A 72089-nucleotide genomic window follows, 5' to 3' on the forward strand; every position below is an offset into this window, starting at 1 on the left:
AATACTCAATCCTCAACCCTCAATCCGCAACGTTCAATCCTCAATACCCTATCCTCAGTCTTCCATCCTCAATCCTCAATCCTCAATCCTCAATCCTCAATCCTCAGTCCTCAAACCTCAATCCTGAATCCTCAATCCTGAATCCTCAATCTTCAGACCTGGGTCCTCAACAATCAGTTGTCAATCCTCAATCCTCAATAGAATGTCCTCAATTCACAGTTTTCAATACTCAATACTCAACCTGCAATCTTCAGATCTCTATCCACAAACATCAATTCTCATCACTCAACCCTCAATGCTCAGTCCCCAATCCTCAATCTTCAATCCTCAACCCTCAATCCTCAATCCTCAATCCTCAATCTTAATCTTCAATCCTCAATACTCAATCTCCAATCCTCAATCCTCAATCCTCAATCCTCAATCCTCAATCCTCAATTCTCAACCCTCAATCCTCAGTCCTCAGTCCTCAAACCACAATCCCCAACCCTCAGCCATCATCCTCAATCCTCAATCCTCAGCCCTTCGTCCTCAAACCTCAATCCTCAGCTCTCAGACCTCATCCTCGATCCTCAATCCTCAACCCTCAATCCTCAATCCTCAATCCTCAATTGTCAATCTTCCATCCTCAATACTCAATCTTCAATCCTCAATCCTCAATCCTCAATCCTGAATCCTCATTCTTCAATCCTCAATACCGTATCCTCAATCTTCAATCCTCAATCCTCAATCCTCAATCCTCAATCCTCAATAGTCAATCCTCAATCTTCAACCCTCAGTGCCAAAGACTCAATCTTGAATACTCAATCCTCAATCCTCAAACTTCAATCCTCAATACTCAATCTTCAATCCTCAATCCTCAGTCCTCAATCCTCAATCCTCATTCTTCAATCCTCAATACCCAATACTCAATCTTCAATCCCCAATCCTCAATCCTCAATTCTCAATCCTCAATCCTCAATCCTCAGACCTCAAACATCAATACTCAACCCTCAGTCCTCGTCCTCAATCCACAACACACAATCCTCAATCCTCAATCTTCAATCATCAATATTCAATCTTCAGTCCTCAATCCTCAATCCTCAATCCTCAATCCTCAATCCTCAATGTTCAATCCGCAATACGCAATCCTCAATCTTCAATACTCAATCCTCAATCCTTAATCCTCAATCCTCAATCATCAATCCTCAATCTTCAATACTCAATCGTCAATCCTCAATCCTCAATCCTCAATACCCAACCATCAATCCTCAATTCCCAATACTCAATAGAATATCCTGAATTCTCAGGATTCAATACTCAAACCTCAATCCTCAACCCTCAGCCCTCATCCTCCATCCTCAATCCTCAATCCTCAATCCTCAATCTTCAACCCTCAATACTCAATCTTCAATCCTCAATCCTCAATCCTCAATCCTCAATCCTCCATCCTCAATATTCAACACAGAACCCTCAACCATCAATCCTCAATACTCAACCATCAATCCTCAATTCTCAATACTCAATAGAGTATCCTGAATTCTCATGGTTCAATACTCAAACCTCAATTTTCAATAATCAAATCTCAATCCTCAAACGTCAATTCTCAACACTCAATCCTCAACACTCAGTCCTCTCTCTTCAATCCTCCATCCTCAAACCTCAATCCTCAATCGCCAATCCTCAACTTTCAATCCTCAACTCTCAATCCTCAGTCCTCAAACCTCAATCACGAATCCTCAATCCTGAATCCTCAATCTTCAGTCCTCAGTCCTCAACAATCAATTGTCAATCCTCAATCCTCAATAGAATATCCTCAATTCACTGTTTCCAATACTCAATCCCCATTCTTCAATCTTCAAATCTCAATCCACAAACATCAATTCTCATCACTCAGCCCTCAACGCTCAGTCCTCAATCGTCAATCCTCAATCCCCAATCCTCAATCTTCAATCCTCAATCCTCAATCCTCAATCCTCAATCCTCAATCTTCAATCCTCAATACTCAATATTCAATCCTCAATCCTCAATCCTCAATCCTCAATCCTCAATCCTCAATCCTCAGCCTTCAAACCTCAATCCTCAACCCTCAGCCCTCATCCTCAATCCTCAATCCTCAATCCTAAATCCTCAATCTTCAATCCTCAATCCTCAATCCTCAATCCTCAATCCTCAATCCTCAATACTCAATCCTCAATCCTCAATCTTCAATCCTCAACACTCAATCGTCAAGCCTCAATCCTCAATCCTCATTCTTCAATCCTCAATCCTCAATACTCAATCCTCAATCTTCGATCCTCAGTACTCAATATTCAATCCTCAATCCTCAATCCTCAATTCTCAATCCTCAATCCTCAGTCCTCAGTCCTCATACCTCAATCCTCAATCCTCAGCCCTCAGACCTCATCCTCGATCCTCAATCCTCAATCCTCAATCCTCAATATTCAATCCTCAATACTCAATATTCAATCCTCAATCCTCAGTCCTCAAGCCTCAATTCTGAATCCTGAATACTAAACCTTCAATCCTCAATCCTCAGTCCTGAATACTCTACCATCAATCTTCAAACCTCAATCCCCAATGCTGAATCCTCAATCCTCATTCTTCAATCCTCAATACCCAATCCTCAATCTTCAATCCTCTATCCTCAATGCTCAATTCTCAATCCTCAATCCTCAAACCTCAATCTTCAATCCTCAATACTCGATATTCAATCCTCAATCCTCAATCCTCAGTCATCAATCCTCAATCCTCAATCCTCAATCTTCAATCCTCAATAATCAATCTCCAATACTAGATCCTCAATCCCCAATCCTCAATCCTTAATCCTCAATCTTGAATTCTCAATCCCCAGTCCTCAATCTTCAATCCTCAATGCTCAATCCTCAATCCTCAATCCTCAGTCCTCAATCCTCAATCCTCAATCCTCAAACCTCAAACCTCAACCGTCAGTCCTCGTCCTCAAACCTCAACGCTCAATCCTCCATCCTCAATCTTCAATCATCAATACTCAATCTTCAATCCTCAATCCTCAATTCTCAATCCTAAATCCTCAATCTTCCATCCTCAATACTTAATCCTCAATCCTCAATCCCCTGTCCTCAAACCTCAATTCTGAATCCTCAATCCTGAATCATCAATCTTCAGCCCTCAGTCCTCAACAATCAGTTGTCAATCCTCAATCCTCAATAGAATATCCTCAATTCACAGTTTTCTAAACTCAATACTCAAACTGCAATCTTCAAATCTCTATTCACAAACATCAATTCTCATCACTCAACTCTCAACACTCCGTCCACAATCCTCAAACTTCAATCCTCAATCCTCAATCCTCAACCCTCAATCCTCAATCCTCAATTTTCAAACCTCAATAATCAATCTTGAATCCTCAATCCTCAATCCTCAATCCTCAATCGTCAGACTTCAATCCTCAATACTCAATCTTCAATCCTGAATCCTCAATCCTCAATCCTCAATCCTCAATCCTCATTCTTCAATCCTGAATACCCAATCCTCAATCTTCAATCCTCAATCCTCAATCCTCAATTCTCAATCCTCAATCCTCAATCCTCAGACTTCAAACATCAATACTCAACCCTCAGTCCTCGTCCTCAATCCACAACACTCAATCCTCAATCCTCAATCTTCAATCATTAATATTCAATCTTCAATCCACAATCCTCAATCCTCAATCCTCAATCCTCAGTCCTCAGTCCTCAAACCTCAATCCTCAACCCTCAGCCCTCATCCTCAATCCTCAACCCTCAGCCCTCATCCTCAATCCTCAATCCTCAATCCTAAATCCTGAATTTTCCATCCTCAATACTCAATCTTCAATCCTCAATCCCCTGTCCTCAAACGTCAATTCTGAATCCTCAATCCTGAATCCTCAATCTTCAGCCCTCAGTACTACACAATCAGTTGTCAATCCTCAATCCTCAATAGAATGTCCTCAATTCACAGTTTTCAATACTCAATACTCAACCTGCAACCTTCAGATCTCTATCCACAAACATCAATTCTCATCACTCAACCCTCAATGCTCAGTCCCCAATCCTCAATCTTCAATCCTCAATACTCAATCTTCAAACCTCAATCCTCAATCCTCAACCCTCAATCCTCAATCCTCAATCCTCAATCGTCCGTCTTCCATCCTCAATACTCAATCTTCAATCCTCAATGCTCAATCCTCAATCCTCAATCCTCAATCCTCAATCTTAATCTTCAATCCTCAATACTCAATCTTCAATCCTCAATCCTCAATCCTCAATCCTCAACACTCAACCCTCAATCACGAATCCTCAATCCTCAGTCCTCAATCTACAATCCTCAATACTCAATCTGCAATCCTCAATCCTCAGTCCTCAATCCTCAATCCTCATTCTTCAATCCTCAATACCGAATCTTCAATCTTCAATCCTCAATCCTCAATACTCAATCTTCAGTCCTCAATCCTCAATTTTCAATCCTCAATGCTCAATCCTCAATCCTCAATCCTCAATCCTCAATCCTCAATCCTCACTCCTCAATCCTCAGTCCTCAAACCTCAATCCTGAATCTTTCAATCATGAATCCTCAATCTTCAGCCCTGAGTCCTACGCAATCAGTTGTCAATCCTCAATCCTCAATAGAATGTCCTCAATTCACAGCTTTCAATACTCAATACTCAATCTGCAAACCTCAGATCTCTATCCACAAACATCAATTCTCATCACTCAACCCTCAATACGCTGTCCCCAATCCTCAATCTTCAATCCCCAATCCTCAATCCTCAATCTTCAATCCTCAATCCTCAATCCTCAATTCTGTGTCCTCAATCCTCAATCCTCAGACCTCTAACATCAAAACTCAACCCTCAGTCCTCGTCCTCAATCCACAACCCTCAATCCTCAATCCTCAATCTTCAATTCTCAATCCTCAATCCTCAACACTCAATCCTCACCCTCAATCCTCAATCCTCAGTCCTCAAACCTCAATCCCGAAACCTCAATCGTGAATCCTCAATCTTCAGCCCTCAGTCCTCAACAATCAGTTGTCAATCCTCAATCATCAATAGAATATCATCAACTCACAGTTTTTAACACTGAATACTCAATCTGCAATGTTCAAATCTCTATCCACAAACTTCAATTCTCATCACTCAACCCTCAACACTCAGTCCACAATCCTCAATCTTCAATCCTCAGTCCTCAGTCCTCAAACCTCAACCCTCAACCCTCAGCCCTCATCCTCAATCCTCAATACTCAATCCTGAATCCCCCATCCTCAATCCTCAATCCTCACTCTTCAATCCTCAATACCCAATCCTCAATCTTCAATCCTCAATCCTCAATCCTCAATTCTCAATCCTCATTCCTCAGTCCTCAGTCCTCAAACCTCAATCCTCAACCCTCAGCCCTCATCCTCAATCATCAATCCTCAATCCTCAATCGTCAACAGAATATCATCAATTCACAGTTTTCAATACTCAATACTCAATCTGCAATCTTCAAATCTCTATTCACAAACATTAATTCTCATCACTCAACCCTCGACACTTCGTCCCCAATCCTCAATCTTCATTCCTCAATCCTCAATACTCAACCCTCAATCCTCAATCCTCAGTCCTCAAACCTCAATTCTGTATCCTGAACACTCAATCTTCAATCCTCAATCCTCGGTCCTCAAACCTCAATTCTGTATCCTGAACACTCAATCTTCAATCCTCAATCCTCAGTCCTGAATACTCTACCATCAATCTTCAATCCTCAATCCCCAATGCTCAATCCTCTATCCTCATTCCTCAATCCTCAATACCCAATCCTCAATCGTCAATCCTCAATCCTCAATGTTCAATTCTCAATCCTCTGTCGTCAAACCTCAACCTTCAATCCTCAATACTCAATCTTCAATCCTCAATCCTCAATCCTCTGTCATCAATCCTCAAACTTCAATTCTCAATCGTGAATCCTCACTCCTCAATCCTCAACCCTCAATCCTCGTTCCTCAAACCTCAATCCTCAACCCTCAGTCCTCATCCTCAATTCTAAATTCTCAATTCTCAATCCTCAATCCTCAATCCTCAATCCTCAATCCTCAATCTTAATCTTCAATCCTCAATACTCAATCTTCAATCCTCAATCCTCAATGCTCAATCCTCAATACTCAATCTTCAATCCTCAATCCTCAATCCTCAATCTACAATCCTCAATACTCAATCTGCAATCCTCAATCCTCAGTCCTCAATCCTCAATCCTCATTTTTCAATCCTCAATACCGAATCCTCAATCTTCAATCCTCAATCCTCAATCCTCAATTCTCAATCCTCAATCCTCAATCCTCAGACTTCAGACATCAATACTCAACCCACGGTCCTCGTCCTCAATCCACAACCCTCAATCCTCAATCCTCAATCTTCAATCATTAATATTCAATCATCTATCCACAATCCTCAATCCTCAATCCTCAATCCTCAACCGTCAATCCTCTACGTTCAATCCTCAATAACCAATCCTCAGTCTTCAATCCTCAATCTTCAATCCTCAATCCTCAATCCTCAATCCTCAATCCTCAATCCTCAATCGTCAACCTTCACTCCTCAATACTCAATCTTCAATCCTCAATCCTCAATCCTCAATCCACATTCTTCAATCCTCAATTCCCTATCCTCAATCCTCAATCCTCAATCCTCAATCCTCAATCCTCAATCCTCAATCCTCAATCCTCAATCCTCAATCCTCAATCTTCAATCCTCAGTCCCAAATCCTCAATCTTCAATACTCAATCCTCAATCCTCAATCCTCAATCCTCAATCTTAATCTTCAATCCTCAATACTCAATCTGCAATCCTCAATCCTCAATCCTCAATACCCAATCCTCAAACTTCCATCCTCAATCCTCAATCCTCAATTCTCAATCCTCAATCCTCAATCCTCAGACCTCAAACATCAATACTCAACCCTCAGTCCTCGTCCTCAATCCACAACCCTCAATCCTCAATCCTCAATCTTCAATTCTCAATCCTCAATCCACAATCCTCAATCATCAATCCTCAAACCTCAAACCTCAATCCTGAATCCTCAATCCTGAATCCTCAATCTTCAGCCCTCAGTCCTCAACAATCAGCTGTCAATCCTCAATCCTCAATAGAATATCATCAATTCAAAGCTTTCAATACTCAGTACTCAATCTGCAATCTTCAAATCTCTATCCACAATCATCAATTCTCATCACTCAACCCTCAATACTCAGTCCCCAATCCTCAATCTTCAATCCTCAATCCTCAATCCTCAATCCTCAATCTTAATCTTCAATCCTCAATACTCAATCTTCAAACCTCAATCCTCAATGCTCAATCCTCAATACTCAATCTTCAATCCTCAATCCTCAATCCTCAATCTACAATCCTCAATACTGAATCTGCAATCCTCAATCCTCAGTCCTCAATCCTCAATCCTCATTTTTCAATCCTCAATACCGAATCCTCAATCTTCAATCCTCAATCCTCAATCCTCAATTCTCAATTCTCAATCCTCAGACTTCAGACATCAATACTCAACCCACAGTCCTCGTCCTCAATCCACAACCCTCAATCCTCAATCCTCAATCTTCAATCATTAATATTCAATCTTCTATCCACAATCCTCGATCCTCAATCCTCAATCCTCAACCCTCAATCCTCTACGTTCAATCCTCAATACCCAATCCTCAGTCTTCAATCCTCAATCCTCAATCCTCAATCCTCAATCCTCAATCCTCAGTCATCAAACCTCAATCCTGAATCCTCAATCATGAATCCTCAATCTTCAGCCCTGAGTCCTCAACAATCAGTTGTCAATCCTCAATCCTCAATAGAATATCCTCAAATCACAGGTTTCAATACTCAATACTCAATCTGCAATCTTCAGATCTCTATACACAAACATCAATTCTCATCACTCAACCCTCAATACTCAGTCCCCAATCCTCAATCTTCAATCCTCAATCCTCAATCCTCAATCCTCAATCTTAATCATCAATCCTCAATACTCAATCTTCAATCCTCAATCCTCAATCCTCAATCCTCAATCCTCAATCCTCAATCTTCAATCCTCAATACTCAATCTTCAATCCTCAATCCTGAATCCTCAACTCTCAATGCTCAATCCTCAATACTCAATCTTCAATCCTCAATCCTCAATCCTCAATCTACAATCCTCAATACTCAATCTGCAATCCTCAATCCTCAGTCCTCAATCCTCAATCGTCAATTTTCAATCCTCAATACCGAATCCTCAATCGTCAATCCTCAGTCCTCAATCCTCAATCCTCAATCCTCAAACCTCAAACCTCAACCGTCAGTCCTCGTCCTCAAACCTCAACACTCAATCCTCCATCCTCAATCTTCAATCATCAACACTCAATCTTCAATCCTCAATCCTCAATCCTCAGACTTCAGACATCAATACTCAACCCACAGTCCTCGTCCTCAATCCACAACACTCAATCCTCAATCCTCAATCTTCAACCATTAATATTCAATCTTCAATCCTCAATCCTCATTCCTCAATCCTCAATCCTCAATCTTCAATCCTCAATACTCAATCTTCAATCATCAATCCTCTATCCTCAACCCTCAATCCTCAATCCTCATTCTTCAATCCTCAATACCCAATCCTCAATCTTCAATCCTCGATCCTCAATCCTCAATCATCAATCCTCAATAGTCAATCCTCAATCTTCAACTCTCAGTGCCAAATCCTCAATCTTGAATACTCAATCCTCAATCCTCAAACTCCAATCCTCAATACTCAATCTTCAATCCTCAATCCTCAATCCTCAATCCTCAATCCTCATTCTTCAATCATCAATACCCAATCCTCAATCTTCAATCCTCAATCCTCAATCCTCAATCCTCAATACTCATTCTTCAATCCTCAATACCCTATCCTCAATCTTCAATCCTCAATCCTCAATCCTCAATCCTCAATCCTCAATCTTCAATCCTCAATACTCAATCCTCAATCCTCAATCCTCAACACTCAATCCTCAATTTTCAATCCTCAATCCTCAGTCCTCAATCTACAATCCTCAATACTCAATCTGCAATCCTCAATCCTCAGTCCTCAATCCTCAATCCTCATTCTTCAATCCTCAATCCCCTATCCTCAATCTTAATCTTCAATCCTCAATACTCAATCTTCAATCCTCAATCCTCAATCCTCAATCCTCAATACTCAATCTTTAATCCTCAATCCTCAATCCTCAATCTACAATCCCCAATACTCAATCTGCAATCCTCAATCCTCAGTCCTCAATCCTCAATCCTCATTCTTCAATCCTCAATCCCGAATCCTCAATCTTCAATCCTCAATCCTCAATCCTCAATTCTCAATCCTCAATCCTCAATCCTCAGACTTCAAACATCAATACTCAACCCTCAGTCCTCGTCCTCAATCCACAACACTCAATCCTCAATCCTCAATCTTCAATCATTAATATTCAATCTTCAATCCACAATCCTCAATCCACATTCTTCAATCCTCAATTCCCTATCCTCAATCCTCAATCCTCAATCCTCAATCCTCAATCCTCAATCCTCAATCCTCAATCCTCAATCCTCAATCCTCAATCTTCAATCCTCAGTCCCAAATCCTCAATCTTCAATACTCAATCCTCAATCCTCAATCCTCAATCCTCAATCTTAATCTTCAATCCTCAATACTCAATCTGCAATCCTCAATCCTCAATCCTCAATACCCAATCCTCAAACTTCCATCCTCAATCCTCAATCCTCAATTCTCAATCCTCAATCCTCAATCCTCAGACCTCAAACATCAATACTCAACCCTCAGTCCTCGTCCTCAATCCACAACCCTCAATCCTCAATCCTCAATCTTCAATTCTCAATCCTCAATCCACAATCCTCAATCATCAATCCTCAAACCTCAAACCTCAATCCTGAATCCTCAATCCTGAATCCTCAATCTTCAGCCCTCAGTCCTCAACAATCAGCTGTCAATCCTCAATCCTCAATAGAATATCATCAATTCAAAGCTTTCAATACTCAGTACTCAATCTGCAATCTTCAAATCTCTATCCACAATCATCAATTCTCATCACTCAACCCTCAATACTCAGTCCCCAATCCTTAATCTTCAATCCTCAATCCTCAATCCTCAATCCTCAATCTTAATCTTCAATCCTCAATACTCAATCTTCAAACCTCAATCCTCAATGCTCAATCCTCAATACTCAATCTTCAATCCTCAATCCTCAATCCTCAATCTACAATCCTCAATACTGAATCTGCAATCCTCAATCCTCAGTCCTCAATCCTCAATCCTCATTTTTCAATCCTCAATACCGAATCCTCAATCTTCAATCCTCAATCCTCAATCCTCAATTCTCAATTCTCAATCCTCAGACTTCAGACATCAATACTCAACCCACAGTCCTCGTCCTCAATCCACAACCCTCAATCCTCAATCCTCAATCTTCAATCATTAATATTCAATCTTCTATCCACAATACTCGATCCTCAATCCTCAATCCTCAACCCTCAATCCTCTACGTTCAATCCTCAATACCCAATCCTCAGTCTTCAATCCTCAATCCTCAATCCTCAATCCTCAATCCTCAATCCTCAGTCATCAAACCTCAATCCTGAATCCTCAATCATGAATCCTCAATCTTCAGCCCTGAGTCCTCAACAATCAGTTGTCAATCCTCAATCCTCAATAGAATATCCTCAAATCACAGGTTTCAATACTCAATACTCAATCTGCAATCTTCAGATCTCTATACACAAACATCAATTCTCATCACTCAACCCTCAATACTCAGTCCCCAATCCTCAATCTTCAATCCTCAATCCTCAATCCTCAATCCTCAATCTTAATCATCAATCCTCAATACTCAATCTTCAATCCTCAATCCTCAATCCTCAATCCTCAATCCTCAATCCTCAATCTTCAATCCTCAATACTCAATCTTCAATCCTCAATCCTGAATCCTCAACTCTCAATGCTCAATCCTCAATACTCAATCTTCAATCCTCAATCCTCAATCCTCAATCTACAATCCTCAATACTCAATCTGCAATCCTCAATCCTCAGTCCTCAATCCTCAATCGTCAATTTTCAATCCTCAATACCGAATCCTCAATCGTCAATCCTCAGTCCTCAATCCTCAATCCTCAATCCTCAAACCTCAAACCTCAACCGTCAGTCCTCGTCCTCAAACCTCAACACTCAATCCTCCATCCTCAATCTTCAATCATCAACACTCAATCTTCAATCCTCAATCCTCAATCCTCAGACTTCAGACATCAATACTCAACCCACAGTCCTCGTCCTCAATCCACAACACTCAATCCTCAATCCTCAATCTTCAACCATTAATATTCAATCTTCAATCCTCAATCCTCATTCCTCAATCCTCAATCCTCAATCTTCAATCCTCAATACTCAATCTTCAATCCTCAATCCTCTATCCTCAACCCTCAATCCTCAATCCTCATTCTTCAATCCTCAATACCCAATCCTCAATCTTCAATCCTCGATCCTCAATCCTCAATCATCAATCCTCAATAGTCAATCCTCAATCTTCAACTCTCAGTGCCAAATCCTCAATCTTGAATACTCAATCCTCAATCCTCAAACTCCAATCCTCAATACTCAATCTTCAATCCTCAATCCTCAATCCTCAATCCTCAATCCTCATTCTTCAATCATCAATACCCAATCCTCAATCTTCAATCCTCAATCCTCAATCCTCAATCCTCAATACTCATTCTTCAATCCTCAATACCCTATCCTCAATCTTCAATCCTCAATCCTCAATCCTCAATCCTCAATCCTCAATCTTCAATCCTCAATACTCAATCCTCAATCCTCAATCCTCAACACTCAATCCTCAATTTTCAATCCTCAATCCTCAGTCCTCAATCTACAATCCTCAATACTCAATCTGCAATCCTCAATCCTCAGTCCTCAATCCTCAATCCTCATTCTTCAATCCTCAATCCCCTATCCTCAATCTTAATCTTCAATCCTCAATACTCAATCTTCAATCCTCAATCCTCAATCCTCAATCCTCAATACTCAATCTTTAATCCTCAATCCTCAATCCTCAATCTACAATCCCCAATACTCAATCTGCAATCCTCAATCCTCAGTCCTCAATCCTCAATCCTCATTCTTCAATCCTCAATCCCGAATCCTCAATCTTCAATCCTCAATCCTCAATCCTCAATTCTCAATCCTCAATCCTCAATCCTCAGACTTCAAACATCAATACTCAACCCTCAGTCCTCGTCCTCAATCCACAACACTCAATCCTCAATCCTCAATCTTCAATCATTAATATTCAATCTTCAATCCACAATCCTCAATCCTCAATCCTCAATCCTCAGTCCTCAGTCCTCAAACCTCAATCCTCAACCCTCAGCCCTCATCCTCAATCCTCAACCCTCAGCCCTCATCCTCAATCCTCAATCCTCAATCCTAAATCCTGAATTTTCCATCCTCAATACTCAATCTTCAATCCTCAATCCCCTGTCCTCAAACGTCAATTCTGAATCCTCAATCCTGAATCCTCAATCTTCAGCCCTCAGTACTACACAATCAGTTGTCAATCCTCAATCCTCAATAGAATGTCCTCAATTCACAGTTTTCAATACTCAATACTCAACCTGCAACCTTCAGATCTCTATCCACAAACATCAATTCTCATCACTCAACCCTCAATGCTCAGTCCCCAATCCTCAATCTTCAATCCTCAATACTCAATCTTCAAACCTCAATCCTCAATCCTCAACCCTCAATCCTCAATCCTCAATCCTCAATCGTCAGTCTTCCATCCTCAATACTCAATCTTCAATCCTCAATGCTCAATCCTCAATCCTCAATCCTCAATCCTCAATCTTAATCTTCAATCCTCAATACTCAATCTTCAATCCTCAATCCTCAATCCTCAATCCTCAACACTCAACCCTCAATCACGAATCCTCAATCCTCAGTCCTCAATCTACAATCCTCAATACTCAATCTGCAATCCTCAATCCTCAGTCCTCAATCCTCAATCCTCATTCTTCAATCCTCAATACCGAATCTTCAATCTTCAATCCTCAATCCTCAATACTCAATCTTCAGTCCTCAATCCTCAATTTTCAATCCTCAATGCTCAATCCTCAATCCTCAATCCTCAATCCTCAATCCTCAATCCTCAATCCTCAATCTTCAATACTCAATACCCAATCCTCAGTCTTCAATCCACAATCCTCATTCCTCAATCCTCACTCCTCAATCCTCAGTCCTCAAACCTCAATCCTGAATCTTTCAATCATGAATCCTCAATATTCAGCCCTGAGTCCTACGCAATCAGTTGTCAATCCTCAATCCTCAATAGAATGTCCTCAATTCACAGCTTTCAATACTCAATACTCAATCTGCAAACCTCAGATCTCTATCCACAAACATCAATTCTCATCACTCAACCCTCAATACGCTGTCCCCAATTCTCAATCTTCAATCCCCAATCCTCAATCCTCAATCTTCAATCCTCAATCCTCAATCCTCAATTCTGTGTCCTCAATCCTCAATCCTCAGACCTCTAACATCAAAACTCAACCCTCAGTCCTCGTCCTCAATCCACAACCCTCAATCCTCAATCCTCAATCTTCAATTCTCAATCCTCAATCCTCAATACTCAATCCTCACCCTCAATCCTCAATCCTCAGTCCTCAAACCTCAATCCCGAAACCTCAATCGTGAATCCTCAATCTTCAGCCCTCAGTCCTCAACAATCAGTTGTCAATCCTCAATCATCAATAGAATATCATCAACTCACAGTTTTTAACACTGAATACTCAATCTGCAATGTTCAAATCTCTATCCACAAACTTCAATTCTCATCACTCAACCCTCAACACTCAGTCCACAATCCTCAATCTTCAATCCTCAGTCCTCAGTCCTCAAACCTCAACCCTCAACCCTCAGCCCTCATCCTCAATACTCAATACTCAATCCTGAATCCCCCATCCTCAATCCTCAATCCTCACTCTTCAATCCTCAATACCCAATCCTCAATCTTCAATCCTCAATCCTCAATCCTCAATTCTCAATCCTCATTCCTCAGTCCTCAGTCCTCAAACCTCAATCCTCAACCCTCAGCCCTCATCCTCAATCATCAATCCTCAATCCTCAATCGTCAATAGAATATCATCAATTCACAGTTTTCAATACTCAATACTCAATCTGCAATCTTCAAATCTCTATTCACAAACATTAATTCTCATCACTCAACCCTCGACACTCCGTCCCCAATCCTCAATCTTCATTCCTCAATCCTCAATACTCAACCCTCAATCCTCAATCCTCAGTCCTCAAACCTCAATTCTGTATCCTGAACACTCAATCTTCAATCCTCAATCCTCGGTCCTCAAACCTCAATTCTGTATCCTGAACACTCAATCTTCAATCCTCAATCCTCAGTCCTGAATACTCTACCATCAATCTTCAATCCTCAATCCCCAATGCTCAATCCTCTATCCTCATTCCTCAATCCTCAATACCCAATCCTCAATCGTCAATCCTCAATCCTCAATGTTCAATTCTCAATCCTCAGTCGTCAAACCTCAACCTTCAATCCTCAATACTCAATCTTCAATCCTCAATCCTCAATCCTCTGTCATCAATCCTCAAACTTCAATTCTCAATCGTGAATCCTCACTCCTCAATCCTCAACCCTCAATCCTCGTTCCTCAAACCTCAATCCTCAACCCTCAGTCCTCATCCTCAATTCTAAATTCTCAATTCTCAATCCTCAATCCTCAATCCTCAATCCTCAATCCTCAATCTTAATCTTCAATCCTCAATACTCAATCTTCAATCCTCAATCCTCAATGCTCAATCCTCAATACTCAATCTTCAATCCTCAATCCTCAATCCTCAATCTACAATCCTCAATACTCAATCTGCAATCCTCAATCCTCAGTCCTCAATCCTCATTTTTCAATCCTCAATACCGAATCCTCAATCTTCAGTCCTCAATCCTCAATCCTCAATTCTCAATCCTCAATCCTCAATCCTCAGACTTCAGACATCAATACTCAACCCACGGTCCTCGTCCTCAATCCACAACCCTCAATCCTCAATCCTCAATCTTCAATCATTAATATTCAATCATCTATCCACAATCCTCAATCCTCAATCCTCAATCCTCAACCGTCAATCCTCTACGTTCAATCCTCAATAACCAATCCTCAGTCTTCAATCCTCAATCTTCAATCCTCAATCCTCAATCCTCAATCCTCAATCCTCAATCCTCAATCGTCAACCTTCACTCCTCAATACTCAATCTTCAATCCTCAATCCTCAATCCTCAATCCACATTCTTCAATCCTCAATTCCCTATCCTCAATCCTCAATCCTCAATCCTCAATCCTCAATCCTCAATCCTCAATCCTCAATCCTCAATCCTCAATCCTCAATCTTCAATCCTCAGTCCCAAATCCTCAATCTTCAATACTCAATCCTCAATCCTCAATCCTCAATCCTCAATCTTAATCTTCAATCCTCAATACTCAATCTGCAATCCTCAATCCTCAATCCTCAATACCCAATCCTCAAACTTCCATCCTCAATCCTCAATCCTCAATTCTCAATCCTCAATCCTCAATCCTCAGACCTCAAACATCAATACTCAACCCTCAGTCCTCGTCCTCAATCCACAACCCTCAATCCTCAATCCTCAATCTTCAATTCTCAATCCTCAATCCACAATCCTCAATCATCAATCCTCAAACCTCAAACCTCAATCCTGAATCCTCAATCCTGAATCCTCAATCTTCAGCCCTCAGTCCTCAACAATCAGCTGTCAATCCTCAATCCTCAATAGAATATCATCAATTCAAAGCTTTCAATACTCAGTACTCAATCTGCAATCTTCAAATCTCTATCCACAATCATCAATTCTCATCACTCAACCCTCAATACTCAGTCCCCAATCCTCAATCTTCAATCCTCAATCCTCAATCCTCAATCCTCAATCTTAATCTTCAATCCTCAATACTCAATCTTCAAACCTCAATCCTCAATGCTCAATCCTCAATACTCAATCTTCAATCCTCAATCCTCAATCCTCAATCTACAATCCTCAATACTGAATCTGCAATCCTCAATCCTCAGTCCTCAATCCTCAATCCTCATTTTTCAATCCTCAATACCGAATCCTCAATCTTCAATCCTCAATCCTCAATCCTCAATTCTCAATTCTCAATCCTCAGACTTCAGACATCAATACTCAACCCACAGTCCTCGTCCTCAATCCACAACCCTCAATCCTCAATCCTCAATCTTCAATCATTAATATTCAATCTTCTATCCACAATCCTCAATCCTCAATCCTCAATCCTCAACCCTCAATCCTCTACGTTCAATCCTCAATACCCAATCCTCAGTCTTCAATCCTCAATCCTCAATCCTCAATCCTCAATCCTCAATCCTCAGTCATCAAACCTCAATCCTGAATCCTCAATCATGAATCCTCAATCTTCAGCCCTGAGTCCTCAACAATCAGTTGTCAATCCTCAATCCTCAATAGAATATCCTCAAATCACAGGTTTCAATACTCAATACTCAATCTGCAATCTTCAGATCTCTATACACAAACATCAATTCTCATCACTCAACCCTCAATACTCAGTCCCCAATCCTCAATCTTCAATCCTCAATCCTCAATCCTCAATCCTCAATCTTAATCATCAATCCTCAATACTCAATCTTCAATCCTCAATCCTCAATCCTCAATCCTCAATCCTCAATCCTCAATCTTCAATCCTCAATACTCAATCTTCAATCCTCAATCCTGAATCCTCAACTCTCAATGCTCAATCCTCAATACTCAATCTTCAATCCTCAATCCTCAATCCTCAATCTACAATCCTCAATACTCAATCTGCAATCCTCAATCCTCAGTCCTCAATCCTCAATCGTCAATTTTCAATCCTCAATACCGAATCCTCAATCGTCAATCCTCAGTCCTCAATCCTCAATCCTCAATCCTCAAACCTCAAACCTCAACCGTCAGTCCTCGTCCTCAAACCTCAACACTCAATCCTCCATCCTCAATCTTCAATCATCAACACTCAATCTTCAATCCTCAATCCTCAATCCTCAGACTTCAGACATCAATACTCAACCCACAGTCCTCGTCCTCAATCCACAACACTCAATCCTCAATCCTCAATCTTCAACCATTAATATTCAATCTTCAATCCACAATCCTCAATCCTCAACCCTCAACCCACAATCCTCTACGTTCAATCCTCAATACCCAATCCTCAGTCTTCAATCCTCAATCCTCAATCCTCAATCCTCAATCCTCAATCCTCAGCCCTCAAACCTCAATCCTGAACCCTCAATTCTGAATCCTCAATTTTCAGCCCTGAGTCCTCAACAATCAGTTGTCAATCCTCAATCCTCAGTAGAGTATCCTCAATTCACAGTTTTCAATACTCAATACTCAATCTGCAATGTTCAGATCTCTATCCACAAACATCAATTCTCATCACTCAACCCTCAATGCTCTGTCCCCAATCCTCAATCTTCAATCCTCAATCCTCAGTCCTCAATCCTCTATCTTAATCTTCAATCCTCAATACTCAAACTTCAATCCTCAATCCTCAATGCCCTATCCTCAATCCTCAACCTTCAATCCTCAATACTCAATCTTCAATCCTCAATCCTCAGTCCTCAATAATCTACCATCAATCTTCAATCCTCAATCCTCAATGCTCAATACTCAATCCTCATTCTTCAATCCTCAATACCCAATCCTCAATCTTCAATCCTGAATCCTCAATGCTCAATTCTCTATCCTCAATCCTCAACCCTCAATATTCAATCCTCACTACTCAATCTTCAATCCTCAATCCTCAATCCTCAGTCATCAATTCTCAATCTTCAATTCTCAATCGTGAATCCTCACTCCTCAATCCTCAATCCTCAATCCTCGTTCCTCAAACCTCAACCCTCAACCCTCAGTCCTCATTCTCAATTCTCAATGCTCAATTCTCAATCCTCAATCCTCAATCCTCAATCCTCAATCTTCAATCCTCAATAATCAATCTCCAATCCTAGATCCTCAATCCCCAATCATCAATCCTTAATCCTTAATCTTGAATCCTCGATACCCAGTCCTCAATCTTCAATGCTCAATGCTCAATCCTCAATCCTCAATCCTCAGTCCTCAATCCTCAATCCTCAATCCTCAAACCTCAAACCTCAACCATCAGTCCTCGTCCTCAAACCTCAACCCTCAATCCTCCATCCTCAATCTTCAATCATCAATACTCAATCTTCAATCCTCAATCCTCAATCCTCAATCCTCAATCCTCGATCCTCAATCCTCAATCTTCAACCCTCAATCCTCGATCCTCAATCCTCAAACCTCAATCTTCAATCCTCAATACTCAATCTTCAATCCTCAATCCTCAATCCTCAATCCTCAATCCTCAATCCTCAATCTTCAATCCTCAATACTCAATCTTCAATCCTCAATCGTCAATCCTCAATCCTCCATCCTGAATCCTCAATACTCAATCCTCAATCCTCAATCCTCAATATTCAATCCTCAATACTCAATCTTCAATCCTCAATCCTCAATCCTCAATCCTCCATCCTGAATCCTCAATACTCAATCCTCAATCTTCAATCCTCAATACTCAATCTTCAATCCTCAATCCTCGATCCTCAATCCTCAATCCTCATTCCTCAATCCTCAATACCCAATCCTCAATCCTCAATCCCCAATCCTCAGTCCTCAATTCTCAATCCTCAATCCTCAATCCTCAATCCTCAATCCTCAATCCTCAATCCTCAATCATCCACCTCAATCTTCAATACTCAATCCTCAATCCTCATTCCTCAATCCTCAATACTCAACCATCAATCCTTAATTCTCAATCGTCAATCCTCAATATTCAACACACAACCCTCAACCATCAATTCTCAATACCCAACCATCAATCCTCAATTATCAACACTCAATAGAATATCCTGAATTCTCATGGTTTAATACTCAATCCACATTATTCAATAATCAAATCTCAATCCTCAAACATCAATCCTCAACACTCAATCCTCAACACTCAGTCCTCTCTCTTCAATCCTCCATCCTCAATCCTCAATCCTGAAGCGTCAATCCTCAATCCTCAATACTCAACCCTCAATCCTCAGTCCTCAAAACTCAATCACGAATCCTCAATCCTGAATCCTCATTCTTCAGCCCTCAGTCCTCAACAATCAATTGTCAATCCTCAATCCTCAATAGAATATCCTGAATTCACAGTTTTCAATACTCAATCCCCATTCTTCAACCTTCAAATCTCAATACACAAACGTCAATTCTCATCACTCAAACCTCAACACTCAGTCCTCAATCTTCAATCCTCAATTCTCAATCCTCAATCTTCAATCCTCAATACTCAACCTTCAATCCTCAATCCTCAATCCTCAATCCTAAATGATCAATCCTCAATCCTCCATCTCCAATCCTCAATACTCAATCTTCAATCCTCAATCCTCAATCCTCAATCTTCAATCCTCAATACCCAATCCTCACACTTCAATCCTCAATTCTCAATCCTCAATCCTCAGTCCTCAGTCCTCAAACCACAATCCTCAACCCTCAGCCCTCATCCTCATTCCTCAATCCTCAACCCTCAGTCCTCCGTCCTCAAACCTCAAACCTCAGCCCTCAGACCTCATCCTCAATACTCAATCCTCAATCCTCAATCCTCAATCTTCAATCCTCAATACTCAATCTTCAATCCTCAATCCTCAGTCCTCAAACCTCAATTCTGAATCCTGAATACTCAATCTTCAATCCTCAATCCTCAGTCGTCAATACTCTACCATCAATCTTCAGTCCTCAATCCTCATCCTTCAATCCTCAATACCCAATCCTCAATCTTCAATCCTGAATCCTCAATGCTCAATTCTCAATCCCCAATCCTCAATCCTCAATATTCAATCCTCAATACTCAATCTTCAATCCTCAATCCTCAATCCTCAGTCATCAATTCTCAATCTTCAATTCTCAATCGTGAATCCTCACTCCTCAATCCTCAATCCTCAATCCTCGTTCCTCAAACCTCAATCCTCAACACTCAGTCCTCATTCTCAATTCTCAATGCTCAATTCTCAATCCTCAATCCTCAATCCTCAATCCTCAATCCTCAATCCTCAATCCTCAATCCTCAATATTCAATCCTCAATACTCAATCTTCAACCCCTAATCGTCAATCCTCAATCCTCCATCCTGAATCCTCAATACTCAATCCTCAATCATCAATCCTCAATATTCAATCCTCAATACTCAATCTTCAATCCTCAATCCTCAATCCTCAATCCTCCATCCTGAATCCTCAATACTCAATCCTCAATCTTCAATCCTCAATACTCAATCTTCAATCCTCAATCCTCGATCCTCAATCCTCAATCCTCATTCCTCAATCCTCAATACCCAATCCTCAATCCTCAATCCTCAATCCTCAGTCCTCAATTCTCAATCCTCAATCCTCAATCCTCAATCCTCAATCCTCAATCCTCAATCCTCAATCATCCACCTCAATCTTCAATACTCAATCCTCAATCCTCATTCCTCAATCCTCAATACTCAACCATCAATCCTCAATTCTCAATCCTCAATCCTCAATATTCAACACACAACCCTCAACCATCAATTCTCAATACCCAACCATCAATCCTCAATTATCAACACTCAATAGAATATCCTGAATTCTCATGGTTTAATACTCAATCCACATTATTCAATAATAAAATCTCAATCCTCAAACATCAATCCTCAACACTCAATCCTCAACACTCAGTCCTCTCTCTTCAATCCTCCATCCTCAATCCTCAATCCTCAATCCTCAATCCTCAATCCTCAATCCTCAATCCTCAATCCTCAATCCTCAATCCTCAACATTCAACGCACAACCCTCAACCATCAATCCTCAATACTCAACCATCAATCCTCAGTTCTCAATACTCAATAGAATATCCTGAATCCTCATGGTTCAATACTCAACCAGCAATATTCCATAATCAAATCTCAATCCTCAAACATCAATTCTCAACACTCAATCCTCAATCCTCAATCCTCAATCTTCAATCGTCAATACCCAATCCTCAGTCTTCAATCCTCAATCCTCAATCCTCAATTCTCAATCCTCAGTCATCAAACCTCAATCCTGAATCCTCAATCCTGAATCCTCAATCTTCAGCCCTGAGTCCTCAACAATCAGTTGTCAATCCTCAATCCTCAATAGAATATCCTCAATTCACAGGTTTCAATACTCAATACTCAATCTGCAATCTTCAGATCTGTATACACAAACATCAATTCTCATCACTCAACCCTCAATACTCAGTCCCCAATCCTCAATCTTCAATCCTCAATCCTCAATCCTCAATCCTCAATCTTAATCTTCAATCCTCAATACTCAATCTTCAATCCTCAATCCTCAATCCTCAATCCTCAAACCTCAATCCTCAATCTTCAATCCTCAATACTCAATCTTCAATCCTCAATCCTGAATCCTCAACTCTCAATCCTCAATCCTCAATCCTCAATCGTCAACCTTCACTCCTCAATACTCAATCTTCAATCCTCAATCCTCAATCCTCAATCCACATTCTTCAATCCTCAATTCCCTATCCTCAATCCTCAATCCTCAATCCTCAATCCTCAATCCTCAATCCTCAATCCTCAATCCTCAATCCTCAATCCTCAATCCTCTGTCCTCAGTCCTCAAACCACAATCCTCAACCCTCAGCCCTCATCCTCAATCCTCAACCCTCAATCCTCAGTCCTCCGTCCTCAAACCTCAAACCTCAGCCCTTAGACCTCATCCTCAATCCTCAATCCTCAATCCTCAATCCTCAATCTTCAATCCTCAATACTCAATCTTCAATCCTCAATCCTCAGTCCTCAAACCTCAATTCTGTATCCTGAACACTCAATCTTCAATCCTCAACCCTCAGTCCTGAATACTCTACCATCAATCTTCAATCCTCAATCCCCAATGCTCAATCCTCAATCCTCATTCCTCAATCCTCAATACCCAATCCTCAATCGTCAATCCTCAATCCTCAATGTTCAATTCTCAATCCTCAATTCACAAACCTCAACCTTCAATCCTCAATTCTCAATCTTCAATCCTCAATCCTCAATCCTCTGCCATCAATCCTCAAACTTCAATTCTCAATCGTGAATCCTCACTCCTCAATCCTCAACCCTCAATCCTCGTTCCTCAAACCTCAATCCTCAACCCTCAGTCCTCATCCTCAATTCTAAATTCTCAATTCTCAATCCTCAATCCTCAACCCTCAATCCTCAATCTTCAATCCTCAATAATCAATCTCCAATCCTGCATCCTCCATCCCCAATCCTCAATCCTTAATCCTCAATCTTGAATCCTCAATCCCCAGTCCTCAATCTTCAATCCTCAATGATCAATCCGCAATCCTCAATCCTCAGTCCTCAATCCTCAATCCTCAATCCTCAAACCTCAAACCTCAACCGTCAGTCCTCGTCCTCAAACCTCAACCCTCAATCCTCCATCCTCAATCCTCAATCCTCAATCCTCAATCCTCAATCCTCAATCCTCAATCCTCAATCCTCAATCCTCAATCCTCAACATTCAACGCACAACCCTCAACCATCAATCCTCAATACTCAACCATCAATCCTCAGTTCTCAATACTCAATAGAATATCCTGAATCCTCATGGTTCAATACTCAACCAGCAATATTCCATAATCAAATCTCAATCCTCAAACATCAATTCTCAACACTCAATCCTCAATACTCAATCCTCAATCTTCAATCGTCAATACCCAATCCTCAGTCTTCAATCCTCAATCCTCAATACTCAATTCTCAATCCTCAATCCTCAGTCCTCAAATCTCAATCCTGAATCCTCAATCATGAATCCTCAATCTTCAGCCCTTAGTCCTACACAATCAGTTGTCAATCCTCAATCCTCAATAGAATGTCCTCAATTCACAGTTTTCAATACTCAATACTCAATCTGCAATCTTCAGATCTCCATCCACAAACATCAATTATCATCACTCAACCCTCAATACTCAGTCCCCAATCCTCAATCTTCAATCCTCAATCCTCAATCCTCAATCCTCAATCTTAATCTTCAATCCTCAATACTCAATCTTCAATCCTCAATCCTCAATGCTCAATCCTCAATACTCAATCTTCAATCCTCAATCCTCAATCCTCAATCTACAATCCTCAATACTCAATCTGCAATGCTCAATCCTCAGTCCTCAATCCTCAATCCTCATTTTTCAATCCTCAATACCGAATCCTCAATCTTCAATCCTCAATCCTCAATCCTCAATTCTCAATACTCAATCCTCAATCCTCAGACTTCAGACATCAATACTCAACCCACAGTCCTCGTTCTCAATCCACAACCCTCAATCCTCAATCCTCAATCTTCAATCATTAATATTCAATCTTCTATCCACAATCCTCAACACTCAATCCTCAATCCTCAATCCTCAATCTTCAATCGTCAATACCCAATCCTCAGTCTTCAATCCTCAATCCTCAATCCTCAATTCTCAATCCTCAATCCTCAGTCCTCAAATCTCAATCCTGAATCCTCAATCATGAATCCTCAATCTTCAGCCCTTAGTCCTACACAATCAGTTGTCAATCCTCAATCCTCAATATAATGTCCTCAATTCACAGTTTTCAATACTCAATACTCAATCTGCAATCTTCAGATCTCCATTCACAAACATCAATTATCATCACTCAACCCTCAATACTCAGTCCCCAATCCTCAATCTTCAATCCTCAATCCTCAATCCTCAATCCTCAATCTTAATCTTCAATCCTCAATACTCAATCTTCAATCCTCAATCCTCAATGCTCAATCCTCAATACTCAATCTTCAATCCTCAATCCTCAATCCTCAATCTACAATCCTCAATACTCAATCTGCAATCCTCAATCCTCAGTCCTCAATCCTCAATCCTCATTTTTCAATCCTCAATACCGAATCCTCAATCGTCAATCCTCAGTCCTCAATCCTCAATCCTCAATCCTCAAACCTCAAACCTCAACCGTCAGTCCTCGTCCTCAAACCTCAACACTCAATCCTCCATCCTCAATCTTCAATCCTCAATACTCAATCTTCAATCCTCAATCCTCAATCCTCAATCTACAATCCTCAATACTCAATCTTCAATCCTCAATCCTCAATGCTCAATCCTCAATACTCAATCTTCAATCCTCAATCCTGAATCCTCAATCTACAATCCTCAGTACTCAATCTGCAATCCTCAATCCTCAGTCCTCAATCCTCAATCCTCATTTTTCAATCCTCAATACCGAATCCTCAATCTTCAATCCTCAATCCTCAATCCTCAATTCTCAATCCTCAATCCTCAATCCTCAGACTTCAGACATCAATACTCAACCCACGGTCCTCGTCCTCAATCCACAACCCTCAATCCTCAATCCTCAATCTTCAATCATTAATATTCAATCATCTATCCACAATCCTCAATCCTCAATCCTCAATCCTCAACCCTCAATCCTCTACGTTCAATCCTCAATAACCAATCCTCAGTCTTCAATCCTCAATCTTCAATCCTCAATCCTCAATCCTCAATCCTCAATCCTCAATCCTCAATCGTCAACCTTCACTCCTCAATACTCAATCTTCAATCCTCAATCCTCAATCCTCAATCCACATTCTTCAATCCTCAATTCCCTATCCTGAATCCTCAATCCTCAATCCTCAATTCTCAATCCTCAATCCTCAATCCTCAATCCTCAATCCTCAATCCTCAATCTTCAATCCTCAGTCCCAAATCCTCAATCTTCAATACTCAATCCTCAATCCTCAATCCTCAATCCTCAATCTTAATCTTCAATCCTCAATACTCAATCTGCAATCCTCAATCCTCAATCCTCAATACCCAATCCTCAATCTTCCATCCTCAATCCTCAATCCTCAATTCTCAATCCTCAATCCTCAATCCTCAGACCTCAAACATCAATACTCAACCCTCAGTCCTCGTCCTCAATCCACAACCCTCAATCCTCAATCCTCAATCTTCAATTCTCAATCCTCAATCCACAATCCTCAATCATCAATCCTCAATCCTCAAACCTCAATCCTGAATCCTCAATCCTTAATCCTCAATCTTCAGCCCTCAGTCCTCAACAATCAGCTGTCAATCCTCAATCCTCAATAGAATATCATCAATTCAAAGCTTTCAATACTCAATACTCAATCTGCAATCTTCAAATCTCTATCCACAATCATCAATTCTCATCACTCAACCCTCAACGCTCAGTCCCCAATCCTCAATCTTCAGTCCTCAATCCTCAATCCTCAATCCTCAATCCTCAATCTTCAATCCTCAATACTCAATCTTCAATCCTCAATCCTTAACACTCAGTCCTCAATCCTCAATCCTCAATCCTCAAACATCAATACTCAACCCTCAGTCCTCGTCCTCAATCCACAACACACAATCCTCAATCCTCAATCTTCAATCATCAATATTCAATCTTCAGTCCTCGTTCCTCAAACCTCAATCCTCAACCCTCAGTCCTCATCTTCAATTCTAAATTCTCAATTCTCAATCCTCAATCCTCAACCCTCAATCCTCAATCTTCAATCCTCAATTATCAATCTCCAATCCTGCATCCTCAATCCCCAATCCTCAATCCTTAATCCTCAATCTTGAATCCTCAATCCCCAGTCCTCAATTTTCAATCCTCAATGATCAATCCGCAATCCTCAATCCTCAGTCCTCAATCCCCAATCCTCAATCCTCAAACCTCAAACCTCAACCGTCAGTCCTCGTCCACAAACCTCAACCCTCAATCCTCCATCCTCAATCTTCAATCATCAATACTCAATCTTCAATCCTCAATCCTCAATCCTCAATCCTCAATCCTCAATCCTCAACATTCAACGCACAACCCTCAACCATCAATCCTCAATACTCAACCATCAATCCTCAGTTCTCAATACTCAATAGAATATCCTGAATCCTCATGGTTCAATACTCAACCAGCAATATTCCATAATCAAATCTCAATCCTCAAACATCAATTCTCAACACTCAATCCTCAATCCTCAATCCTCAATCTTCAATCGTCAAAACCCAATCCTCAGTCTTCAATCCTCAATCCTCAATCCTCAATTCTCGATCCTCAATCCTCAGTCCTCAAATCTCAATCCTGAATCCTCAATCATGAATCCTCAATCTTCAGCCCTTAGTCCTACACAATCAGTTGTCAATCCTCAATCCTCAATAGAATGTCCTCAATTCACAGTTTTCAATACTCAATACTCAATCTGCAATCTTCAGATCTCCATCCACAAACATCAACTATCATCACTCAACCCTCAATACTCAGTCCCCAATCCTCAATCTTCAATCCTCAATCCTCAATCCTCAATCCTCAATCTTAATCTTCAATCCTCAATACTCAATCTTCAAACCTCAATCCTCAATGCTCAATCCTCAATACTCAATCTTCAATCCTCAATCCTCAATCCTCAATCTACAATCCTCAATACTCAATCTGCAATCCTCAATCCTCAGTCCTCAATCCTCAATCCTCATTTTTCAATCCTCAATACCGAATCCTCAATCGTCAATCCTCGGTCCTCAATCCTCAATCCTCAATCCTCAAACCTCAAACCTCAACCGTCAGTCCTCGTCCTCAAACCTCAACACTCAATCCTCCATCCTCAATCTTCAATCATCAATACTCAATCTTCAATCCTCAATCCTCAATCCTCAGACTTCAGACATCAATTGTCAACCCACAGTCCTCGTCCTCAATCCACAACCCTCAATACTCAATCCTCAATCTTCAACCATTAATATTCAATCTTCAATCCACAATCCTCAATCCTCAATCCTCAACCCACAATCCTCTACGTTCAATCCTCAATACCCAATCCTCAGTCTTCAATCCTCAATCCTCAATCCTCAATCCTCAATCCTCTATCCTCAGCCCTCAAACCTCAATCCTGAACCCTCAATTCTGAATCCTTAATCTTCAGCCCTGAGTCCTCAACAATCAGTTGTCAATCCTCAATCCTCAGTAGAGTATCCTCAATTCACAGTTTTCAATACTCAATACTCAATCTGCAATATTCAGATCTCTATCCACAAACATCAATTCTCATCACTCAACCCTCAATGCTCTGTCCCCAATCCTCAATCTTCAATCCTCAATCCTCAGTTCTCAATCCTCTATCTTAATCTTCAATCCTCAATACTCAAACTTCAATCCTCAATCCTCAATGCCCTATCCTCAATCCTCAACCTTCAATCCTCAATACTCAATCTTCAATCCTGAATCCTAAATCCTCAACCCTCAATCCTCAATCCTCAATCCTCAATCCTCAATCGTCAATCTTCAATCCTCAATACTAAATCCTCAATCCTCAATCCTCAACCCTCGATCCTCAATCCTCAATCCTCAATCGTCAATCTTCAATACTCAATCCTCAATCCTCAAGCTTCAATCCTCAATACTGAATCTTCAATCCTCAATTCTCAATCCTCAATCCTCAATCCTCATTCTTCAATCCTCAATACCCAATCCTCAATCTTCAATCTTAATCTTCAATCCTCAATACTCAATCTTCAATCCTCAATCCTCAATCCTCGATCTTAATCTTCAATCCTCAATACTCAATCTTCAACCCTCAATCCTCAATCCTCAATCCTGAACACTCAATCCTCAATCTTCAATCCTCAATACTCAATCTTCAATACTCAATCTTCAATCCTCAATCCTCAACCCTCAGCCCTCATCCTCAATCCTCAATCCTCAATCCTAAATCCTGAATCTTCCATCCTCAATACTCAATCTTCAATCCTCAATCCCCTGTCCTCAAACGTCAATTCTGAATCCTCAATCCTGAATCCTCAATCTTCAGCCCTCAGTCCTACACAATCAGTTGTCAATCCTCAATCCTCAATAGAATGTCCTCAATTCACAGTTTTCAATACTCAATACTCAACCTGCAACCTTCAGATCTCTATCCACAAACATCAATTCTCATCACTCAACCCTCAATGCTCAGTCCCCAAACCTCAATCTTCAATCCTCAATCCTCAATCATCAACCCTCAATCTTAATCTTCAATCCTCAATACTCAATCTTCAATCCTCAATCCTCAATCCTCAATCCTCAATACTCAATCCTCAATCTTCAATCCTCAATACTCAATCTTCAAACCTCAATCCTCAATCCTCAAACCTCAATCCTCAATCCTCAATCGTCAGTCTTCCATCCTCAATACTCAATCTTCAATCCTCAATGCTCAATCCTCAATCCTCAATCCTCAATCCTCAATCTTAATCTTCAATCCTCAATACTCAATCTTCAATCCTCAATCCTCAATCCTCAATCCTCAACACTGAATCCCCAATCATGAATCCTCAATCCTCAGTCCTCAATCTACAATCCTCAATACTCAATCTGCAATCCTCAATCCTCAGTCCTCAATCCTCAATCCTCATTCTTCAATCCTCAATACCGAATCTTCAATCTTCAATCCTCAATCCTCAATACTCAATCTTCAATCCTCAATCCTCAATTTTCAATCCTCAATGCTCAATCCTCAATCCTCAATCCTCAATCCTCAATCCTCAATCCTCAATCCTCAATCTTCAGTACTCAATACCCAATCCTCAGTCTTCAATCCACAATCCTCAATCCTCAATCCTCACTCCTCAATCCTCAGTCCTCAAACCTCAATCCTGAATCTTTCAATCATGAATCCTCAATCTTCAGCCCTGAGTCCTACGCAATCAGTTGTCAATCCTCAATCCTCAATAGAATGTCCTCAATTCACAGCTTTCAATACTCAATACTCAATCTGCAAACTTCAGATCTCTATCCACAAACATCAATTCTCATCACTCAACCCTCAATACGCTGTCCCCAATCCTCAATCTTCAATCCCCAATCCTCAATCCTCAATCCTCAATCTTAATCTTCAATCCTCAATACTCAATCTTCAATCCTCAATCCTCAATCCTCAATCCTCAATCCTCAACCTTCAATCCTCAATCCTCAATCCTCAATCTACAATCCTCAATACTCAATCTGCAATCCTCAATCCTCAGTCCTGAATCGTCAATCCTCATGCTTCAATTATCAATACCGAATCCTCAATCTTCAATCCTCAATCCTCAATCCTCAATTCTCAATCCTCAATCCTCAATCCTCAAACTTCAATCATTAATATTCAATCTTCAATCCACAATCCTCAATCCTCAATCCTCAATCCTCAACCCTCAATCCTCAACGTCCAATCCTCAATACCCAATCCTCAGTCTTCAATCCTCAATCCTCAATCCTCAATCCTCAATCCTCAATCCTCAATCCTCAGTCCTCAAAAATCAATCCTGAATCCTCAATCCTGAATCATCAATCTTCAGCCCTGAGTCCTCAACAATCATTTGTCAATCCTGAATCCTCAAGAGAACGTCCTCAATTCACAGTTTTCAATACTCAATACTCAATCTGCAATCTTCAGATTTCTATACACAAACATCAATTCTCATCACTCAACCGTCAAAACTCAGTCCACAATCCTCAACCTTCAATCGTCAATCCTCAATCCTCAATCCTCAATCTTAATCTTTAATCCTCAATACTCAATCTTCAATCCTCAATCCTCAATCCTCAATCTTAATCTTCAATCCTCAATACTCAATCTTCAACCCTCAATCCTCAATCCTCAATCCTGAACACTCAATCCTCAACCTTCAATCCTCAATACTCAATCTTCAATACTCAATCTTCAATCCTCAATCCTCAGTCCTCAATTCTCAATCCTCAATCCTCAATCATGCAGACCTCAAACATCAATACTCAACCCTCAGTCCTCGTCCTCAATCCACAACACACAATCCTCAATCCTCAATCTTCAATCATCAATATTCAATCTTCAGTCCTCAATCCTCAATCCTCAATCCTCAATCCTCAATCCTCAATGTTCAATCCTCAGGCCTCAATCTTCAATCCTCAATAGCCAATCCTCAGTCTTCGATCCTCAATCCTCAATCCTCAATACTCAATCTTCAATCCTCAATCCTAAATCCTCAATCCTCAATCCTCAATCCTCAATCCTCAATACTCAATCCTCAATCTTCAATCCTCAATACTCAATCTTCAAACCTCAATCCTCCATCCTCAACCCTCAATCTTCAATCCTCAATACTCAATCTTCAATCCTCAATCCTCAATCCTCGATCTTAATCTTCAATCCTCAATACTCAATCTTCAACCCTCAATCCTCAATCCTCAATCCTGAACACTCAATCCTCAATCTTCAATCCTCAATACTCAATCTTCAATACTCAATCTTCAATCCTCAATCCTCAACCCTCAGCCCTCATCCTCAATCCTCAATCCTCAATCCTAAATCCTGAATCTTCCATCCTCAATACTCAATCTTCAATCCTCAATCCCCTGTCCTCAAACGTCAATTCTGAATCCTCAATCCTGAATCCTCAATCTTCAGCCCTCAGTCCTACACAATCAGTTGTCAATCCTCAATCCTCAATAGAATGTCCTCAATTCACAGTTTTCAATACTCAATACTCAACCTGCAACCTTCAGATCTCTATCCACAAACATCAATTCTCATCACTCAACCCTCAATGCTCAGTCCCCAAACCTCAATCTTCAATCCTCAATCCTCAATCATCAACCCTCAATCTTAATCTTCAATCCTCAATACTCAATCTTCAATCCTCAATCCTCAATCCTCAATCCTCAATACTCAATCCTCAATCTCCAATCCTCAATACTCAATCTTCAAACCTCAATCCTCAATCCTCAAACCTCAATCCTCAATCCTCAATCGTCAGTCTTCCATCCTCAATACTCAATCTTCAATCCTCAATGCTCAATCCTCAATCCTCAATCCTCAATCCTCAATCTTAATCTTCAATCCTCAATACTCAATCTTCAATCCTCAATCCTCAATCCTCAATCCTCAACACTGAATCCCCAATCATGAATCCTCAATCCTCAGTCCTCAATCTACAATCCTCAATACTCAATCTGCAATCCTCAATCCTCAGTCCTCAATCCTCAATCCTCATTCTTCAATCCTCAATACCGAATCTTCAATCTTCAATCCTCAATCCTCAATACTCAATCTTCAATCCTCAATCCTCAATTTTCAATCCTCAATGCTCAATCCTCAATCCTCAATCCTCAATCCTCAATCCTCAATCCTCAATCGTCAATCCTCAATCCTCCATCCTGAATCCTCAATACTCAATCCTCAATCCTCAATCCTCAATATTCAATCCTCAATACTCAATCTTCAATCCTCAATCCTCAATCCTCAATCCTCCATCCTGAAACCTCAATACTCAGACCTCAAACATCAATACTGAACCCTCAGTCCTCGCCCTCAATCCACAACACACAATCCTCAATCCTCAATCTTCAATCATCAATATTCAATCTTCAGTCCTCAATCCTCAATCCTCAATCCTCAATCCTCAATCCTCAATGTTCAATCCTCAGGCCTCAATCTTCAATCCTCAATACCCAATCCTCAGTCTTCGATCCTCAATCCTCAATCCTCAATACTCAATCTTCAATCCTCAATCCTAAATCCTCAATCCTCAATCCTCAATCCTCAATCCTCAATACTCAATCCTCAACCTTCAATCCTCAATACTCAATCTTCAAACCTCAATCCTCAATCCTCAACCCTCAATCTTCAATCCTCAATCCTCAATCCTCAATCCTCAATCCTCATCCTTCAATCCTCAATACCGAATCCTCAATCATCAATCCTCAATCCTCAATACTCAATCTGCAATCCTCAATCCTCAATCCTCAATACCCAATCCTCAATCTTCCATCCTCAATCCTCAATCCTCAATTCTCAATCCTCAATCCTCAATCCTCAGACCTCAAACATCAATACTCAACCCTCAGTCCTCGTCCTCAATCCACAACCCTCAATCCTCAATCATCAACCCTCAATTCTCAATCCTCAATCCACAATCCTCAATCTTCAATCCTCAATCCTCAATCCTCAATCCTCAATACTCAATCCTGAATCTTCAATCCTCAATACTCAATCTTCAAACCTCAATCCTCAATCCTCAAACCTCAATCCTCAATCCTCAATCGTCAGTCTTCCATCCTCAATACTCAATCTTCAATCCTCAATGCTCAATCCTCAATCCTCAATCCTCAATCCTCAATCTTAATCTTCAATCCTCAATACTCAATCTTCAATCCTCAATCCTCAATCCTCAATCCTCAACACTGAATCCCCAATCATGAATCCTCAATCCTCAGTCCTCAATCTACAATCCTCAATACTCAATCTGCAATCCTCAATCCTCAGTCCTCAATCCTCAATCCTCATTCTTCAATCCTCAATACCGAATCTTCAATCTTCAATCCTCAATCCTCAATACTCAATCTTCAATCCTCAATCCTCAATTTTCAATCCTCAATGCTCAATCCTCAATCCTCAATCCTCAATCCTCAATCCTCAATCCTCAATCGTCAATCCTCAATCCTCCATCCTGAATCCTCAATACTCAATCCTCAATCCTCAATCCTCAATATTCAATCCTCAATACTCAATCTTCAATCCTCAATCCTCAATCCTCAATCCTCCATCCTGAAACCTCAATACTCAGACCTCAAACATCAATACTGAACCCTCAGTCCTCGCCCTCAATCCACAACACACAATCCTCAATCCTCAATCCTCAATCATCAATATTCAATCTTCAGTCCTCAATCCTCAATCCTCAATCCTCAATCCTCAATCCTCAATGTTCAATCCTCAGGCCTCAATCTTCAATCCTCAATACCCAATCCTCAGTCTTCGATCCTCAATCCTCAATCCTCAATACTCAATCTTCAATCCTCAATCCTAAATCCTCAATCCTCAATCCTCAATCCTCAATCCTCAATACTCAATCCTCAACCTTCAATCCTCAATACTCAATCTTCAAACCTCAATCCTCAATCCTCAACCCTCAATCTTCAATCCTCAATCCTCAATCCTCAATCCTCAATCCTCATCCTTCAATCCTCAATACCGAATCCTCAATCATCAATCCTCAATCCTCAATACTCTATCTTCAATCCTCAATCCTCAATTTTCAATACTCAATGCTCAATCCTCAATCCTCAATCCTCAATCCTCAATCCTCAATCCTCAATCTTAATCTTCAATCCTCAATACTCAATCTTCAATCCTCAATCCTCAATCCTCAATCCTCAATACTCAATCTGCAATCCTCAATCCTCAATCCTCAATCTACAATCCTCAGTACTCAATCTGCAATCCTCAATCCTCAGTCCTCAATCCTCAATCCTCATTCTTCAATCCTCAATACCGAATCCTCAATCTTCAATCCTCAATCCTCAATCCTCAATTCTCAATCCTCAATCCTCAATCCTCAGACTTCAAACATCAATACTCAACCCTCAGTCCTCGTCCTCAATCCACAACCCTCAATCCTCCATCCTCAATCTTCAATCATTAATATTCAACCTTCAATCCACAATCCTCAATCCTCAATCCTCAATCCTCAGTCCTCAGTCCTCAAACCTCAATCCTCAATCCTCAATTCTCAATCCTCAATCCTCAATCCTCAATCCTCAATCTTCAATCATTAATATTCAATCTTCAATCCACAATCCTCAATCCTCAATCCTCAATCCTCAACCCTCAATCCTCAACGTCCAATCCTCAATACCCAATCCTCAGTCTTCAATCCTCAATCCTCAATCCTCAATCCTCAATCCTCAATCCTCAATCCTCAATCCTCAGTCCTCAAACCTCAATCCTGAATCCTCAATCCTGAATCCTCAATCTTCAGCCCTGAGTCCTCAACAATCATTTGTCAATCCTCAATCCTCAATAGAACGTCCTCAATTCACAGTTTTCAATACTCAATACTCAATCTGCAATCTTCAGATTTCTATACACACACATCAATTCTCATCACTCAACCCTCAATACTCAGTCCACAATCCTCAACCTTCAACCGTCAATCCTCAATCCTCAATCCTCAATCTTAATCTTCAATCCTCAATACTCAATCTTCAATCCTCAATCCTCAATCCTCAATACTCAATCTTCAATCCTCAATCCTCAATTTTCAATCCTCAATGCTCAATCCTCAATCCTCAATCCTCAATCCTCAATCCTCAATCCTCAATCCTCAATCTTCAGTACTCAATACCCAATCCTCAGTCTTCAATCCACAATCCTCAATCCTCAATCCTCACTCCTCAATCCTCAGTCCTCAAACCTCAATCCTGAATCTTTCAATCATGAATCCTCAATCTTCAGCCCTGAGTCCTACGCAATCAGTTGTCAATCCTCAATCCTCAATAGAATGTCCTCAATTCACAGCTTTCAATACTCAATACTCAATCTGCAAACTTCAGATCTCTATCCACAAACATCAATTCTCATCACTCAACCCTCAATACGCTGTCCCCAATCCTCAATCTTCAATCCCCAATCCTCAATCCTCAATCCTCAATCTTAATCTTCAATCCTCAATACTCAATCTTCAATCCTCAATCCTCAATCCTCAATCCTCAATCCTCAACCTTCAATCCTCAATCCTCAATCCTCAATCTACAATCCTCAATACTCAATCTGCAATCCTCTATCCTCAGTCCTGAATCGTCAATCCTCATGCTTCAATTATCAATACCGAATCCTCAATCTTCAATCCTCAATCCTCAATCCTCAATTCTCAATCCTCAATCCTCAATCCTCAATCTTCAATCATTAATATTCAATCTTCAATCCACAATCCTCAATCCTCAATCCTCAATCCTCAACCCTCAATCCTCAACGTCCAATCCTCAATACCCAATCCTCAGTCTTCAATCCTCAATCCTCAATCCTCAATCCTCAATCCTCAATCCTCAATCCTCAGTCCTCAAAAATCAATCCTGAATACTCAATCCTGAATCCTCAATCTTCAGCCCTGAGTCCTCAACAATCATTTGTCAATCCTGAATCCTCAAGAGAACGTCCTCAATTCACAGTTTTCAATACTCAATACTCAATCTGCAATCTTCAGATTTCTATACACAAACATCAATTCTCATCACTCAACCGTCAAAACTCAGTCCACAATCCTCAACCTTCAATCGTCAATCCTCAATCCTCAATCCTCAATCTTAATCTTCAATCCTCAATACTCAATCTTCAATCCTCAATCCTCAATCCTCAATCTTAATCTTCAATCCTCAATACTCAATCTTCAACCCTCAATCCTCAATCCTCAATCCTGAACACTCAATCCTCAACCTTCAATCCTCAATACTCAATCTTCAATACTCAATCTTCAATCCTCAATCCTCAGTCCTCAATTCTCAATCCTCAATCCTCAATCATGCAGACCTCAAACATCAACACTCAACCCTCAGTCCTCGTCCTCAATCAACAACACACGATACTCAATCCTCAATCTTCAATCATCAATATTCAATCTTCAGTCCTCAATCCTCAATCCTCAATCCTCAATCCTCAATCCTCAATCCTCAATGTTCAATCCTCAGGCCTCAATCTTCAATCCTCAATACCCAATCCTCAGTCTTCGATCCTCAATCCTCAATCCTCAATACTCAATCTTCAATCCTCAATCCTAAATCCTCAATCCTCAATCCTCAATCCTCAATCCTCAATACTCAATCCTCAATCTTCAATCCTTAATACTCAATCTTCAAACCTCAATCCTCAATCCTCAACCCTCAATCTTCAATCCTCAATCCTCAATCCTCAATCCTCAATCCTCATTCTTCAATCCTCAATACCGAATCCTCAATCTTCAATCCTCAATATTCAATACTCTATCTTCAATCCTCAATCCTCAATTTTCAATCCTCAACGCTCAATACACAATCTTCAATCCTCAATCCTCTATCCTCAACCCTCAATCCTCAATCTTCAATCCTCAATACTCAAACTTCAATACTAAATCCTCAATCCTCAATCCTCAATCCTCAATCCTCAATCCTCAATCCTCAATCTTCCATCCTCAATACTCAATCTTCAATCCTCAATCCTCAATCCTCATTCCTCAATCCTCAATCCTCAATCTTCAATCCTCAATACTCAATCTTCAATCCTCAATCCTCTATCCTCAACCCTCAATCCTCAATCCTCAATCCTCAATCGTCAATCTTCCATCCTCAATACTCAATCTTCAATCCTCAATCTTCAATCCTCAATCCTCAATCCTCAATCCTCAACCCTCAACCCTCAATCCTCATTCTTCAATCCTCAATACTCAATCTTCAATACTCAATCCTCAATCCTCAATCCTCAATCCTCAATCCTCAATCCTCAATACCGAATCCTCAATCTTCAATCCTCAATCCTCAATACTCTATCTTCAATCCTCAATCCTCAATTTTCAATTCTCAATGCTCAATCCTCAATCCTCAATCCTCAATCCTCAATCCTCAATCCTCAATCCTCAATCCTCAATCTTAATCTTCAATCCTCAATACTCAATCTTCAATCCTCAATCCTCAATCCTCAATCCTCAATACTCAATCTTCAATCCTCAATCCTCAATCCTCTATCTACAATCCTCAATACTCAATCTGCAATCCTCAATCCTCAGTCCTCAATCCTCAATCCTCATTCTTCAATCCTCAATACCGAATCCTCAATCTTCAATACTCAATACCCAATCCTCAGTCTTCAATCCACAATCCTCAATCCTCAATCCTCACTCCTCAATCCTCAGTCCTCAAACCTCAATCCTGAATCTTTCAATCATGAATCCTCAATCTTCAGCCCTGAGTCCTACGCAATCAGTTGTCAATCCTCAATCCTCAATAGAATGTCCTCAATTCACAGTTTTCAATACTCAATATTCAACCTGCAACCTTCAGATCTCTATCCACAAACATCAATTCTCATCACTCAACCCTCAATGCTCAGTCCCCAATCCTCAATCTTCAATCCTCAATCCTCAATCATCAACCCTCAATCTTAATCTTCAATCCTCAATACTCAATCTTCAATCCTCAATCCTCAATCCTCAATACTCAATCCTCAATCTTCAATCCTCAATACTCAATCTTCAAACCTCAATCCTCAATCCTCAACCCTCAATCCTCAATCCTCAATCCTCAATCGTCAGTCTTCCATCCTCAATACTCAATCTTCAATCCTCAATGCTCAATCCTCAATCCTCAATCCTCAATCCTCAATCCTCAATCCTCAATCCTCAATCCTCAATCCTCAATCCTCAATCGTCAATCTTCCATCCTCAATACTCAATCTTCAATCCTCAATCCTCATTCCTCAATCCTCAAACCTCAATCTTCAATCCTCAATACTCAATCTTCAATCCTCAATCCTCTATCCTCAACCCTCAATCCTCAATCTTCAATCCTCAATACTCAATCTTCAATACTCAATCCTCAATCCTCAATCCTCAATCCTCAATCCTCAATCCTCAATCCTCAGACCTCAAACATCAATACTGAACCCTCAGTCCTCGCCCTCAATCCACAACACACAATCCTCAATCCTCAATCTTCAATCATCAATATTCAATCTTCAGTCCTCAATCCTCAATCCTCAATCCTCAATCCTCAATCCTCAATGTTCAATCCTCAGGCCTCAATCTTCAATCCTCAATACCCAATCCTCAGTCTTCGATCCTCAATCCTCAATCCTCAATACTCAATCTTCAATCCTCAATCCTAAATCCTCAATCCTCAATCCTCAATCCTCAATCCTCAATACTCAATCCTCAACCTTCAATCCTCAATACTCAATCTTCAAACCTCAATCCTCAATCCTCAACCCTCAATCTTCAATCCTCAATCCTCAATCCTCAATCCTCAATCCTCATCCTTCAATCCTCAATACCGAATCCTCAATCATCAATCCTCAATCCTCAATACTCTATCTTCAATCCTCAATCCTCAATTTTCAATACTCAATGCTCAATCCTCAATCCTCAATCCTCAATCCTCAATCCTCAATCCTCAATCTTAATCTTCAATCCTCAATACTCAATCTTCAATCCTCAATCCTCAATCCTCAATCCTCAATACTCAATCTGCAATCCTCAATCCTCAATCCTCAATCTACAATCCTCAGTACTCAATCTGCAATCCTCAATCCTCAGTCCTCAATCCTCAATCCTCATTCTTCAATCCTCAATACCGAATCCTCAATCTTCAATCCTCAATCCTCAATCCTCAATTCTCAATCCTCAATCCTCAATCCTCAGACTTCAAACATCAATACTCAACCCTCAGTCCTCGTCCTCAATCCACAACCCTCAATCCTCCATCCTCAATCTTCAATCATTAATATTCAACCTTCAATCCACAATCCTCAATCCTCAATCCTCAATCCTCAGTCCTCAGTCCTCAAACCTCAATCCTCAACCCTCAGCCCTCATCCTCAATCCTCAACCCTCAGCCCTCATCCTCAATCCTCAATCCTCAATCCTAAATCCTGAATCTTCCATCCTCAATACTCAATCTTCAATCCTCAATCCCCTGTCCTCAAACGTCAATTCTGAATCCTCAATCCTGAATCCTCAATCTTCAGCCCTCAGTCCTACACAATCAGTTGTCAATCCTCAATCCTCAATAGAATGTCCTCAATTCACAGTTTTCAATACTCAATACTCAACCTGCAACCTTCAGATCTCTATCCACAAACATCAATTCTCATCACTCAACCCCCAATGCTCAGTCCCCAAACCTCAATCTTCAATCCTCAATCCTCAATCATCAACCCTCAATCTTAATCTTCAATCCTCAATACTCAATCTTCAATCCTCAATCCTCAATCCTCAATACTCAATCCTCAATCTTCAATCCTCAATACTCAATCTTCAAACCTCAATCCTCAATCCTCAACCCTCAATCCTCAATCCTCAATCCTCAATCGTCAGGCTTCCATCCTGAATACTCAATCTTCAATCCTCAATGCTCAATCCTCAATCCTCAATCCTCAATCCTCAATCTTAATCTTCAATCCTCAATACTCAATCTTCAATCCTCAATCCTCAATCCTCAATCCTCAACACTCAATCCCCAATCATGAATCCTCAATCCTCAGTCCTCAATCTACAATCCTCAATACTCAATCTGCAATCCTCAATCCTCAGTCCTCAATCCTCAATCCTCATATTTCAATCCTCAATACCGAATCTTCAATCTTCAATCCTCAATCCTCAATCCTCTATCCTCAACCCTCAATCCTCAATCTTCAATCCTCAATACTCAATCTTCAATACTAAATCCTCAATCCTCAATCCTCAATCCTCAATCCTCAATCCTCAATCGTCAATCTTCCATCCTCAATACTCAATCTTCAATCCTCAATCCTCATTCCTCAATCCTCAATCCTCAATCTTCAATCCTCAATACTCAATCTTCAATCCTCAATCCTCTATCCTCAACCCTCAATCCTCAATCCTCAATCCTCAATCGTCAATCTTCCATCCTCAATACTCAATCTTCAACCCTCAATCTTCAATCCTCAATCCTCAATCCTCAATCCTCAACCCTCAACCCTCAATCCTCATTCTTCAATCCTCAATACTCAATCTTCAATACTCAATCCTCAATCCTCAATCCTCAATCCTCAATCCTCAATCCTCAATACCGAATCCTGTAATCTTCAATCCTCAATCCTCAATACTCTATCTTCAATCCTCAATCCTCAATTTTCAATCCTCAATGCTCAATCCTCAATCCTCAATCCTCAATCCTCAATCCTCAATCCTCAATCCTCAATCTTAATCTTCAATCCTCAATACTCAATCTTCAACCCTCAATCCTCAATCCTCAATCCTGAACACTCAATCCTCAATCTTCCATCCTCAATACTCAATCTTCAATACTCAATCTTCAATCCTCAATCCTCAACCCTCAGCCCTCATCCTCAATCCTCAATCCTCAATCCTAAATCCTGAATCTTCCATCCTCAATACTCAATCTTCAATCCTCAATCCCCTGTCCTCAAACGTCAATTCTGAATCCTCAATCCTGAATCCTCAATCCTCAGCCCTCAGTCCTACACAATCAGTTGTCAACCCTCAATCCTCAATAGAATGTTCTCAATTCACAGTTTTCAATACTCAATACTCAACCTGCAACCTTCAGATCTCTATCCACAAACATCAATTCTCATCACTCAACCCTCAATGCTCAGTCCCCAAACCTCAATCTTCAATCCTCAATCCTCAATCATCAACCCTCAATCTTAATCTTCAATCCTCAATACTCAATCTTCAATCCTCAATCCTCAATCCTCAATACTCAATCCTCAATCTTCAATCCTCAATACTCAATCTTCAAACCTCAATCCTCAATCCTCAACCCTCAATCCTCAACCCTCAATCCTCAATCGTCAGTCTTCCATCCTCAATACTCAATCTTCAATCCTCAATGCTCAATCCTCAATCCTCAATCCTCAATCCTCAATCCTCAATCCTCAATCCTCAATCCTCAATCCTCAATCGTCAATCTTCCATCCTCAATACTCAATCTTCAATCCTCAATCCTCATTCCTCAATCCTCAAACCTCAATCTTCAATCCTCAATACTCAATCTTCAATCCTCAATCCTCTATCCTCAACCCTCAATCCTCAATCTTCAATCCTCAATACTCAATCTTCAATACTCAATCCTCAATCCTCAATCCTCAATCCTCAATCCTCAATCCTCAATCCTCAGACCTCAAACATCAATACTGAACCCTCAGTCCTCGCCCTCAATCCACAACACACAATCCTCAATCCTCAATCTTCAATCATCAATATTCAATCTTCAGTCCTCAATCCTCAATCCTCAATCCTCAATCCTCAATCCTCAATGTTCAATCCTCAGGCCTCAATCTTCAATCCTCAATACCCAATCCTCAGTCTTCGATCCTCAATCCTCAATCCTCAATACTCAATCTTCAATCCTCAATCCTAAATCCTCAATCCTCAATCCTCAATCCTCAATCCTCAATACTCAATCCTCAACCTTCAATCCTCAATACTCAATCTTCAAACCTCAATCCTCAATCCTCAACCCTCAATCTTCAATCCTCAATCCTCAATCCTCAATCCTCAATCCTCATCCTTCAATCCTCAATACCGAATCCTCAATCATCAATCCTCAATCCTCAATACTCTATCTTCAATCCTCAATCCTCAATTTTCAATACTCAATGCTCAATCCTCAATCCTCAATCCTCAATCCTCAATCCTCAATCCTCAATCTTAATCTTCAATCCTCAATACTCAATCTTCAATCCTCAATCCTCAATCCTCAATCCTCAATACTCAATCTGCAATCCTCAATCCTCAATCCTCAATCTACAATCCTCAGTACTCAATCTGCAATCCTCAATCCTCAGTCCTCAATCCTCAATCCTCATTCTTCAATCCTCAATACCGAATCCTCAATCTTCAATCCTCAATCCTCAATCCTCAATTCTCAATCCTCAATCCTCAATCCTCAGACTTCAAACATCAATACTCAACCCTCAGTCCTCGTCCTCAATCCACAACCCTCAATCCTCCATCCTCAATCTTCAATCATTAATATTCAACCTTCAATCCACAATCCTCAATCCTCAATCCTCAATCCTCAGTCCTCAGTCCTCAAACCTCAATCCTCAACCCTCAGCCCTCATCCTCAATCCTCAACCCTCAGCCCTCATCCTCAATCCTCATTCCTCAATCCTAAATCCTGAATCTTTCATCCTCAATACTCAATCTTCAATCCTCAATCCCCTGTCCTCAAACGTCAATTCTGAATCCTCAATCCTGAATCCTCAATCTTCAGCCCTCAGTCCTACACAATCAGTTGTCAATCCTCAATCCTCAATAGAATGTCCTCAATTCACAGTTTTCAATACTCAATACTCAACCTGCAACCTTCAGATCTCTATCCACAAACATCAATTCTCATCACTCAACCCCCAATGCTCAGTCCCCAAACCTCAATCTTCAATCCTCAATCCTCAATCATCAACCCTCAATCTTAATCTTCAATCCTCAATACTCAATCTTCAATCCTCAATCCTCAATCCTCAATACTCAATCCTCAATCTTCAATCCTCAATACTCAATCTTCAAACCTCAATCCTCAATCCTCAACCCTCAATCCTCAATCCTCAATCCTCAATCGTCAGGCTTCCATCCTGAATACTCAATCTTCAATCCTCAATGCTCAATCCTCAATCCTCAATCCTCAATCCTCAATCTTAATCTTCAATCCTCAATACTCAATCTTCAATCCTCAATCCTCAATCCTCAATCCTCAACACTCAATCCCCAATCATGAATCCTCAATCCTCAGTCCTCAATCTACAATCATCAATACTCAATCTGCAATCCTCAATCCTCAGTCCTCAATCCTCAATCCTCATATTTCAATCCTCAATACCGAATCTTCAATCTTCAATCCTCAATCTTCAATCCTCTATCCTCAACCCTCAATCCTCAATCTTCAATCCTCAATACTCAATCTTCAATACTAAATCCTCAATCCTCAATCCTCAATCTTCAATCCTCAATCCTCAATCGTCAATCTTCCATCCTCAATACTCAATCTTCAATCCTCAATCCTCATTCCTCAATCCTCAATCCTCAATCTTCAATCCTCAATACTCAATCTTCAATCCTCAATCCTCTATCCTCAACCCTCAATCCTCAATCCTCAATCCTCAATCGTCAATCTTCCATCCTCAATACTCAATCTTCAATCCTCAATCTTCAATCCTCAATCCTCAATCCTCAATCCTCAACCCTCAACCCTCAATCCTCATTCTTCAGTCCTCAATGCTCAATCTTCAATACTCAATCCTCAATCCTCAATCCTCAATCCTCAATCCTCAATCCTCAATACCGAATCCTCAATCTTCAATCCTCAATCCTCAATACTCTATCCTCAATCCTCAATCCTCAATTTTCAATCCTCAATGCTCAATCCTCAATCCTCAATCCTCAATCCTCAATCCTCAATCCTCAATCCTCAATCTTAATCTTCAATCCTCAATATTCAATCTTCAATCCTCAATCCTCAATCCTCAATCCTCAATACTCAATCTTCAATCCTCAATCCTCAATCCTCTATCTACAATCCTCAATACTCAATCTGCAATCCTCAATCCTCAGTCCTCAATCCTCAATCCTCATTCTTCAATCCTCAATACCGAATCCTCAATCTTCAATCCTCAATCCTCAATCCTCAATTCTCAATCCTCAATCCTCAATCCTCAGACTTCAAACATCAATACTCAACCCTCAGTCCCCGTCCTCAATCCACAACCCTCAATCCTCAATCCTCAATCTTCAATCATTAATATTCAATCTTCAATCCACAATCCTCAATCCTCAATCCTCAATCCTCAGTCCTCAGTCCTCAAACCTCAATACTCAACCCTCAGCCCTCATCCTCAATCCTCAGCCCTCAGCCCTCATCCTCAATCCTCAATCCTCAATCCTAAATCCTGAATCTTCCATCCTCAATACTCAATCTTCAATCCTCAATCCCCTGTCCTCAAACGTCAATTCTGAATCCTCAATCCTGAATCCACAATCTTCAGCCCTCAGTCCTACACAATCAGTTGTCAATCCTCAATCCTCAATAGAATGTCCTCAATTCACAGTTTTCAATACTCAATACTCAACCTGCAACCTTCAGATCTCTATCCACAAACATCAATTCTCATCACTCAACCCTCAATGCTCAGTCCCCAATCCTCAATCTTCAATCCTCAATCCTCAATCATCAACCCTCAATCTTAATCTTCAATCCTCAATACTCAATCTTCAATCCTCAATCCTCAATCCTCAATACTCAATCCTCAATCTTCAATCCTCAATACTCAATCTTCAAACCTCAATCCTCAATCCTCAACCCTCAATCCTCAATCCTCAATCCTCAATCGTCAGTCTTCCATCCTCAATACTCAATCTTCAATCCTCAATGCTCAATCCTCAATCCTCAATCCTCAATCCTCAATCCTCAATCCTCAATCCTCAATCCTCAATCCTCAATCGTCAATCTTCCATCCTCAATACTCAATCTTCAATCCTCAATCCTCATTCCTCAATCCTCAATCCTCAATCTTCAATCCTCAATACTCAATCTTCAATCCTCAATCCTCTATCCTCAACCCTCAATCCTCAATCTTCAATCCCCAATACTCAATCTTCAATACTCAATCCTCAATCCTCAATCCTCAATCCTCAATCCTCAATCGTCAATCTTCCATCCTCAATACTCAATCTTCAATCCTCAATCCTCATTCCTCAATCCTCAATCCTCAATCTTCAATCCTCAATACTCAATCTTCAATCCTCAATCCTCTATCCTCAACCCTCAATCCTCAATCCTCAATCCTCAATCGTCAATCTTCCATCCTCAATACTCAATCTTCAATCCTCAATCTTCAATCCTCAATCCTCAATCCTCAATCCTAAATCCTCATTCTTTAACCATTAATACCCAATCCTCAATCTTCAATCCTCAATGCTCAATCCTCAATCCTCAATCCTCATTCTTCAATCCTCAATACCCTATCCTCAATCGTCAATCCTCAATCCTCAATCCTCAATCCTCAATCCTCAATTCTCAATCCTCAATCCTCAATCCTCAATCCTCAGACCTCAAACATCAATACTGAACCCTCAGTCCTCGCCCTCAATCCACAACACACAATCCTCAATCCTCAATCTTCAATCATCAATATTCAATCTTCAGTCCTCAATCCTCAATCCTCAATCCTCAATCCTCAATCCTCAATGTTCAATCCTCAGGCCTCAATCTTCAATCCTCAATACCCAATCCTCAGTCTTCGATCCTCAATCCTCAATCCTCAATACTCAATCTTCAATCCTCAATCCTAAATCCTCAATCCTCAATCCTCAGTCCTCAATCCTCAATACTCAATCCTCAATCTTCAATCCTCAATACTCAATCTTCAAACCTCAATCCTCAATCCTCAATCCTCAATCTTCAATCATTAATATTCAATCTTCAATCCACAATCCTCAATCCTCAGTCCTCAATCCTCAACCCTCAATCCTCAACGTCCAATCCTCAATACCCAATCCTCTGTCTTCAATCCTCAATCGTCAATCCTCAATCCTCAATCCTCAATCCTCAATCCTCAGTCCTCAAACCTCAATCCTGAATCCTCAATCCTGAATCCTCAATCTTCAGCCCTGAGTCCTCAACAATCATTTGTCAATCCTCAATCCTCAATAGAACGTCCTCAATTCACAGTTTTCAATACTCAATACTCAATCTGCAATCTTCAGATTTCTATACACAAACATCAATTCTCATCACTCAACCCTCAATACTCAGTCCACAATCCTCAACCTTCAATCGTCAATCCTCAATCCTCAATCCTCAATCTTAATCTTCAATCCTCAATACTCAATCTTCAATCCTCAATCCTCAATCCTCAATCTTAATCTTCAATCCTCAATACTCAATCTTCAACCCTCAATCCTCAATCCTCAATCCTGAACACTCAATCCTCAATCCTCAATCCTCAATACTCAATCTTCAATACTCAATCTTCAATCCTCAATCCTCAACCCTCAGCCCTCATCCTCAATCCTCAATCCTCAATCCTAAATCCTGAATCTTCCATCCTCAATACTCAATCTTCAATCCTCAATCCCCTGTCCTCAAACGTCAATTCTGAATCCTCAATCCTGAATCCTCAATCTTCAGCCCTCAGTCCTACACAATCAGTTGTCAACCCTCAATCCTCAATAGAATGTCCTCAATTCACAGTTTTCAATACTCAATACTCAACCTGCAACCTTCAGATCTCTATCCACAAACATCAATTCTCATCACTCAACCCTCAATGCTCAGTCCCCAAACCTCAATCTTCAATCCTCAATCCTCAATCATCAACCCTCAATCTTAATCTTCAATCCTCAATACTCAATCTTCAATCCTCAATCCTCAATCCTCAATACTCAATCCTCAATCTTCAATCCTCAATACTCAATCTTCAAACCTCAATCCTCAATCCTCAAACCTCAATCCTCAATCCTCAATCCTCAATCGTCAGTCTTCCATCCTCAATACTCAATCTTCAATCCTCAATGCTCAATCCTCAATCCTCAATCCTCAATCCTCAATCTTAATCTTCAATCCTCAATACTCAATCTTCAATCCTCAATCCTCAATCCTCAATCCTCAACACTCAATCCCCAATCATGAATCCTCAATCCTCAGTCCTCAATCTACCATCCTCAATACTCAATCTGCAATCCTCAATCCTCAGTCCTCAATCCTCAATCCTCATTCTTCAATCCTCAGTACCGAATCTTCAATCTTCAATCCTCAATCCTCAATTTTCAATCCTCAATGCTCAATCCTCAATCCTCAATCCTCAATCCTCAATCCTCAATCCTCAATCCTCAATCTTCAATACTCAATACCCAATCCTCAGTCTTCAATCCACAATCCTCAATCCTCAATCCTCACTCCTCAATCCTCAGTCCTCAAACCTCAATCCTGAATCTTTCAATCATGAATCCTCAATCTTCAGCCCTGAGTCCTACGCAATCAGTTGTCAATCCTCAATCCTCAATAGAATGTCCTCAATTCACAGCTTTCAATACTCAATACTCAATCTGCAAACTTCAGATCTCTATCCACAAACATCAATTCTCATCACTCAACCCTCAATACGCTGTCCCCAATCCTCAATCTTCAATCCCCAATCCTCAATCCTCAATCCTCAATCTTAATCTTCAATCCTCAATACTCAATCTTCAATCCTCAATCCTCAATCCTCAATCCTCAATCCTCAATCTTCAATCCTCAATCCTCAATCCTCAATCTACAATCCTCAATGCTCAATCTGCAATCCTCAATCCTCAGTCCTGAATCGTCAATCCTCATTCTTCAATTATCACTACCGAATCCTCAATCTTCAATCCTCAATCCTCAATCCTCAATTCTCAATCCTCAATCCTCAATCCCCAATCTTCAATCATTAATATTCAATCTTCAATCCACAATCCTCAATCCTCAACCCTCAATCCTCAACCCTCAATCCTCAACGTCCAATCCTCAATACCCAATCCTCAGTCTTCAATCCTCAATCCTCAATCCTCAATCCTCAATCCTCAATCCTCAATCCTCAGTCCTCAAACCTCAATCCTGAATCCTCAATCCTGAATCCTCAATCTTCAGCCCTGAGTCCTCAACAATCATTTGTCAATCCTCAATCCTCAATAGAACATCCTCAATTCACAGTTTTCAATACTCAATACTCAATCTGCAATCTTCAGATTTCTATACACAAACATCAATTCTCATCACTCAACCCTCAATACTCAGTCCACAATCCTCAACCTTCAATCGTCAATCCTCAATCCTCAATCCTCAATCGTCAGTCTTCCATCCTCAATACTCAATCTTCAATCCTCAATGCTCAATCCTCAATCCTCAATCCTCAATCCTCAATCTTAATCTTCAATCCTCAATACTCAATCTTCAATCCTCAATCCTCAATACTCAATCCTCAACACTCAATCCCCAATCATGAATCCTCAATCCTCAGTCCTCAATCTACCATCCTCAATACTCAATCTGCAATCCTCAATCCTCAGTCCTCAATCCTCAATCCTCATTCTTCAATCCTCAATACCGAATCTTCAATCTTCAATCCTCAATCCTCAATTTTCAATCCTCAATGCTCAATCCTCAATCCTCAATCCTCAATCCTCAATCCTCAATCCTCAATCCTCAATCTTCAATACTCAATACCCAATCCTCAGTCTTCAATCCACAATCCACAATCCTCAATCCTCACTCCTCAATCCTCAGTCCTCAAACCTCAATCCTGAATCTTTCAATCATGAATCCTCAATCTTCAGCCCTGAGTCCTACGCAATCAGTTGTCAATCCTCAATCCTCAATAGAATGTCCTCAATTCACAGCTTTCAATACTCAATACTCAATCTGCAAACTTCAGATCTCTATCCACAAACATCAATTCTCATCACTCAACCCTCAATACGCTGTCCCCAATCCTCAATCTTCAATCCCCAATCCTCAATCCTCAATCCTCAATCTTAATCTTCAATCCTCAATACTCAATCTTCAATCCTCAATCCTCAATCCTCAATCCTCAATCCTCAATCTTCAATCCTCAATCCTCAATCCTCAATCTACAATCCTCAATACTCAATCTGCAATCCTCAATCCTCAGTCCTGAATCGTCAATCCTCATTCTTCAATTATCACTACCGAATCCTCAATCTTCAATCCTCAATCCTCAATCCTCAATTCTCAATCCTCAATCCTCAATCCCCAACCTTCAATCATTAATATTCAATCTTCAATCCACAATCCTCAATCCTCAACCCTCAATCCTCAACCCTCAATCCTCAACGTCCAATCCTCAATACCCAATCCTCAGTCTTCAATCCTCAATCCTCAATCCTCAATCCTCAATCCTCAATCCTCAATCCTCAGTCCTCAAACCTCAATCCTGAATCCTCAATCCTGAATCCTCAATCTTCAGCCCTGAGTCCTCAACAATCATTTGTCAATCCTCAATCCTCAATAGAACGTCCTCAATTCACAGTTTTCAATACTCAATACTCAATCTGCAATCTTCAGATTTCTATACACAAACATCAATTCTCATTACTCAACCCTCAATACTCAGTCCACAATCCTCAACCTTCAATCGTCAATCCTCAATCCTCAATCCTCAATCTTAATCTTCAATCCTCAATACTCAATCTTCAATCCTCAATCCTCAATCCTCAATCCTCAATCTTAATCTTCAATCCTCAATACTCAATCTTCAACCCTCAATCCTCAATCCTCAATCCTGAACACTCAATCCTCAATCTTCAATCCTCAATACTCAATCTTCAATACTCAATCTTCAATCCTCAATCCTCAGTCCTCAATTCTCAATCCTCAATCCTCAATCCTCAGACCTCAAACATCAATACTCAACCCTCAGTCCTCGTCCTCAATCCACAACACACAATCCTCAATCCTCAATCTTCAATCATCAATATTCAATCTTCAGTCCTCAATCCTCAATCCTCAATCCTCAATCCTCAATCCTCAATGTTCAATCCTCAGGCCTCAATCTTCAATCCTCAATACCCAATCCTCAGTCTTCGATCCTTAATCCTCAATCCTCAATACTCAATCTTCAATCCTCAATCCTAAATCCTCAATCCTCAATCCTCAATCCTCAATCCTCAATACTCAATCCTCAATCTTCAATCCTCAATCCTCAATCCTCAATCCTCAATACCGAATCCTCAATCTTCAATCCTCAATCCTCAATACTCTATCTTCAATCCTCAATCCTCAATTTTCAATCCTCAATGCTCAATCCTCAATCCTCAATCCTCAATCCTCAATCCTCAATCCTCAATCCTCAATCTTAATCTTCAATCCTCAATACTCAATCTTCAATCCTCAATCCTCAATCCTCAATCCTCAAAACTCAATCTTCAATCCTCAATCCTCAATACTCTATCTACAATCCTCAATACTCAATCTGCAATCCTCAATCCTCAGTCCTCAATCCTCAATCCTCATTCTTCAATCCTCAATACCGAATCCTCAATCTTCAATCCTCAATCCTCAATCCTCAATTCTCAATCCTCAATCCTCAATCCTCAGACTTCAAACATCAATACTCAACCCTCAGTCCCCGTCCTCAATCCACAACCCTCAATCCTCAATCCTCAATCTTCAATCATTAATATTCAATCTTCAATCCACAATCCTCAAACCTCAATCCTCAATCCTCAGTCCTCAGTCCTCAAACCTCAATCCTCAACCCTCAGCCCTCATCCTCAATCCTCAACCCTCAGCCCTCATCCTCAATCCTCAATCCTCAATCCTAAATCCTGAATCTTCCATCCTCAATACTCAATCTTCAATCCTCAATCCCCTGTCCTCAAACGTCAATTCTGAATCCTCAATCCTGAATCCACAATCTTCAGCCCTCAGTCCTACACAATCAGTTGTCAATCCTCAATCCTCAATAGAATGTCCTCAATTCACAGTTTTCAATACTCAATACTCAACCTGCAACCTTCAGATCTCTATCCACAAACATCAATTCTCATCACTCAACCCTCAATGCTCAGTCCCCAATCCTCAATCTTCAATCCTCAATCCTCAATCCTCAATCCTCAATCCTCAATCCTCAATCGTCAATCTTCCATCCTCAATACTCAATCTTCAATCCTCAATCCTCATTCCTCAATCCTCAATCCTCAATCTTCAATCCTCAATACTCAATCTTCAATCCTCAATCCTCTATCCTCAACCCTCAATCCTCAATCCTCAATCCTCAATCGTCAATCTTCCATCCTCAATACTCAATCTTCAATCCTCAATCTTCAATCCTCAATCCTCAATCCTCAATCCTAAATCCTCATTCTTTAACCATTAATACCCAATCCTCATTCTTCAATCCTCAATGCTCAATCCTCAATCCTCAATCCTCATTCTTCAATCCTCAATACCCTATCCTCAATCGTCAATCCTCAATCCTCAATCCTCAATCCTCAATCCTCAATTCTCAATCCTCAACCCTCAATCCTCAGACCTCAAACATCAATACTGAACCCTCAGTCCTCGCCCTCAATCCACAACACACAATCCTCAATCCTCAATCTTCAATCATCAATATTCAATCTTCAGTCCTCAATCCTCAATCCTCAATCGTCAATCCTCAATCCTCAATGTTCAATCCTCAGGCCTCAATCTTCAATCCTCAATACCCAATCCTCAGTCTTCGATCCTCAATCCTCAATCCTCAATACTCAATCTTCAATCCTCAATCCTAAATCCTCAATCCTCAATCCTCAATCCTCAATCCTCAATACTCAATCCTCAATCTTCAATCCTCAATACTCAATCTTCAAACCTCAATCCTCAATCCTCAACCCTCAATCTTCAATCCTCAATCCTCAATCCTCAATCCTCAATCCTCATCCTTCAATCCTCAATACCGAATCCTCAATCTTCAATCCTCAATCCTCAATACTCTATCTTCAATCATCAATCCTCAATTTTCAATACTCAATGCTCAATCCTCAATCCTCAATCCTCAATCCTCAATCCTCAATCCTCAATCTTAATCTTCAATCCTCAATACTCAATCTTCAATCCTCAATCCTCAATCCTCAATCCTCAATACTCAATCTTCAATCCTCAATCCTCAATCCTCAATCTACAATCCTCAGTACTCAATCTGCAATCCTCAATCCTCAGTCCTCAATCCTCAATCCTCATTCTTCAATCCTCAATACCGAATCCTCAATCTTCAATCCTCAATCCTCAATCCTCAATTCTCAATCCTCAATCCTCAATCCTCAGACTTCAAACACCAATACTCAACCCTCAGTCCTCGTCCTCAATCCACAACCCTCAATCCTCCATCCTCAATCTTCAATCATTAATATTCAACCTTCAATCCACAATCCTCAATCCTCAATCCTCAATCCTCAGTCCTCAGTCCTCAAACCTCAATCCTCAACCCTCAGCCCACATCCTCAATCCTCAACCCTCAGCCCTCATCCTCAATCCTCAATCCTCAATCCTAAATCCTGAATCTTCCATCCTCAATACTCAATCTTCAATCCTCAATCCCCTGTCCTCAAACGTCAATTCTGAATCCTCAATCCTGAATCCTCAATCTTCAGCCCTCAGTCCTACACAATCAGTTGTCAATCCTCAATCCTCAATAGAATGTCCTCAATTCACAGTTTTCAATACTCAATACTCAACCTGCAACCTTCAGATCTCTATCCACAAACATCAATTCTCATCACTCAACCCCCAATGCTCAGTCCCCAAACCTCAACCTTCAATCCTCAATCCTCAATCATCAACCCCCAATCTTAATCTTCAATCCTCAATACTCAATCTTCAATCCTCAATCCTCAATCCTCAATACTCAATCCTCAATCTTCAATCCTCAATACTCAATCTTCAAACCTCAATCGTCAATCCTCAACCCTCAATCCTCAATCCTCAATCCTCAATCGTCAGGCTTCCATCCTGAATACTCAATCTTCAATCCTCAATGCTCAATCCTCAATCCTCAATCCTCAATCCTCAATCTTAATCTTCAATCCTCAATACTCAATCTTCAATCCTCAATCCTCAATCCTCAATCCTCAACACTCAATCCCCAATCATGAATCCTCAATCCTCAGTCCTCAATCTACAATCCTCAATACTCAATCTGCAATCCTCAATCCTCAGTCCTCAATCCTCAATCCTCATTCTTCAATCCTCAACACCGAATCTTCAATCTTCAATCCTCAATACTCAATACTCAATCTTCAATCCTCAATACTCAATTTTCAATCCTCAATGCACAATCCTCAATCCTCAATCCTCAATCCTCAATCCTCAATCCTCAATCCTCAATCTTCAATACTCAATACCCAATCCTCAGTCTTCAATCCACAATCCTCAATCCTCAATCCTCACTCCTCAATCCTCAGTCCTCAAACCTCAATCCTGAATCTTTCAATCATGAATCCTCAATCTTCAGCCCTGAGTCCTACGCAATCAGTTGTCAATCCTCAATCCTCAATAGAATGTCCTCAATTCACAGCTTTCAATACTCAATACTCAATCTGCAAACTTCAGATCTCTATCCACAAACATAAATTCTCATCACTCAACCCTCAATACGCTGTCCCCAATCCTCAATCTTCAATCCCCAACCCTCAATCCTCAATCCTCAATCTTAATCTTCAATCCTCAATACTCAATCTTCAATCCTCAATCCTCAATCCTCAATCCTCAATCCTCAATCTTCAATCCTCAATCCTCAATCCTCAATCTACAATCCTCAATACTCAATCTGCAATCCTCAATCCTCAGTCCTGAATCCTCAATCCTCATTCTTCAATTATCAATACCGAATCCTCAATCTTCAATCCTCAATCCTCAATCCACAATTCTCAATCCTCAATCCTCAATCCTCAATCTTCAATCATTAATATTCAATCTTCAATCCACAATCCTCAATCCTCAATCCTCAATCCTCAACCCTCAATCCTCAACGTCCAATCCTCAATACCCAATCCTCAGTCTTCAATCCTCAATCCTCAATCCTCAATCCTCAATCCTCAATCCTCAATCCTCAGTCCTCAAACCTCAATCCTGAATCCTCAATCCTGAATCCTCAATCTTCAGCCCTGAGTCCTCAACAATCATTTGTCAATCCTCAATCCTCAATAGAACGTCCTCAATTCACAGTTTTCAATACTCAATACACAATCTGCAATCTTCAGATTTCTATACACAAACATCAATTCTCATCACTCAACCCTCAATACTCAGTCCACAATCCTCAACCTTCAATCGTCAATCCTCAATCCTCAATCCTCAATCTTAATCTTCAATCCTCAATACTCAATCTTCAATCCTCAATCCTCAATCCTCAATCTTAATCTTCAATCCTCAATACTCAATCTTCAACCCTCAATCCTCAATCCTCAATCCTGAACACTCAATCCTCAATCTTCAATCCTCAATACTCAATCTTCAATACTCAATCCTCAATCCTAAATCCTCAATCCTCAATCCTCAATCCTCAATCGTCAATCTTCCATCCTCAATACTCAATCTTCAATCCTCAATCCTCATTCCTCAATCCTCAATCCTCAATCTTCAATCCTCAATACTCAATCTTCAATCCTCAATCCTCTATCCTCAACCCTCAATCCTCAATCCTCAATCCTCAATCGTCAATCTTCCATCCTCAATATTCAATCTTCAATCCTCAATCCTCAATCCTCAACCCTCAACCCTCAATCCTCATTCTTCAATCCTCAATACCCAATCCTCAATCTTCAATCCTCAATCCTCAATCCTCAATCCTCAATCCTCAATAGTCAATCCTCAATCCTCAATCTTCAATCCTCAATACTCAATCTTCAATACTAAATCCTCAATCCTCAATCCTCAATCCTCAATCCTTAATCCTCAATCGTCAATCTTCCATCCTCAATACTCAATCTTCAATCCGCAATCCTCATTCCTCAATCCTCAATCCTCAATCTTCAATCCTCAATACTCAATCTTCAATCCTCAATCCTCTATCCTCAACCCTCAATCCTCAATCCTCAACCCTCAATCGTCAATCTTCCATCCTCAATACTCAATCTTCAATCCTCAATCTTCAATCCTCAATCCTCAATCCTCAATCCTCAACCCTCAACCCTCAATCCTCATTCTTCAATCCTCAATACTCAATCTTCAATACTCAATCCTCAATCCTCAATCCTCAATCCTCAATCCTCAATCCTCAATACCGAATCCTCAATCTTCAATCCTCAATCCTCAATACTCTATCTTCAATCCTCAATCCTCAATTTTCAATCCTCAATGCTCAATCCTCAATCCTCAATCCTCAATCCTCAATCCTCAATCCTCAATCCTCAATCTTAATCTTCAATCCTCAATACTCAATCTTCAATCCTCAATCCTCAATCCTCAATCCTCAAAACTCAATCTTCAATCCTCAATCCTCAATACTCTATCTACAATCCTCAATACTCAATCTGCAATCCTCAATCCTCAGTCCTCAATCCTCAATCCTCATTCTTCAATCCTCAATACCGAATCCTCAATCTTCAATCCTCAATCCTCAATCCTCAATTCTCAATCCTCAATCCTCAATCCTCAGACTTCAAACATCAATACTCAACCCTCAGTCCCCGTCCTCAATCCACAACCCTCAATCCTCAATCCTCAATCTTCAATCATTAATATTCAATCTTCAATCCACAATCCTCAAACCTCAATCCTCAATCCTCAGTCCTCAGTCCTCAAACCTCAATCCTCAACCCTCAGCCCTCATCCTCAATCCTCAACCCTCAGCCCTCATCCTCAATCCTCAATCCTCAATCCTAAATCCTGAATCTTCCATCCTCAATACTCAATCTTCAATCCTCAATCCCCTGTCCTCAAACGTCAATTCTGAATCCTCAATCCTGAATCCACAATCTTCAGCCCTCAGTCCTACACAATCAGTTGTCAATCCTCAATCCTCAATAGAATGTCCTCAATTCACAGTTTTCAATACTCAATACTCAACCTGCAACCTTCAGATCTCTATCCACAAACATCAATTCTCATCACTCAACCCTCAATGCTCAGTCCCCAATCCTCAATCTTCAATCCTCAATCCTCAATCCTCAATCCTCAATCCTCAATCCTCAATCGTCAATCTTCCATCCTCAATACTCAATCTTCAATCCTCAATCCTCATTCCTCAATCCTCAATCCTCAATCTTCAATCCTCAATACTCAATCTTCAATCCTCAATCCTCTATCCTCAATCCTCAATACTCAATCTTCAATCCTCAATCCTAAATCCTCAATCCTCAATCCTCAATCCTCAATCCTCAATACCCAATCCTCAATCTTCAATCCTCAATACTCAATCTTCAAACCTCAATCCTCAATCCTCAACCCTCAATCATCAATCCTCAATCCTCAATCCTCAATCCTCAATCCTCATCCTTCAATCCTCAATACCGAATCCTCAATCTTCAATCCTCAATCCTCAATACTCTATCTTCAATCATCAATCCTCAATTTTCAATACTCAATGCTCAATCCTCAATCCTCAATCCTCAATCCTCAATCCTCAATCCTCAATCTTAATCTTCAATCCTCAATACTCAATCTTCAATCCTCAATCCTCAATCTTCAATCCTCAATACTCAATCTTCAATCCTCAATCCTCAATCCTCAATCTACAATCCTCAGTACTCAATCTGCAATCCTCAATCCTCTGTCCTCAATCCTCAATCCTCATTCTTCAATCCTCAATACCGAATCCTCAATCTTCAATCCTCAATCCTCAATCCTCAATTCTCAATCCTCAATCCTCAGACTTCAAACACCAATACTCAACCCTCAGTCCTCGTCCTCAATCCACAACCCTCAATCCTCCATCCTCAATCTTCAATCATTAATATTCAACCTTCAATCCACAATCCTCAATCCTCAATCCTCAATCCTCAGTCCTCAGTCCTCAAACCTCAATCCTCAACCCTCAGCCCACATCCTCAATCCTCAACCCTCAGCCCTCATCCTCAATCCTCAATCCTCAATCCTAAATCCTGAATCTTCCATCCTCAATACTCAATCTTCAATCCTCAATCCCCTGTCCTCAAACGTCAATTCTGAATCCTCAATCCTGAATCCTCAATCTTCAGCCCTCAGTCCTACACAATCAGTTGTCAATCCTCAATCCTCAATAGAATGTCCTCAATTCACAGTTTTCAATACTCAATACTCAACCTGCAACCTTCAGATCTCTATCCACAAACATCAATTCTCATCACTCAACCCCCAATGCTCAGTCCCCAAACCTCAACCTTCAATCCTCAATCCTCAATCATCAACCCCCAATCTTAATCTTCAATCCTCAATACTCAATCTTCAATCCTCAATCCTCAATCCTCAATACTCAATCCTCAATCTTCAATCCTCAATACTCAATCTTCAAACCTCAATCCTCAATCCTCAACCCTCAATCCTCAATCCTCAATCCTCAATCGTCAGGCTTCCATCCTGAATACTCAATCTTCAATCCTCAATGCTCAATCCTCAATCCTCAATCCTCAATCCTCAATCTTAATCTTCAATCCTCAATACTCAATCTTCAATCCTCAATCCTCAATCCTCAATCCTCAACACTCAATCCCCAATCATGAATCCTCAATCCTCAGTCCTCAATCTACAATCCTCAATACTCAATCTGCAATCCTCAATCCTCAGTCCTCAATCCTCAATCCTCATTCTTCAATCCTCAACACCGAATCTTCAATCTTCAATCCTCAATACTCAATACTCAATCTTCAATCCTCAATACTCAATTTTCAATCCTCAATGCACAATCCTCAATCCTCAATCCTCAATCCTCAATCCTCAATCCTCAATCCTCAATCTTCAATACTCAATACCCAATCCTCAGTCTTCAATCCACAATCCTCAATCCTCAATCCTCACTCCTCAATCCTCAGTCCTCAAACCTCAATCCTGAATCTTTCAATCATGAATCCTCAATCTTCAGCCCTGAGTCCTACGCAATCAGTTGTCAATCCTCAATCCTCAATAGAATGTCCTCAATTCACAGCTTTCAATACTCAATACTCAATCTGCAAACTTCAGATCTCTATCCACAAACATCAATTCTCATCACTCAACCCTCAATACGCTGTCCCCAATCCTCAATCTTCAATCCCCAACCCTCAATCCTCAATCCTCAATCTTAATCTTCAATCCTCAATACTCAATCTTCAATCCTCAATCCTCAATCCTCAATCCTCAATCCTCAATCTTCAATCCTCAATCCTCAATCCTCAATCTACAATCCTCAATACTCAATCTGCAATCCTCAATCCTCAGTCCTGAATCCTCAATCCTCATTCTTCAATTATCAATACCGAATCCTCAATCTTCAATCCTCAATCCTCAATCCACAATTCTCAATCCTCAATCCTCAATCCTCAATCTTCAATCATTAATATTCAATCTTCAATCCACAATCCTCAATCCTCAATCCTCAATCCTCAACCCTCAATCCTCAACGTCCAATCCTCAATACCCAATCCTCAGTCTTCAATCCTCAATCCTCAATCCTCAATCCTCAATCCTCAATCCTCAATCCTCAGTCCTCAAACCTCAATCCTGAATCCTCAATCCTGAATCCTCAATCTTCAGCCCTGAGTCCTCAACAATCATTTGTCAATCCTCAATCCTCAATAGAACGTCCTCAATTCACAGTTTTCAATACTCAATACTCAATCTGCAATCTTCAGATTTCTATACACAAACATCAATTCTCATCACTCAACCCTCAATACTCAGTCCACAATCCTCAACCTTCAATCGTCAATCCTCAATCCTCAATCCTCAATCTTCAATCCTCAATACTCAATCTTCAATCCTCAATCCTCTATCCTCAACCCTCAATCCTCAATCCTCAATCCTCAATCGTCAATCTTCCATCCTCAATACTCAATCTTCAATCCTCAATCTTCAATCCTCAATCCTCAATCCTCAATCCTCAACCCTCAACCCTCAATCCTCATTCTTCAATCCTCAATACTCAATCTTCAACCCTCAATCCTCAATCCTCAATCCTGAACACTCAATCCTCAATCTTCAATCCTCAATACTCAATCTTCAATACTCAATCCTCAATCCTAAATCCTCAATCCTCAATCCTCAATCCTCAATCGTCAATCTTCCATCCTCAATACTCAATCTTCAATCCTCAATCCTCATTCCTCAATCCTCAATCCTCAATCTTCAATCCTCAATACTCAATCTTCAATCCTCAATCCTCTATCCTCAACCCTCAATCCTCAATCCTCAATCCTCAATCGTCAATCTTCCATCCTCAATATTCAATCTTCAATCCTCAATCCTCAATCCTCAACCCTCAACCCTCAATCCTCATTCTTCAATCCTCAATACCCAATCCTCAATCTTCAATCCTCAATCCTCAATCCTCAATCCTCAATCCTCAATAGTCAATCCTCAATCCTCAATCTTCAATCCTCAATACTCAATCTTCAATACTAAATCCTCAATCCTCAATCCTCAATCCTCAATCCTTAATCCTCAATCGTCAATCTTCCATCCTCAATACTCAATCTTCAATCCTCAATCCTCATTCCTCAATCCTCAATCCTCAATCTTCAATCCTCAATACTCAATCTTCAATCCTCAATCCTCTATCCTCAACCCTCAATCCTCAATCCTCAATCCTCAATCGTCAATCTTCCATCCTCAATACTCAATCTTCAATCCTCAATCTTCAATCCTCAATCCTCAATCCTCAATCCTCAACCCTCAACCCTCAATCCTCATTCTTCAATCCTCAATACTCAATCTTCAATACTCAATCCTCAATCCTCAATCCTCAATCCTCAATCCTCAATCCTCAATACCGAATCCTCAATCTTCAATCCTCAATCCTCAATACTCTATCTTCAATCCTCAATCCTCAATTTTCAATCCTCAATGCTCAATCCTCAATCCTCAATCCTCAATCCTCAATCCTCAATCCTCAATCCTCAATCTTAATCTTCAATCCTCAATACTCAATCTTCAATCCTCAATCCTCAATCCTCAATCCTCAAAACTCAATCTTCAATCCTCAATCCTCAATACTCTATCTACAATCCTCAATACTCAATCTGCAATCCTCAATCCTCAGTCCTCAATCCTCAATCCTCATTCTTCAATCCTCAATACCGAATCCTCAATCTTCAATCCTCAATCCTCAATCCTCAATTCTCAATCCTCAATCCTCAATCCTCAGACTTCAAACATCAATACTCAACCCTCAGTCCCCGTCCTCAATCCACAACCCTCAATCCTCAATCCTCAATCTTCAATCATTAATATTCAATCTTCAATCCACAATCCTCAAACCTCAATCCTCAATCCTCAGTCCTCAGTCCTCAAACCTCAATCCTCAACCCTCAGCCCTCATCCTCAATCCTCAACCCTCAGCCCTCATCCTCAATCCTCAATCCTCAATCCTAAATCCTGAATCTTCCATCCTCAATACTCAATCTTCAATCCTCAATCCACTGTCCTCAAACGTCAATTCTGAATCCTCAATCCTGAATCCACAATCTTCAGCCCTCAGTCCTACACAATCAGTTGTCAATCCTCAATCCTCAATAGAATGTCCTCAATTCACAGTTTTCAATACTCAATACTCAACCTGCAACCTTCAGATCTCTATCCACAAACATCAATTCTCATCACTCAACCCTCAATGCTCAGTCCCCAATCCTCAATCTTCAATCCTCAATCCTCAATCCTCAATCCTCAATCCTCAATCCTCAATCGTCAATCTTCCATCCTCAATACTCAATCTTCAATCCTCAATCCTCATTCCTCAATCCTCAATCCTCAATCTTCAATCCTCAATACTCAATCTTCAATCCTCAATCCTCTATCCTCAACCCTCAATCCTCAATCCTCAATCCTCAATCGTCAATCTTCCATCCTCAATACTCAATCTTCAATCCTCAATCTTCAATCCTCAATCCTCAATCCTCAATCCTAAATCCTCGTTCTTTAACCATTAATACCCAATCCTCATTCTTCAATCCTCAATGCTCAATCCTCAATCCTCAATCCTCATTCTTCAATCCTCAATACCCTATCCTCAATCGTCAATCCTCAATCCTCAATCCTCAATCCTCAATCCTCAATTCTCAATCCTCAACCCTCAATCCTCAGACCTCAAACATCAATACTGAACCCTCAGTCCTCGCCCTCAATCCACAACACACAATCCTCAATCCTCAATCTTCAATCATCAATATTCAATCTTCAGTCCTCAATCCTCAATCCTCAATCGTCAATCCTCAATCCTCAATGTTCAATCCTCAGGCCTCAATCTTCAATCCTCAATACCCAATCCTCAGTCTTCGATCCTCAATCCTCAATCCTCAATACTCAATCTTCAATCCTCAATCCTAAATCCTCAATCCTCAATCCTCAATCCTCAATCCTCAATACCCAATCCTCAATCTTCAATCCTCAATACTCAATCTTCAAACCTCAATCCTCAATCCTCAACCCTCAATCATCAATCCTCAATCCTCAATCCTCAATCCTCAATCCTCATCCTTCAATCCTCAATACCGAATCCTCAATCTTCAATCCTCAATCCTCAATACTCTATCTTCAATCATTAATCCTCAATTTTCAATACTCAATGCTCAATCCTCAATCCTCAATCCTCAATCCTCAATCCTCAATCCTCAATCTTAATCTTCAATCCTCAATACTCAATCTTCAATCCTCAATCCCCAATCTTCAATCCTCAATACTCAATCTTCAATCCTCAATCCTCAATCCTCAATCTACAATCCTCAGTACTCAATCTGCAATCCTCAATCCTCAGTCCTCAATCCTCAATCCTCATTCTTCAATCCTCAATACCGAATCCTCAATCTTCAATCCTCAATCCTCAATCCTCAATTCTCAATCCTCAATCCTCAGACTTCAAACACCAATACTCAACCCTCAGTCCTCGTCCTCAATCCACAACCCTCAATCCTCCATCCTCAATCTTCAATCATTAATATTCAACCTTCAATCCACAATCCTCAATCCTCAATCCTCAATCCTCAGTCCTCAGTCCTCAAACCTCAATCCTCAACCCTCAGCCCACATTCTCAATCCTCAACCCTCAGCCCTCATCCTCAATCCTCAATCCTCAATCCTAAATCCTGAATCTTCCATCCTCAATACTCAATCTTCAATCCTCAATCCCCTGTCCTCAAACGTCAATTCTGAATCCTCAATCCTGAATCCTCAATCTTCAGCCCTCAGTCCTACACAATCAGTTGTCAATCCTCAATCCTCAATAGAATGTCCTCAATTCACAGTTTTCAATACTCAATACTCAACCTGCAACCTTCAGATCTCTATCCACAAACATCAATTCTCATCACTCAACCCCCAATGCTCAGTCCCCAAACCTCAACCTTCAATCCTCAATCCTCAATCATCAACCCCCAATCTTAATCTTCAATCCTCAATACTCAATCTTCAATCCTCAATCCTCAATCCTCAATACTCAATCCTCAATCTTCAATCCTCAATACTCAATCTTCAAACCTCAATCCTCAATCCTCAACCCTCAATCCTCAATCCTCAATCCTCAATCGTCAGGCTTCCATCCTGAATACTCAATCTTCAATCCTCAATGCTCAATCCTCAATCCTCAATCCTCAATCCTCAATCTTAATCTTCAATCCTCAATACTCAATCTTCAATCCTCAATCCTCAATCCTCAATCCTCAACACTCAATCCCCAATCATGAATCCTCAATCCTCAGTCCTCAATCTACAATCCTCAATACTCAATCTGCAATCCTCAATCCTCAGTCCTCAATCCTCAATCCTCATTCTTCAATCCTCAATACCGAATCTTCAATCTTCAATCCTCAATACTCAATACTCAATCTTCAATCCTCAATACTCAATTTTCAATCCTCAATGCACAATCCTCAATCCTCAATCCTCAATCCTCAATCCTCAATCCTCAATCCTCAATCTTCAATACTCAATACCCAATCCTCAGTCTTCAATCCACAATCCTCAATCCTCAATCCTCACTCCTCAATCCTCAGTCCTCAAACCTCAATCCTGAATCTTTCAATCATGAATCCTCAATCTTCAGCACTGAGTCCTACGCAATCAGTTGTCAATCCTCAATCCTCAATAGAATGTCCTCAATTCACAGCTTTCAATACTCAATACTCAATCTGCAAACTTCAGATCTCTATCCACAAACATCAATTCTCATCACTCAACCCTCAATACGCTGTCCCCAATCCTCAATCTTCAATCCCCAACCCTCAATCCTCAATCCTCAATCTTAATCTTCAATCCTCAATACTCAATCTTCAATCCTCAATCCTCAATCGTCAATCCTCAATCCTCAATCTTCAATCCTCAATCCTCAATCCTCAATCTACAATCCTCAATACTCAATCTGCAATCCTCAATCCTCAGTCCTGAATCCTCAATCCTCATTCTTCAATTATCAATACCGAATCCTCAATCTTCAATCCTCAATCCTCAATCCACAATTCTCAATCCTCAATCCTCAATCCTCAATCTTCAATCATTAATATTCAATCTTCAATCCACAATCCTCAATCCTCAATCCTCAATGCTCAACCCTCAATCCTCAACGTCCAATCCTCAATACCCAATCCTCAGTCTTCAATCCTCAATCCTCAATCCTCAATCCTCAATCCTCAATCCTCAATCCTCAGTCCTCAAACCTCAATCCTGAATCCTCAATCCTGAATCCTCAATCTTCAGCCCTGAGTCCTCAACAATCATTTGTCAATCCTCAATCCTCAATAGAACGTCCTCAATTCACAGTTTTCAATACTCAATACTCAATCTGCAATCTTCAGATTTCTATACACAAACATCAATTCTCATCACTCAACCCTCAATACTCAGTCCACAATCCTCAACCTTCAATCGTCAATCCTCAATCCTCAATCCTCAATCTTAATCTTCAATCCTCAATACTCAATCTTCAATCCTCAATCCTCAATCCTCAATCTTAATCTTCAATCCTCAATACTCAATCTTCAATCCTCAATCCTCATTCCTCAATCCTCAATCCTCAATCTTCAATCCTCAATACTCAATCTTCAATCCTCAATCCTCTATCCTCAACCCTCAATCCTCAATCCTCAATCCTCAATCGTCAATCTTCCATCCTCAATACTCAATCTTCAATCCTCAATCTTCAATCCTCAATCCTCAATCCTCAATCCTAAATCCTCATTCTTTAACCATTAATACCCAATCCTCATTCTTCAATCCTCAATGCTCAATCCTCAATCCTCAATCCTCATTCTTCAATCCTCAATACCCTATCCTCAATCGTCAATCCTCAATCCTCAATCCTCAATCCTCAATCCTCAATTCTCAATCCTCAACCCTCAATCCTCAGACCTCAAACATCAATACTGAACCCTCAGTCCTCGCCCTCAATCCACAACACACAATCCTCAATCCTCAATCTTCAATCATCAATATTCAATCTTCAGTCCTCAATCCTCAATCCTCAATCGTCAATCCTCAATCCTCAATGTTCAATCCTCAGGCCTCAATCTTCAATCCTCAATACCCAATCCTCAGTCTTCGATCCTCAATCCTCAATCCTCAATACTCAATCTTCAATCCTCAATCCTAAATCCTCAATCCTCAATCCTCAATCCTCAATCCTCAATACTCAATCCTCAATCTTCAATCCTCAATACTCAATCTTCAAACCTCAATCCTCAATCCTCAACCCTCAATCTTCAATCCTCAATCCTCAATCCTCAATCCTCAATCCTCATCCTTCAATCCTCAATACCGAATCCTCAATCTTCAATCCTCAATCCTCAATACTCTATCTTCAATCATCAATCCTCAATTTTCAATACTCAATGCTCAATCCTCAATCCTCAATCCTCAATCCTCAATCCTCAATCCTCAATCTTAATCTTCAATCCTCAATACTCAATCTTCAATCCTCAATCCTCAATCCTCAATCCTCAATACTCAATCTTCAATCCTCAATCCTCAATCCTCAATCTACAATCCTCAGTACTCAATCTGCAATCCTCAATCCTCAGTCCTCAATCCTCAATCCTCATTCTTCAATCCTCAATACCGAATCCTCAATCTTCAATCCTCAATCCTCAATCCTCAATTCTCAATCCTCAATCCTCAATCCTCAGACTTCAAACACCAATACTCAACCCTCAGTCCTCGTCCTCAATCCACAACCCTCAATCCTCCATCCTCAATCTTCAATCATTAATATTCAACCTTCAATCCACAATCCTCAATCCTCAATCCTCAATCCTCAGTCCTCAGTCCTCAAACCTCAATCCTCAACCCTCAGCCCACATCCTCAATCCTCAACCCTCAGCCCTCATCCTCAATCCTCAATCCTCAATCCTAAATCCTGAATCTTCCATCCTCAATACTCAATCTTCAATCCTCAATCCCCTGTCCTCAAACGTCAATTCTGAATCCTCAATCCTGAATCCTCAATCTTCAGCCCTCAGTCCTACACAATCAGTTGTCAATCCTCAATCCTCAATAGAATGTCCTCAATTCACAGTTTTCAATACTCAATACTCAACCTGCAACCTTCAGATCTCTATCCACAAACATCAATTCTCATCACTCAACCCCCAATGCTCAGTCCCCAAACCTCAACCTTCAATCCTCAATCCTCAATCATCAACCCCCAATCTTAATCTTCAATCCTCAATACTCAATCTTCAATCCTCAATCCTCAATCCTCAATACTCAATCCTCAATCTTCAATCCTCAATACTCAATCTTCAAACCTCAATCCTCAATCCTCAACCCTCAATCCTCAATCCTCAATCCTCAATCGTCAGGCTTCCATCCTGAATACTCAATCTTCAATCCTCAATGCTCAATCCTCAATCCTCAATCCTCAATCCTCAATCTTAATCTTCAATCCTCAATACTCAATCTTCAATCCTCAATCCTCAATCCTCAATCCTCAACACTCAATCCCCAATCATGAATCCTCAATCCTCAGTCCTCAATCTACAATCCTCAATACTCAATCTGCAATCCTCAATCCTCAGTCCTCAATCCTCAATCCTCATTCTTCAATCCTCAACACCGAATCTTCAATCTTCAATCCTCAATACTCAATACTCAATCTTCAATCCTCAATACTCAATTTTCAATCCTCAATGCACAATCCTCAATCCTCAATCCTCAATCCTCAATCCTCAATCCTCAATCCTCAATCTTCAATACTCAATACCCAATCCTCAGTCTTCAATCCACAATCCTCAATCCTCAATCCTCACTCCTCAATCCTCAGTCCTCAAACCTCAATCCTGAATCTTTCAATCATGAATCCTCAATCTTCAGCCCTGAGTCCTACGCAATCAGTTGTCAATCCTCAATCCTCAATAGAATGTCCTCAATTCACAGCTTTCAATACTCAATACTCAATCTGCAAACTTCAGATCTCTATCCACAAACATCAATTCTCATCACTCAACCCTCAATACGCTGTCCCCAATCCTCAATCTTCAATCCCCAACCCTCAATCCTCAATCCTCAATCTTAATCTTCAATCCTCAATACTCAATCTTCAATCCTCAATCCTCAATCCTCAATCCTCAATCCTCAATCTTCAATCCTCAATCCTCAATCCTCAATCTACAATCCTCAATACTCAATCTGCAATCCTCAATCCTCAGTCCTGAATCCTCAATCCTCATTCTTCAATTATCAATACCGAATCCTCAATCTTCAATCCTCAATCCTCAATCCACAATTCTCAATCCTCAATCCTCAATCCTCAATCTTCAATCATTAATATTCAATCTTCAATCCACAATCCTCAATCCTCAATCCTCAATCCTCAACCCTCAATCCTCAACGTCCAATCCTCAATACCCAATCCTCAGTCTTCAATCCTCAATCCTCAATCCTCAATCCTCAATCCTCAATCCTCAATCCTCAGTCCTCAAACCTCAATCCTGAATCCTCAATCCTGAATCCTCAATCTTCAGCCCTGAGTCCTCAACAATCATTTGTCAATCCTCAATCCTCAATAGAACGTCCTCAATTCACAGTTTTCAATACTCAATACTCAATCTGCAATCTTCAGATTTCTATACACAAACATCAATTCTCATCACTCAACCCTCAATACTCAGTCCACAATCCTCAACCTTCAATCGTCAATCCTCAATCCTCAATCCTCAATCTTAATCTTCAATCCTCAATACTCAATCTTCAATCCTCAATCCTCAATCCTCAATCTTAATCTTCAATCCTCAATACTCAATCTTCAACACTCAATCCTCAATCCTCAATCCTGAACACTCAATCCTCAATCTTCAATCCTCAATACTCAATCTTCAATACTCAATCCTCAATCCTAAATCCTCAATCCTCAATCCTCAATCCTCAATCGTCAATCTTCCATCCTCAATACTCAATCTTCAATCCTCAATCCTCATTCCTCAATCCTCAATCCTCAATCTTCAATCCTCAATACTCAATCTTCAATCCTCAATCCTCTATCCTCAACCCTCAATCCTCAATCCTCAATCCTCAATCGTCAATCTTCCATCCTCAATATTCAATCTTCAATCCTCAATCCTCAATCCTCAACCCTCAACCCTCAATCCTCATTCTTCAATCCTCAATACCCAATCCTCAATCTTCAATCCTCAATCCTCAATCCTCAATCCTCAATCCTCAATAGTCAATCCTCAATCCTCAATCTTCAATCCTCAATACTCAATCTTCAATACTAAATCCTCAATCCTCAATCCTCAATCCTCAATCCTTAATCCTCAATCGTCAATCTTCCATCCTCAATACTCAATCTTCAATCCTCAATCCTCATTCCTCAATCCTCAATCCTCAATCTTCAATCCTCAATACTCAATCTTCAATCCTCAATCCTCTATCCTCAACCCTCAATCCTCAATCCTCAATCCTCAATCGTCAATCTTCCATCCTCAATACTCAATCTTCAATCCTCAATCTTCAATCCTCAATCCTCAATCCTCAATCCTCAACCCTCAACCCTCAATCCTCATTCTTCAATCCTCAATACTCAATCTTCAATACTCAATCCTCAATCCTCAATCCTCAATCCTCAATCCTCAATCCTCAATACCGAATCCTCAATCTTCAATCCTCAATCCTCAATACTCTATCTTCAATCCTCAATCCTCAATTTTCAATCCTCAATGCTCAATCCTCAATCCTCAATCCTCAATCCTCAATCCTCAATCCTCAATCCTCAATCTTAATCTTCAATCCTCAATACTCAATCTTCAATCCTCAATCCTCAATCCTCAATCCTCAAAACTCAATCTTCAATCCTCAATCCTCAATACTCTATCTACAATCCTCAATACTCAATCTGCAATCCTCAATCCTCAGTCCTCAATCCTCAATCCTCATTCTTCAATCCTCAATACCGAATCCTCAATCTTCAATCCTCAATCCTCAATCCTCAATTCTCAATCCTCAATCCTCAATCCTCAGACTTCAAACATCAATACTCAACCCTCAGTCCCCGTCCTCAATCCACAACCCTCAATCCTCAATCCTCAATCTTCAATCATTAATATTCAATCTTCAATCCACAATCCTCAAACCTCAATCCTCAATCCTCAGTCCTCAGTCCTCAAACCTCAATCCTCAACCCTCAGCCCTCATCCTCAATCCTCAACCCTCAGCCCTCATCCTCAATCCTCAATCCTCAATCCTAAATCCTGAATCTTCCATCCTCAATACTCAATCTTCAATCCTCAATCCCCTGTCCTCAAACGTCAATTCTGAATCCTCAATCCTGAATCCACAATCTTCAGCCCTCAGTCCTACACAATCAGTTGTCAATCCTCAATCCTCAATAGAATGTCCTCAATTCACAGTTTTCAATACTCAATACTCAACCTGCAACCTTCAGATCTCTATCCACAAACATCAATTCTCATCACTCAACCCTCAATGCTCAGTCCCCAATCCTCAATCTTCAATCCTCAATCCTCAATCCTCAATCCTCAATCCTCAATCCTCAATCGTCAATCTTCCACCCTCAATACTCAATCTTCAATCCTCAATCCTCATTCCTCAATCCTCAATCCTCAATCTTCAATCCTCAATACTCAATCTTCAATCCTCAATCCTCTATCCTCAACCCTCAATCCTCAATCCTCAATCCTCAATCGTCAATCTTCCATCCTCAATACTCAATCTTCAATCCTCAATCTTCAATCCTCAATCCTCAATCCTCAATCCTAAATCCTCGTTCTTTAACCATTAATACCCAATCCTCATTCTTCAATCCTCAATGCTCAATCCTCAATCCTCAATCCTCATTCTTCAATCCTCAATACCCTATCCTCAATCGTCAATCCTCAATCCTCAATCCTCAATCCTCAATCCTCAATTCTCAATCCTCAACCCTCAATCCTCAGACCTCAAACATCAATACTGAACGCTCAGTCCTCGCCCTCAATCCACAACACACAATCCTCAATCCTCAATCTTCAATCATCAATATTCAATCTTCAGTCCTCAATCCTCAATCCTCAATCGTCAATCCTCAATCCTCAATGTTCAATCCTCAGGCCTCAATCTTCAATCCTCAATACCCAATCCTCAGTCTTCGATCCTCAATCCTCAATCCTCAATACTCAATCTTCAATCCTCAATCCTAAATCCTCAATCCTCAATCCTCAATCCTCAATCCTCAATACTCAATCCTCAATCTTCAATCCTCAATACTCAATCTTCAAACCTCAATCCTCAATCCTCAACCCTCAATCATCAATCCTCAATCCTCAATCCTCAATCCTCAATCCTCATCCTTCAATCCTCAATACCGAATCCTCAATCTTCAATCCTCAATCCTCAATACTCTATCTTCAATCATCAATCCTCAATTTTCAATACTCAATGCTCAATCCTCAATCCTCAATCCTCAATCCTCAATCCTCAATCCTCAATCTTAATCTTCAATCCTCAATACTCAATCTTCAATCCTCAATCCTCAATCCTCAATCCTCAATACTCAATCTTCAATCCTCAATCCTCAATCCTCAATCTACAATCCTCAGTACTCAATCTGCAACCCTCAATCCTCAGTCCTCAATCCTCAATCCTCATTCTTCAATCCTCAATACCGAATCCTCAATCTTCAATCCTCAATCCTCAATCCTCAATTCTCAATCCTCAATCCTCAGACTTCAAACACCAATACTCAACCCTCAGTCCTCGTCCTCAATCCACAACCCTCAATCCTCCATCCTCAATCTTCAATCATTAATATTCAACCTTCAATCCACAATCCTCAATCCTCAATCCTCAATCCTCAGTCCTCAGTCCTCAAACCTCAATCCTCAACCCTCAGCCCACATCCTCAATCCTCAACCCTCAGCCCTCATCCTCAATCCTCAATCCTCAATCCTAAATCCTGAATCTTCCATCCTCAATACTCAATCTTCAATCCTCAATCCCCTGTCCTCAAACGTCAATTCTGAATCCTCAATCCTGAATCCTCAATCTTCAGCCCTCAGTCCTACACAATCAGTTGTCAATCCTCAATCCTCAATAGAATGTCCTCAATTCACAGTTTTCAATACTCAATACTCAACCTGCAACCTTCAGATCTCTATCCACAAACATCAATTCTCATCACTCAACCCCCAATGCTCAGTCCCCAAACCTCAACCTTCAATCCTCAATCCTCAATCATCAACCCCCAATCTTAATCTTCAATCCTCAATACTCAATCTTCAATCCTCAATCCTCAATCCTCAATACTCAATCCTCAATCTTCAATCCTCAATACTCAATCTTCAAACCTCAATCCTCAATCCTCAACCCTCAATCCTCAATCCTCAATCCTCAATCGTCAGGCTTCCATCCTGAATACTCAATCTTCAATCCTCAATGCTCAATCCTCAATCCTCAATCCTCAATCCTCAATCTTAATCTTCAATCCTCAATACTCAATCTTCAATCCTCAATCCTCAATCCTCAATCCTCAACACTCAATCCCCAATCATGAATCCTCAATCCTCAGTCCTCAATCTACAATCCTCAATACTCAATCTGCAATCCTCAATCCTCAGTCCTCAATCCTCAATCCTCATTCTTCAATCCTCAATACCGAATCTTCAATCTTCAATCCTCAATACTCAATACTCAATCTTCAATCCTCAATACTCAATTTTCAATCCTCAATGCACAATCCTCAATCCTCAATCCTCAATCCTCAATCCTCAATCCTCAATCCTCAATCTTCAATACTCAATACCCAATCCTCAGTCTTCAATCCACAATCCTCAATCCTCAATCCTCACTCCTCAATCCTCAGTCCTCAAACCTCAATCCTGAATCTTTCAATCATGAATCCTCAATCTTCAGCACTGAGTCCTACGCAATCAGTTGTCAATCCTCAATCCTCAATAGAATGTCCTCAATTCACAGCTTTCAATACTCAATACTCAATCTGCAAACTTCAGATCTCTATCCACAAACATCAATTCTCATCACTCAACCCTCAATACGCTGTCCCCAATCCTCAATCTTCAATCCCCAACCCTCAATCCTCAATCCTCAATCTTAATCTTCAATCCTCAATACTCAATCTTCAATCCTCAATCCTCAATCCTCAATCCTCAATCCTCAATCTTCAATCCTCAATCCTCAATCCTCAATCTACAATCCTCAATACTCAATCTGCAATCCTCAATCCTCAGTCCTGAATCCTCAATCCTCATTCTTCAATTATCAATACCGAATCCTCAATCTTCAATCCTCAATCCTCAATCCACAATTCTCAATCCTCAATCCTCAATCCTCAATCTTCAATCATTAATATTCAATCTTCAATCCACAATCCTCAATCCTCAATCCTCAATCCTCAACCCTCAATCCTCAACGTCCAATCCTCAATACCCAATCCTCAGTCTTCAATCCTCAATCCTCAATCCTCAATCCTCAATCCTCAACCCTCAATCCTCAGTCCTCAAACCTCAATCCTGAATCCTCAATCCTGAATCCTCAATCTTCAGCCCTGAGTCCTCAACAATCATTTGTCAATCCTCAATCCTCAATAGAACGTCCTCAATTCACAGTTTTCAATACTCAATACTCAATCTGCAATCTTCAGATTTCTATACACAAACATCAATTCTCATCACTCAACCCTCAATACTCAGTCCACAATCCTCAACCTTCAATCGTCAATCCTCAATCCTCAATCCTCAATCTTAATCTTCAATCCTCAATACTCAATCTTCAATCCTCAATCCTCAATCCTCAATCTTAATCTTCAATCCTCAATACTCAATCTTCAACCCTCAATCCTCAATCCTCAATCCTGAACACTCAATCCTCAATCTTCAATCCTCAATACTCAATCTTCAATACTCAATCCTCAATCCTAAATCCTCAATCCTCAATCCTCAATCCTCAATCGTCAATCTTCCATCCTCAATACTCAATCTTCAATCCTCAATCCTCATTCCTCAATCCTCAATCCTCAATCTTCAATCCTCAATACTCAATCTTCAATCCTCAATCCTCTGTCCTCAACCCTCAATCCTCAATCCTCAATCCTCAATCGTCAATCTTCCATCCTCAATATTCAATCTTCAATCCTCAATCCTCAATCCTCAACCCTCAACCCTCAATCCTCATTCTTCAATCCTCAATACCCAATCCTCAATCTTCAATCCTCAATCCTCAATCCTCAATCCTCAATCCTCAATAGTCAATCCTCAATCTTCAACTCTCAGTGCCAAATCCTCAATCTTGAATACTCAATCCTCAATCCTCAAACTTCAATCCTCAATACTCAATCTTCAATCCTCAATCCTCGATCCTCAATCCTCAAT

The sequence above is a fragment of the Calliopsis andreniformis genome, unplaced genomic scaffold (assembly GCF_051401765.1).
Source record: "Calliopsis andreniformis isolate RMS-2024a unplaced genomic scaffold, iyCalAndr_principal scaffold0031, whole genome shotgun sequence".
Taxonomy (NCBI): Eukaryota; Metazoa; Arthropoda; class Insecta; order Hymenoptera; family Andrenidae; genus Calliopsis; species Calliopsis andreniformis.